This window comes from Anomaloglossus baeobatrachus, chromosome 4, assembly GCF_048569485.1.
Source record: "Anomaloglossus baeobatrachus isolate aAnoBae1 chromosome 4, aAnoBae1.hap1, whole genome shotgun sequence".
NCBI classification, from domain to species: domain Eukaryota; kingdom Metazoa; phylum Chordata; class Amphibia; order Anura; family Aromobatidae; genus Anomaloglossus; species Anomaloglossus baeobatrachus.
In genome coordinates, this window is record NC_134356.1 from 401281690 (window position 1) to 401353778 (window position 72089).

A 72089-nucleotide genomic window follows, 5' to 3' on the forward strand; every position below is an offset into this window, starting at 1 on the left:
ACACCCACCCCATCAGTGGCAGCACTTGGGCCCTAGTTGCAAACAGGATGTTTTGATTTGCATCAAGCACATTCAAAAATACGCCATTCTTATCCGTCCCCAGGATGACACCGGGGTAGGTAGCAAAGTCTTTCCTGATCCCAGCTCTGTTCATCTTGGCTTCTTTTAAAAACACAGCAAGCAAGGGTTACTCCAAGCGGAGTCTCCCTTATTTTCCAAAAATTGGGCCACACAGACACCCACCCCATCAGTGGCAGCACTTGGGCCCTAGTTGAAAACAGGATGTTTTGATTTGCATCAAGCACATTCAAAAATACGCCATTCTTATCCGTCCCCAGGATGACACCGGGGTAGGTAGCAAAGTATTTCCTGATCCCAGCTCTGTTCATCTTGGCTTCTTTTAAAAACACATCAAGCAAGGGTTACTCCAAGCGGAGTCTCCCTTTTTTTCCAAAAATTGGGCCCCACACACCCACCCATTCAGTGGCAGCAGTTGTGCCCCAGTTGTACACTTCACAGCTAGATTTGCATCAAGCACATTCCAAAATACGCCATTCTTATCCGTCCCCAGGATGACACCGGGGTAGGTAGATAAAGTCTTTCCTGATCCCAGCTCTGTTCATCTTGGCTTCTTTTAAAAACACAGCAAGCAAGGGTTACTCCAAGCGGAGTCTCCCTTTTTTTCCAAAAATTGGGCCACACAGACACCCACCCCATCAGTGGCAGCACTTGGGCCCTAGTTGCAAACAGGATGTTTTGATTTGCATCAAGCACATTCAAAAATACGCCATTCTTATCCGTCCCCATGATGACACCGGGGTAGGTAGCAAAGTATTTCCTGATCCCAGCTCTGTTCATCTTGTCTTCTTTTAAAAACAATGTAAGCAAGGGTTACTCCAAGCGGAGTCTCCCTTTTTTCCAAAAATTGGGCCACACAGACACCCACCCCATCAGTGGCAGCACTTGGGCCCTAGTTGCAAACAGGATGTTTTGATTTGCATCAAGCACATTCCAAAATACGCCATTCTTATCCGTCCCCAGGATGACACCGGGGTAGGTAGCAAAGTCTTTCCTGATCCCAGCTCTGTTCATCTTGGCTTCTTTTAAAAACACATCAAGCAAGGGTTACTCCAAGCGGAGTCTCCCTTTTTTCCAAAAATTGGGCCACACAGACACCCACCCCATCAGTGGCAGCACTTGGGCCCTAGTTGCAAACAGGATGTTTTGATTTGCATCAAGCACATTCAAAAATACGCCATTCTTATCCGTCCCCAGGATGACACCGGGGTAGGTAGCAAAGTCTTTCCTGATCCCAGCTCTGTTCATCTTGGCTTCTTTTAAAAACACAGCAAGCAAGGGTTACTCCAAGCGGAGTCTCCCTTTTTTCCAAAAATTGGGCCACACAGACACCCACCCCATCAGTGGCAGCACTTGGGCCCTAGTTGAAAACAGGATGTTTTGATTTGCATCAAGCACATTCAAAAATACGCCATTCTTATCCGTCCCCAGGATGACACCGGGGTAGGTAGCAAAGTATTTCCTGATCCCAGCTCTGTTCATCTTGGCTTCTTTTAAAAACACATCAAGCAAGGGTTACTCCAAGCGGAGTCTCCCTTTTTTTCCAAAAATTGGGCCCCACACACCCACCCATTCAGTGGCAGCAGTTGTGCCCCAGTTGTACACTTCACAGCTAGATTTGCATCAAGCACATTCCAAAATACGCCATTCTTATCCGTCCCCAGGATGACACCGGGGTAGGTAGATAAAGTCTTTCCTGATCCCAGCTCTGTTCATCTTGGCTTCTTTTAAAAACACAGCAAGCAAGGGTTACTCCAAGCGGAGTCTCCCTTTTTTTCCAAAAATTGGGCCACACAGACACCCACCCCATCAGTGGCAGCACTTGGGCCCTAGTTGCAAACAGGATGTTTTGATTTGCATCAAGCACATTCAAAAATACGCCATTCTTATCCGTCCCCATGATGACACCGGGGTAGGTAGCAAAGTATTTCCTGATCCCAGCTCTGTTCATCTTGTCTTCTTTTAAAAACAATGTAAGCAAGGGTTACTCCAAGCGGAGTCTCCCTTTTTTCCAAAAATTGGGCCACACAGACACCCACCCCATCAGTGGCAGCACTTGGGCCCTAGTTGCAAACAGGATGTTTTGATTTGCATCAAGCACATTCCAAAATACGCCATTCTTATCCGTCCCCAGGATGACACCGGGGTAGGTAGCAAAGTATTTCCTGATCCCAGCTCTGTTCATCTTGGCTTCTTTTAAAAACACAGCAAGCAAGGGTTACTCCAAGCGGAGTCTCCCTTTTTTCCAAAAATTGGGCCACACAGACACCCACCCCATCAGTGGCAGCACTTGGGCCCTAGTTGCAAACAGGATGTTTTGATTTGCATCAAGCACATTCAAAAATACGCCATTCTTATCCGTCCCCAGGATGACACCGGGGTAGGTAGCAAAGTCTTTCCTGATCCCAGCTCTGTTCATCTTGGCTTCTTTTAAAAACACAGCAAGCAAGGGTTACTCCAAGCGGAGTCTCCCTTTTTTTCCAAAAATTGGGCCACACAGACACCCACCCCATCAGTGGCAGCACTTGGGCCCTAGTTGAAAACAGGATGTTTTGATTTGCATCAAGCACATTCAAAAATACGCCATTCTTATCCGTTCCCAAAATGACACCGGGGTAGGTAGCAAAGTCTTTCCTGATACCAGCTCTGTTCATCTTGGCTTCTTTTAAAAACACATCAAGCAAGGGTTACTCCAAGCGGAGTCTCCCTTTTTTCCAAAAATTGGGCCACACAGACACCCACCCCATCAGTGGCAGCACTTGGGCCCTAGTTGAAAACAGGATGTTTTGATTTGCATCAAGCACATTCAAAAATACGCCATTCTTATCCGTCCCCAGGATGACACCGGGGTAGGTAGCAAAGTATTTCCTGATCCCAGCTCTGTTCATCTTGTCTTCTTTTAAAAACAATGTAAGCAAGGGTTACTCCAAGCGGAGTCTCCCTTTTTTCCAAAAATTGGGCCACACAGACACCCACCCCATCAGTGGCAGCACTTGGGCCCTAGTTGCAAACAGGATGTTTTGATTTGCATCAAGCACATTCCAAATCCACAAGCATTTACTCTCCCCAGGATGACACAGGGGTAGTAAATTCCTTCTGGATCCATGACTTGTTTATTTTGATGAACGTCAGTCTGTCCACATTGTCACTGGACAGACGCGTGCGCTTATCTGTCAGCACACACCCAGCAGCACTGAATACACGTTCAGAGACAACGCTGGCAGCTGGACACGACAAAATCTCCAAGGCGTAACTGGAGAGCTCTGGCCATTTTTCTATGTTTGAAGCCCAAAAGGAGCAAGGCTCCAGTTGCACAGTCATGGCATCGATGTTCATTTGGAGATACTCCTGTATCATCCTCTCCAGCCGTTGAGTATGTGTCAGACTTGTTGTCTCTGGTGGCCTTGCAAAAGAGGGTCTAAAAAAATTATGAAAAGATTCCATAAAATTGCTGTTACCGGCACCAGATACGGTCCTACTGGTACGGGTAGACTGGTGAAGATGACGAGACCGTCCCATGTTTGTCAAGTTACAACTGGGAGATTCCCTCCCTGCACCTGCACGGTTGTTTGGTGGAAAAGCCGAGCTAAGATCGAGTAACAGCTTCTGCTGATACTCCTGCATACGTGCGTCCCTTTCTATGGCTGGAATTATGTCACAAAATTTGGACTTGTACCGGGGATCTAATAGTGTGGCAATCCAGTAGTCATCATCACTTCTAATTTTGACAATACGACTGTCATGTTGGAGGTAGTGCAACAAGAAGGCACTCATGTGTCTTGCGCAGCCATGCGGACCAAGTCCACGCTGTGTTTGTGGCATAGAGGTGCTACCCGTTCTTTCTTCCTCTGACATCTCCCCCCAACCTCTTTCAACTGAAATTTGACCAAGGTCTCCCTCATCCGCTGAGTCTTCCATGTCCATGGACAGTTCGTCCTCCATTTCTTCATGTTCTCCTGCACCTTGCTCAACATTTCGCCTGCTACTATGCGCCCTTGTCGATCCCTGTTCCCCATGGTCCCATGCCTGCTGCGTTGGTGATGATGAACGTCTGGACCTTGGTGATGTTGTTGTCCCTTGCGCATATGAATCCTCCTGTAGTTCCTCCCCTTCATGTTGTCCCACCCCCTGACTCCGAATAGTGTTTAGCGTGTGCTCCAGCATGTAAATGACTGGAATCGTCATGCTGATAATGGCATTGTCAGAGCTAAACATATTCGTCGCCATGTCGAAACTGTGCAGAAGGGTGCATAGGTCCTTGATCTGAGACCACTCCATCAGGGTGATCTGCCCCACCTCTGCATCTCGTTGGCCCAGGCTATACGTCATGACGTATTGCACCAGGGCTCTGCGGTGCTGCCACAGTCGCTGTAACATGTGGAGAGTTGAATTCCAGCGTGTCGCCACATCGCATTTCAGGCGATGAACCGGCAGGCCGAAAGACTTCTGGAGCGATGCAAGTCGCTCAGCTGCGGCGCTTGAACGCCGGAAGTGAGCAGACAGTTTTCGTGCCCTGTTCAGAAGGCCATCTAGGCCGGGATAGTGTGTTAAAAATTGCTGCACGACAAGGTTCAACACGTGAGCCATACAAGGTACGTGTGTCACCTTGCCCAGGCGAAGGGCCGCACCCAGGTTTGCAGCATTGTCGCACACGGCCTTACCAGGCTGCAGGTTGAGTGGAGACAACCATTTATTAAACTCGGACCGCAGAGCTGACCACAACTCCTCAGCTGTGTGACTCTTATTACCAAGACATGTCAAGCTAAAGACCGCCTGATGCCGTTGCGCTCGGCTGCCAGCATAGTAATGAGGCGTGCGTGATTCCTTCTGCGCAGTGAGAACGCTGGTGGCCTGACCAGGCAGGCTTGGGGCGGAGGTGGAGGACCCAGATGAGGTGGAGGATGCAGAAGCTGTGGCGGAACTTGGACAGACAGAGGATTGACACACAAGTCGTGGGGACGGCAAGACTTGTGCAGCAGACCCTTCACCATCTATCACCATAGTTACCCAGTGCCCAGTCAGCGACATGTAACGTCCCTGTCCATGCTTACTGGTCCAAGTATCGGTGGTGAAATGCACCCGTTGACACACAGAGTTTCTCAAGGAAGCGGTGATGTTGTGTGCGACATGCTGGTGTAGCGCGGGCACACCTTTCTTAGAGAAGTAGTGGCGACTAGGCATCTGGTACTGGGGCACAGCGACAGACATAAGCTCTCTAAAATCATGTGTGTCCACTAGGCGGAAAGGCAGCATTTCGGTAGCCAACAGCTTACAGAGGGATAGAGTCAACCTCTTAGCTTTGTCATGGGTCGGAGGAAGTGGCCTTTTATTTGACCACATCTGAGGGACAGAGATCTGGCTGCTGTGTGTAGACGGTGTTGAGTAGGGTGTCCCTGGAAAAATGCAGGTTTGTGAGGAAAGTTCAGGCGGAGACATGATGTTGCCTTCATCCAACGTTGGTGCTATCGATGTCTGAGAGAGCTGTACACACTCACTTGTTTCCCCTTCCAAACCAACTGACGACCTTACAAGCAAACTGCCTGTTGCGGTTACAGTGGTGGAAGTTTTGCATGGAAAAACAGGTGTGACAGCTGTCCCCACAGTCCTAGAAGATGAAGAGCGCGCGGATGCACTGGAAGGGGCGGGCGGTGGATGGTTCGCTCCGCTAGCCGGCATTGCAGCACGGTGAGCTTCCCACCGGGACTTATGATATTTATTCATGTGACGATTCATGGAAGAAGTTGTCAAACTGCTGAGGTTTTGACCTCTACTAACAGAATCATGACAAATGTTACATATCACATGAGTTGGGCGATCTTTTTCGATGTGAAAAAAGGCCCAGGCTAGGCAAGGCTTAGAGGCCATGCGACCTGTTGATCCACCCCGAATAATGCTCATAGGCAGAGTGGTGGCTGAGGATGCAGTTGTAGACGTGCTACCAGTGCTCCGACTCTGTCCAGGAAGGCGCAAGGTAACTTCGTCGTCGGTTGCATCCTCCTCCACCGCCTCTGTTGACCTCCTCGAGTGCCTGACTGGGGGTTGACAGTAGGTGGGATCTAGAACGTCATCATCAATTGTTGTGTTTGCACTCCCCTCCCCCTCAGACCGAGCCTCTTCTTGCCCTGACCGAATATTTAAGTTGTCATCCCAATCGGGTATCTGAGTCTCATCTTCATCAGTATGTTCCTCATTGTCTATAACCACAGGTGTTACAGTTTGTGACAAAGGGTCAACATTATGCTCAGAAACTTGGTCCTCACGGCCTGAATCTGAGTCACAAAGGTTCTGGGCATCACTGCAGACCATTTCCTGTTCTGTACTCACTGTAGCTTGGGAGCAGACCTCTGATTCCCAGGCTATAGTGTGACTGAACAGCTCTGCAGACTCAGCCATCTCAGTTCCACCATACTGTGCAGGGCTGATGGAGACTTCAGAGCTGGGAGAAATCAAGTGTGATTGGGATGACAACTCAGAGGAATGGTGTTTTTTGGATGCGGTACTTGAAGTGGCTGAGAGGGCACTTGTTGGACCACTTGAGATCCATTCAAGCATTTTCCTTTTTTGCCCATCATCTACCTTTGTTCCTCTTGTTCGTGTCCGTAATAAAGGGAGCACATCGGATTGTCCACAATAAGTAGTAGACATCTTACTTTTGCTAGTAGATGGTCTATCTTCAGCAGATGATAATGGAGCTTTGCCACCTTCCCCACTGACAAAACCTTTTTTGCCTTTTCCACCACGCCTCTTCCCCTTTCCACTAGCATCTGTCATTTTGCCACTCATGTTGATTGCGACAAGATTGTGGACTGAAAATGTGGTAGTAAAAATTGAGAGGTGGTGAAGATTGCAGTGGTGGTCTAGCTTTATTAACAGCAGAATAATAAAGAATAAATATCCCTGACAATGTAACTTAGTTATAATGAGTTGGAGTGTGCAACGCAGGCAGACGTGCTGCAAATGTCTTTGCACTAGTGGGACTATAGCAAAGTCCAATAGCCACGTATAGGATGCCACTAGGTACACTGAGTGTGTGCTAGCATAATGGCTTAGTTATAATTAGTTGGAGTGGGCAACGCAGGCAGATGCGCTCTGCAAATGTCTTGGCACTAGTGGGACTATAGCAAAGTCCAATAGCCACGTATAGGATGCCACTAGGTACACTGAGTGTGTGCTAGTATAATGGCTTAGTTATAATTAGTTGGAGTGTGCAACGCAGGCAGACGTGCTGCAAATGTCTTGGCACTAGTGGGACTATAGCAAAGTCCAATAGCCACGTATAGGATGCCACTAGGTACACTGAGTGTTTGCTAGTATAATGGCTTAGTTATAATTAGTTGGAGTGTGCAACGCAGGCAGACGTGCTGCAAATGTCTTGGCACTAGTGGGACTATAGCAAAGTCCAATAGCCACGTATAGGATGCCACTAGGTACACTGAGTGTGTGCTAGTATAATGGCTTAGTTATAATTAGTTGGAGTGTGCAACGCAGGCAGATGCGCTCTGCAAATGTCTTGGCACTAGTGGGACTATAGCAAAGTCCAATAGCCACGTATAGGATGCCACTAGGTACACTGAGTGTGTGCTAGTATAATGGCTTAGTTATAATTAGTTGGAGTGTGCAACGCAGGCAGACGTGCTGCAAATGTCTTGGCACTAGTGGGACTATAGCAAAGTCCAATAGCCACGTATAGGATGCCACTAGGTACACTGAGTGTGTGCTAGTATAATGGCTTAGTTATAATTAGTTGGAGTGTGCAACGCAGGCAGACGTGCTGCAAATGTCTTGGCACTAGTGGGACTATAGCAAAGTCCAATAGCCACGTATAGGATGCCACTAGGTACACTGAGTGTGTGCTAGTATAATGGCTTAGTTATAATTAGTTTGAGTGTGCAACGCAGGCAGACGTGCTGCAAATGTCTTGGCACTAGTGGGACTATAGCAAAGTCCAATAGCCACGTATAGGATGCCACTAGGTACACTGAGTGTTTGCTAGTAAAATTGCTTAGTTTAAAAAAGTTGTAGTGTGCAATGCAGGCAGACGTGCTCTGCAAATGTCTTTGCACTAGTGGGACTATAGCAAAGTCCAATAGCCACGTATAGGATGCCACTAGGTACACTGAGTGTTTGCTAGTAAAATTGCTTAGTTTAAAAAAGTTGTAGTGTGCAATGCAGGCAGACGTGCTCTGCAAATGTCTTTGCACTAGTGGGACTATAGCAAAGTCCAATAGCCACGTATAGGATGCCACTAGGTACACTGAATGTTTGCTAGTATAATGGCTTACTTAGAATGAGTTGGAGTGTGCAGAGGACAAGAGGGTACAGTGGCAGGATTGTGGTGCTCTGGGTAGAGGAATGGAAGCCTGCCTTTCTATTCCCTCCTAATGGTGAAATGCAGGGAGGAAATCCCTGACCTGGGCTACACAGACGCTGTTGCTGTTTGCAGGACCTGTCACTTATGGCTCTCTGACCCTGCCGCTTTGAGCCCTTAAAAGGACTGCTAGAATGTGCTCTCCCTAAGCTGTCTAACGCTGTGTATGCAGCGCATACAGCTGTATCGGCTATAGGACTCAGGAGGACGGAGCTGCGACACTGATGTCTGACACCAAAGACGCAGAAGGCAGATAATGGCGTTCGTGAAGAAAATGTCCGGTTTTATAATGCAGGGACATGTGACATGCAGATCCTATCACACATGCCGTTGCTTCTCTGGCTCAAAGTCCACTTAGGTGTGTGTGTGTCTGTGATTGGCTGACATGCTGGCCCGCCCCACAAGACGCGCGCGCTTAGGGAAGGAAGACAAGAAAAAAAAAAAAAAAAATGGCGATCGCCATTATAGAAACAGCAGTGATCTGAAGGCGCTGTTCACGCACACTATACACTGAAATGTGATAATAGTTTGATTCACAGAGTGACTTACACTATTACAGCAGAAACCAAGCTAGGATTTAGCTGTTTTTTGGCTGCTAGAACCGTTCTCGAACGTTTCTAGAACTATCGAGCTTTTGCAAAAAGCTCGAGTTCTAGTTCGATCTAGAACATGCCCCAAAATCACTCGAGCCGCGAACTGGAGAACCACGAACCACGAACCGCGCTCAACTCTAGTTACAAAGTCTAAATGGCATGCTGTTGAACTCACAGAGGCTCATGGGGGTGGTGAAGGCCGTCTTCTCCCGATCTTCTTCTGCTACAGAAACTTGCCAGTAGCCACTAGTGAGATCTAGGGTAGAAAAGTAGTTAGAAGCCTTTAGGGCAGCGAGGGATTCCTCTATCCATGGCAAGGGGTAGGCATCCTTGTGTGTTATCTGGTTTATCCGTCAATAGTCCACACACATCCTCATTGTGCCATCCTTCTTCAGCAGGACTAGGGGAGCTGCCCAAGGACTGCAACTGTCCCTAATGACTCCTGCCTCTTTCATGTCCTTCAGCATGTCTTTGGCGCGCTGGTAATGGGCTGGGGGCATAGGCCTATGTCTTTCCTTAATGGGAGGATGACTGCCTGTGGGTATGTGATGTTGCACCCCCTTTATTCTCCCAAAGTCTTCTGCGTTTTTACTGAAAATCTGCTCGTACTCTTGTATGACCCTTTAAAACCCTTGTTTTTTTTGTTGGTGGCGGTAGAATCAGTCCTCACATGGAGTTTTTGACACCAGTCCTCTAATTGTTCCTGGGAGGCCTCGTCCTCTTTTGAGTCAGCTTGCGTCAGGGGGCCTACGGGCTGTATAGAGTTGTTTAGGCAGGTGAACAGTTTGGCAATGGTAGCATATCTTGGTACTCTAGCTTCCTCCTCTCCACAGTTCAGCACTCGTACAGGTATCCTTCTTTTGTGTACGTCAACTACCCCTCTGGCTGTCAGAATCGTGGGCTAGTGTTCTGAATGAGTGGGTTCTTCTACAGCCTGGTAATCCCGTCCCCCGACACCTGCCGCTGCCCTGCACCTCATCATCATCTCGTACCGTGGGGGTATCACAATGGGGTTGGCATCTATCACCCGTACACTATCAATTTCACCGCCAGTCTGGTGTACCTGTTTCTTCCGCAAGATGACTCGGATATCTTTTTGCAGGGCTCTCCATTGTTCACCCTCAAAAACCTCAGCAATCTGTTGAAGCAAAAACAACACTTCTCCTAGGCAATTCTCAATGACATTAGTGCCTAAAATCATTTGTGGGTTCCTTTCCTTAACATCATTATCTACAACAATTAGTCCTTGTCCTTTCAATTCCTGCCTCCTCACCTTTATTGTCACTTCCTTGACCCGAATCTGGTCTATAGGTTGTCCATTAGCTGCATAGATGGTGAGGTCAGGGTCCGGTTGTCGGAGATCGTCGTCCGACCAAAACCTGCGATAAAGGACATACAGGATTGTGGTTACCTGAGAGCCAGTGTCCAATAATGCTGGGGTTGGGATCCCGGCCAGTGTGATGGACAAGACTGGTCATCCACCCACATAGTGGCCATGGCAGTCAGCTAGGCCAGGTTTTCTTAGTCCTGGGGATTGGCCCTTGGCCCCAGGTTTACTTTAAAGGACAGTCTCTCGTGTAGTGGCCTGCTTCCTTGCACCGGCGACAGATGGGTTGTCCGGACGAGTCATAGCGATCGCTGCTCCTCCCTCGGGATGAGGGACCTCTTCTCCATTGCACCCAAGGGACGTCTTCTGGACTGTCAGCGAGCAGGATCCTGTGAGGGGTTTTGGATTCTGGTGGGAGTTGGATTGCTTTCAGGATCCGGGCGACGTTCTTGCTGAGTTGTTGCACCTGGGAGGACAGGGTATCTAAGGTTTCAGATGGGGTTATAAGTCCTTTTGCTGCTACCAGGGCCTGCGAGGAGGATTCTGCTCTGGCAGTTGGGGTGCTGGCGGACCATGCTGGTTGGATGGGGTCCGTGTCAATGGGGGGCTGAAGTGCTTTCACGGCCCTGTCATTCAGAATGGCAAAGTCCACATCACTGTGTTCCAGGGACCACAGCCTCATCTGCTTGCTATCCTCAGAGGAGTGCAGGCCCTGCAAGAACTGTTCCGTCATCATCCTGTTCCCCTCCTGATCACTGACAGGGTCCACGAGCTTGAGGGCCCGCAGTGCGGCTTGCAGCCTAATACCATATTGTGACCTATGGCGGCAGTTATAGAAGCCCGTCCTCAGCTCTGCCACTGTGCGATTTTCAAAGGAAGCTTTCAGCTTGGTAAAAATGGTGTCTACAGAGCCCCGGTCATCACTGGTCCAGGCCTCAGCCTCTAGTTCTGCTGCTCCAGTCAGTTGTCCAAGCACCATTGTGGCCCTCTGCTTGCCGGTCATTGTGTACATGTCCAGCAGAGTGCCGATCTTCTTTTTGAATGCGGTCAGGGTGTCCACCTTGCCAGCGTATTGGGGAAGCCAGGTCGCCTTTGGGATGTACGGTAAAGAGATGGGCATGATTGGGGATATTCCTCCTCTCATGGGGTCAGAGCGCTCTGGGGATTCTGGGACGGTCTCTCCTCTCCGTGGGCGGTTACTTCATCTGCGCGAGCTGCAGCTTTTTGATGACGCACTTTCAGCGGTGGCAAAAGAAAATGGCGGTGGTTCAAATTTTTCAATCGGACCGCCGAGGCACACTGTCACCTTTCTGAACAAGTCTAGTTCACGATCCTGTTCATGATGCCAAAAAGAAAGATGTGATGCCCCAGGGTTGCTGATCCTCTTCAGGGACGCCACAGGGCTTCTTCGATATGGAAACAGGTAATGTCAGTTTTTATATGTCATGACGCCACTCACGTCTTGCGGTCAGGGATGTGAATGACCGCCGCTGCAGGTTTTATGAGCTTCTGGGGCTGATGGGGTCTGCAGCCAGATGATATAGCTTCCCATGAGTAAGGCAGGCCCCAGGGACTCGGGTGAGCAGAGTAGCAGGTCCAGAATAACACAGGCTGAGTCCAAAAGTCTTTAACTGGTTTTTAATCACTCTTTGTTGTTGCTGTGAGCTGACCCGGGCGTTGCTGTGATGAACCAGGTAGGACCAGGAGCTCCTTCGGGCCAATCTGAGGGTAACCTGTTAGCTCGCCTTCCTAGAACGTCTGCGTTCGGATAACCCCCTGACTTGGAGTACCATGGGAGTCTATCCAGGGAGTCGCTACTGCCTTTTCTCCCCTGTGTTTGGACCATTTGCCGGCAGCGTGGACCAGGTGAGATGGCTTCAGGCTCTGTCTCCTTATGGGTCCCTGAGTTGCTGCTGAGGCTCGGACTCTGTGTGAACTCGAACCAATAGGCTATAATGGGAGGCAATCACAAACACATAAAAATGTATGATAAATGTACACAAACAGTTAATAAACATTGCCATAACACTTACCGGTCCCCGCGATCCCTTCTGCACTCTGTCTCCTGCCGCTATTCCATCCGATGATCGCTGAATCCTCCCGGCGACCGGCACTGCCAGCAGAGATGCAGGACCTATCGTGACGTCAAAATAGCCATGTGACCAGTCACGTGGCTTTTATCTCATTGGCTACAGACTGGTCACATGACTATGACACGTCATGTAGGACCTGCGAGTGCATCTCTCCAGTACACGGTGCACATATGTGTATCGCCGTGTACCGGCGACATGCTCTAGCACACGGTCGACTCCCCGTCCCGTTAGGGACCGGCTGACACAGCCGGTCATTAACGGAGATCACCGTTGCCATAGCAACGCAGTTAGCGGTGACGTCACCGCTAACCACGGCTCCGAGAGCACCGTTGCTATGGTAACGCGTCTATCAGCGTTACCGCTGTTACCGCTGATAGCCAGCACTGATCACTCACGGAGTGAAGGCTGCACGCTGCTTCCCGATTGTAGTGAGGATTGTACTGAGGATGAGGTTTCCCAGCCCCAAGTGATGAGCTGGTGCACATCATCCTCACTATAATCGTCACTACTACTACACTAGTGAGGATTGTAGTGAGGATTGTAGTGAGGATTGTACTGAGGATGAGGTTCCCCAGCCCCAAGTGATGAGCTGGTGAACCTCATCCTCACTACAATCGTCACTACTACTACACTAGTGAGGATTGTAGTGAGGATTGTAGTGAGGATTGTAGTGAGGATGAGGTTCCCCAGCCCCAAGTGATGAGCTGGTGCACATCATCCTCACTACAATCCTCACTACTACTACACTAGAAAGAAAGAAGACAGAAGAGCAGGATCGTGGAGGGCTGACAGGGGGTAATAAAGATGGAGTCTCTAATGTGTCTGTGTATTTATTTCTATTAAAGTATTTTTTCTCTGTGTGGTGTTTTTTTTTAACCCTTTATTGGAGATTCTTAATGGCCGGGTCAAACGTGCCTGACATTAAGAATCTCTGGCTTAATACTGGCTAGTAAAACAAAGCCAGTATTAACTCATGATTACCCAACAAGCCACCCGGCTCCAGGGCTGTTGGAAGAGTTGGATACAGTGCCAGGTGATGGCGCTTCTATGAGAGCGCCATTTTCTGGGACGGCTGCGGACTGAAATCCGCAGCAGAGGCGCCCAGAAACCTCGGGCTAACCTGTGCTGCGGATTCCAATCCCCAGCTGCCTAGTTGTACCCGGCTGGACACAAAAATGGGGCGAAGCCCACGTCATTTGTTTTTTAATTATTTCATGAAATAAGTGAAATAATTAAAAAAAAACGGGCTTCCCTATATTTTTGGTTCCCAGCCGGGTACAATTAGGCAACTGGGGGTTGGAGGCAGCCCGTGGCTGCCTGCTGTACCTGGCTAGCATACAAAAATATGGCGAAGCCCACGTCATTTTTTTGGTGGGCAAAAAAATTCTGCATACAGTCCTGGATGGAGTATGCTGAGCCTTGTAGTTCTGCAGCTGCTGTCTGCTCTTCTCCATACAGACAGACAGCAGCTGCAGAACTACAAGGCTCAGCATACTCCATCCAGGACTGTATGCAGAAGTTTTTTGCCCCCTGAAAAAATTATGTGGGCTTCGCCATATTTTTGTATGCTAGCCAGGTACAGCAGGCAGGTACGGCTGCCCCCAACCCCCAGTTGCCTATTTGTACCCGGCTGGGAACCAAAAATAAAGGGAAGCCCTTTTTTTATTATTTCATGAATTTCATGAAATAATTAGAAAACAAATGACGTAGGCTTCGCCCCATTTTTGTGTCCAGCCAGGTACAACTAGGCAGCTGGGGATTGGAATCCGCAGCACAGGTTGGCCTGAGCTTTCTGGGCCCCACTGCTGCGAATTGCAGTCTGCAGCCGCCTCAGAAAATGGCATTTTCATAGAAGCGCCATCTTCTGGCGCTGTATCCAACTCTTCCAGCACCTGCCTGCTATACCTGGCTAGCATACAAAAATATGGCGAAGCTCACGTCCTTTTTTTGTAGTTTTTTGTCAAAAAAAATAAAAAATGCTTCCCTGGATTTTCCATTGCCAGTGAAGGTAACACCAAGCAGTGGGGGTTAGCAGCCAGTAGCTGCTTGGATTACCCTTAGCTAGCAATACAAAAAATCCAGCGGGAGCCCATATATATATTTTTTTAATTATTTATTTAAATAGCTAAAAACAAAATGGGCTTCCCTGTATTTTGACTGCTGGACATCACAGTGCTGTAAAAATAAATCTTTAAAAAAATGACGTAGTGCTCCGCGGTATTTTTGATTCTCAGCGCAGATAAAGCAGACAGCTATGGGTTGCCACCCCCATCTGCCTGCCGTTACCTTGGTTGGCAATCAAAATACAGGGAAGCCCATTCATTTTTTCTATTTAAAAAATAGTTAAAAAAAAAAATGACGTTGGGTCCCCCCATTTTTGATAGCCAGCTAGGGTAAAGCAGACGGCTGTAGCCTGAAAACCACAGCTGGCAGCTTTACCGTGGTTGGGGATCCAATGTGGAGGTCCCCTCAGGCTCTTTTTTATAATTATTTTATAAATATTAATAATTACACAATAAAAGTAGGGTCCCCCCCAAATTGGATCACCAGCCAAGGTAAAGCGGACAGCTGTGGTCTGGTATTCTCAGGGTGGGAAGCTATATAGTTATTGGGCCTTCACAGCCTAAAAATAGCAGGCCGCAGGCACCCCAGACGTGGCGCATCCACTAGATGCGCCAATCCTGGCGCTTCACCCCAGCTCATCCCGTGCCCTGGTGCAGTGGCAAACAGGGTAATAAATCGGGTTGATACTAGCTGTAAAGTAACCTGAGATCAAGCCCAGCAGTTTGTGATGTCATGGCGTCTATTAGATACCCAACATCATAAACTGTCAGTACTAACAAAAAAAAAAAATCGACAAAAGAAATTTATTTGAAAAAACAGTCCCCAAAACATTTCCTCTTTCACCAATTTATTGTAAGAAAAAAAATAAAGGGGTCCCACGACAACTCTGGACCGTCTAGAATATTGGGGGGGAGACACTCAGGGAACGTATCCCCCATTTTCTAGGAGTGCGGACCCTTCATGTGAGGAGTGTGGGTGTAATGAATCTGCACTCACTCTTCTCGGGTCCACAGCAGCAGAGTCCATGTCGTAATGGTTGCTACCAAAGCTGCAATGCCCTGCTCATGAGGTAAGGGCATGCCTAATCAGGAGAACTACTGTAGAGGAAACTCTGCTCACTGGTATATAGGTGCTCAGAGGTAATAATAGATAAAATTAGTGAGTAACCTCGGCACTCTAAATCTCCCAGACTAAAGCCCGCTACACACGCTTCAATATATCTCACAATCCGTCATTGGGGTCAAGTTGTAAGTGACACACATCCGGCATCGTTTGTGAGGTATCTGCGTGTGACAGCTACGTGCGATCAGGATTGAACTCAAAACCGTTGATCGCAAACACATCGTATCATTCTCTAGAATTGAGCGTTTTGTTGCACGAACCTAGTGAATTGTAACGTGTGACATCACTCATACGATTTTGGTGTCTGATGCTATGTGCGCAGGTGTGCGCTCTGCACCGCAGCTTAAAAAAGGTCCGCTTCAGAGCGCAGCTGAAAAGCTGCGTTCTGAAGCGCCTCACAATGTCTGTCATTCACTAATCTCTGTCAGTCGGTCACTATCTCTGTCCCTCACTCTCTGTCCATGTCAGTCTATCCCCCTCTCTCATATACTCACCGATCCCCGATCCCCGGCGCTGCACGGCGTTCACACTGCTCCGGCGGCTTTTACTGTTTTGAAAAAGCCGGCCGCCCATTAAACAATCTCGTATTCCCTGCTTTCCCCGCCCACCGGCGCCTATGATTGGTTACAGTGAGACACGCCCCCACTCTGAGTGACAGGTGTCACACTGCACCCAATCACAGCAGCCGGTGGGCGTGTCTATACTGTGTAGTGATATAAATAATTAAATAATGGAAAAAAACGGCGTGCGGTTCCCCCCAATTTTAAAACCAGCCAGATAAAGCCATACAGCTGAAGGCTGGTATTCTCAGGATGGGGAGCTCCACGTCATGGGGAGCCCCCCAGCCTAACAATATCAGCCAACAGCCACCCAGAATTGCCGCATACATTATATGCGACAGTTCTGGGACTGTACCCGGCTCTGCCCGATTTGCCCTGGTGCGTTGGCAAATCGTGGTAATAAGGAGTTATTGGCAGCCCATAGCTGCCAATAAGTCCTAGATTAATCATGTCAGGCGTCTATGAGACACCCTCCATGATTAATCTGTAAATTACAGTAAATAAACACACACACCCGAAAAAATCCTTTATTAGAAATAAAAAACACACACATACACCCTGGTTAACCACTTTAATCAGCCCCAAAAAGCCCTCCATGTCCGGCGTAATCCAGGATGCTCCAGCGTCGCTTCCAGGGCTGCTGCATGGAGGTGACCAGAGAAGCAGCAGACACCGCCGCTCCGGTCACCTCCACGCAGGTAATGAAGACAGCCGCGCGATCAGCTGCTGTCACTGAGGTTACCCGCTGTCACTGGATCCAGCGGTGGCCGCGGGTAACCTCAGTGACAGCTCAGCTGATCGCGCTACTCACCTCAGTTGCAGCGTGGAGGTGATAGGAGCGGCGGTGAGTAGCGCGATCAGCTGAGCTGTCACTGAGGTTACCCGCGGCCACCGCTGGATCCAGTGACAGCGGGTAACCTCAGTGACAGCTCAGCTGATCGCGCGGCTGTGTTCATTAGCTGTGTGGAGGTGACCGGAGCGGCGGTGTGTGCTGCAGCTCCGGTCACCTCCATGCAGCAGCGCTGGAAGCGACGCTGGAGCATCCTGTATTACGCCGGACATGGAGGGCTTTTTGGGGCTGATTAAAGTGGTGAACCAGGGTATATGTGTGTGTTTTTTATTTCTAATAAAGGTTTTTTCGGGTGTTTGTGTTTATTTACTGTAATTTACAGATTAATCATGGAAGGTGTCTCATAGACGCCTGACATGATTAATCTAGGACTTATTGGCAGCTATGGGCTGCCAATAACTCCTTATTACCCCGATTTGCCAACGCACCAGGGCAAATCGGGAAGAGCCGGGTACAGTCCCAGAACTGTCGCATATAATGTATGCGGCAATTCTGGGCGGCTGTTGGCTGATATTGTTAGGCTGGGGGGCTCCCCATAACGTGGAGCTCCCCATCCTGAGAATACCAGCCTTCAGCCGTATGGCTTTATCTGGCTGGTTTTAAAATTGGGGGGAACCGCACGCCGTTTTTTTTCATTATTTAATTATTTATTTCGCTACACAGTATAGACACGCCCACCGGCTGCTGTGATTGGGTGCAGTGTGACACCTGTCACTCAGAGTGGGGGCGTGTCTCACTGTAACCAATCATAGGCGCCGGTGGGCGGGGAAAGCAGGGAATACGAGATTGTTTAATGGGCGGCCGGCTTTTTCAAAACAGTAAAAGCCGCCGGAGCAGTGTGAACGCCGTGCAGCGCTGGTGATCGGGGATCGGTGAGTATATGAGAGAGGGCTGCTAACTTCAGTAACTTAGGAGATTAGCGGTCACCGGTGAGTCCTTCACAGGTGACCGCTAATCAGGGCGCGACACAGACAGAGCCGCAGCATGACCGTGAAGTCGGGTGAAGTTCACCCGAGTTCATTCTGACAGTGCGGCTCTGTCTGTGTCTGCTGTCATCTGCCATTCAGCTCTGCTACATGGCTGTCTGTGTCTGCTGTTAGTGGCCATGTAGCAGAGCTGAATGGCAGATGACATAGTAAAAACGCATCCCTACACATTACACACGCTTGGCAAGTCAATAAATAAAAAAAAAAAAAAAGGTGCCCAATGTATACGTCACAGAACACGTGATCTAAAGGATCGCACACAAAATTGACCAATTTAACATAGACTACTAACGCTCGTGTGACAGCAAATGAACGACCAACGTGCAATCTCATAAGATCCCGTATGCAACCTGGGCGTGTCACATCGCAAATGCGATTGTACAACTAATTGCAACGTGTAAAGTGGGCTTAAGTCAGTAAGCCACAACGGATAGTAATGCAAAATCACTCTTTATTGGTCCGTATTAGGAAAAAAAAAATTTTCATAAGCATATATGTTTTTGTCCAAAACAAGTTACAAATGACGTTTCGGCCTGAGCCTTCGTCAGATTGGACTTATCTGCATGTAATCATGAAAAATGACAATAATCAGTATCACATAAGAGTGAGAGAACAATAACATAAACTCGAACAATGTAGAGGTACAATTGGGATGCAGCAAAAAAATTGCAACACAGCAAGAAATGAAACACATGATACAAATGTCATAATAAAGTACAAGGACAATATAGTAATGACAAATATGGGGTCAGAGTAGGCTTAGACAGCTCTGGTACGAAAGAGATGTCAATCATAAAGTAACATGTGCAGTAGGTGTAGAGCTACACTATGCATGGCAGAGCTAATGGGTAGACCGACCATAGAAAAAGAACGGAGAAAAAGTGGAGAAAAAGTGGAGAAAAAGTGGAGAAAAGTGAGGAAAAAGTGGAGAAAAAAATGGAGAAAAAGTGGAGAAAAAGTGGAGAAAAAGTGGAGAAAAAGTGGAGAAAAAGTGAAGAAAAAGTGGAGAAAAAGTGGAGAAAAAGTGGAGAAAAAATGGAGAAAAAAGTGGAGAAAAAGTGGAGAAAAAGTGGAGAAAAAGTGGAGAAAAAAATGGAGAAAAAGTGGAGAAAAAGTGGAGAAAAAGTGGAGAAAAAGTGAAGAAAAAGTGGAGGAAAAATGGAGAAAAAAATGGAGAAAAAGTGGAGAAAAAGTGGAGAAAAAGTGGAGAAAAAGTGAAGAAAAAGTGGAGAAAAAGTGAAGAAAAAGTGGAGAAAAAGTGGAGAAAAAGTGGAGAAAAAAATGGAGAAAAAGTGGAGAAAAAGTGGAGAAAAAGTGGAGAAAAAGTGGAGAAAAAGTGGAGAATAAGTGGAGAAAAAGTGGAGAAAAAGTGGAGAAAAAAATGGAGAAAAAGTGGAGAAAAAGTGGAGAAAAAAATGGAGAATAAGTGGAGAATAAGTGGAGAAAAAGTGGAGAAAAAGTGGAGAAAAAGTGGAGAAAAAGTGGAGAAAAAGTGAAGAAAAAGTGGAGAAAAAGTGGAGAAAAAGTGGAGAAAAAATGGAGAAAAAAATGGAGAAAAAGTGGAGAAAAAGTGGAGAAAAAGTGGAGAAAAAGTGAAGAAAAAGTGGAGAAAAAGTGGAGAAAAAGTGGAGAAAAAGTGGAGAAAAAAATGGAGAAAAAGTGGAGAAAAAGTGGAGAAAAAAATAGAGAAAAAGTGGAGAAAAAGTGGAGAAAAAGTGGAGAAAAAGTGAAGAAAAAGTGGAGAAAAAGTGGAGAAAAAGTGGAGAAAAAGTGGAGAAAAAATGGAGAAAAAAATGGAGAAAAAGTGGAGAAAAAGTGGAGAAAAAGTGGAGAAAAAGTGGAGAATAAGTGGAGAAAAAGTGGAGAAAAAGTGGAGAAAAAAATGGAGAAAAAGTGGAGAAAAAGTGGAGAAAAAAATGGAGAATAAGTGGAGAATAAGTGGAGAAAAAGTGGAGAAAAAGTGGAGAAAAAGTGGAGAAAAAGTGGAGAAAAAGTGAAGAAAAAGTGGAGAAAAAGTGGAGAAAAAGTGGAGAAAAAATGGAGAAAAAAATGGAGAAAAAGTGGAGAAAAAGTGGAGAAAAAGTGGAGAAAAAGTGAAGAAAAAGTGGAGAAAAAGTGGAGAAAAAGTGGAGAAAAAGTGGAGAAAAAAATGGAGAAAAAGTGGAGAAAAAGTGGAGAAAAAATGTAGAAAGAGTGGAGAAAAAATGGAGAAAAAATGGAGAAAAAGTGGAGAAAAAGTGGAGAAAAAGTGGAGAAAAAGTGAAGAAAAAGTGAAGAAAAAGTGGAGAAAAAGTGGAGAAAAAGTGGAGAAAAAAATGGAGAATAAGTGGAGAATAAGTGGAGAAAAAGTGGAGAAAAAGTGGAGAAAAAGTGGAGAAAAAGTGGAGAAAAAGTGAAGAAAAAGTGGAGAAAAAGTGGAGAAAAAGTGGAGAAAAAATGGAGAAAAAAATGGAGAAAAAGTGGAGAAAAAGTGGAGAAAAAGTGGAGAAAAAGTGAAGAAAAAGTGGAGAAAAAGTGGAGAAAAAGTGGAGAAAAAGTGGAGAAAAAGTGGAGAAAAAAATGGAGAAAAAGTGGAGAAAAAGTGGAGAAAAAAATGGAGAAAAAGTGGAGAAAAAGTGGAGAAAAAGAGGAGAAAAAATGGAGAAAAAAATGTAGAAAAAGTGGAGAAAAAATGTAGAAAAAGTGGAGAAAAAATGGAGAAAAAGTGGAGAAAAAGTGGAGCACCCTTTGGTGCCTTTCATGTGGCACTAAGGGGTGCTTAGCTTTGTATTTAGCCAAAAAAATGAAAAAAAAAATGACGTAGGGTTCCACCTAGTTTTGTAGCCAGCTAGGGTAAAGCAGACGGCTGCAGCCTGCAGACCACAGCTGGCAACCTCACCTTGGCTGGTAATCCAAAACTGAGGGCACCCCACGCTGTTATTTTAAATTAAATAAATAATTAAAAAAAAAACACGTAGGGGTCCCCCCAAAATTGGATCACCAGCCAAGGTAAAGCAGACAGCTGGGGCCTGATATTCTCAGACTAGGGAGGTCCATGGTTATTGGACTCTCCCCAGCCTAAAAATAGCAGGCCGCAGCCACCCCAGAAGTGGCGCATCCATTAGATGCGCCAATCCTGGTGCTTCGCCCCAGCTCATCCCGCGCCCTGGTGCGGTGGCAAACGGGGTAATATATGGGGTTAATACCAGATGTGTAATGTCACCTGGCATCAAGCCCTGGGGTTGGTGAGGTCAGGCGTCTATCAGATACCCGACATCACCAACCCAGTCACTAATAAAAAAAAAATAGACGACAAACACATTTTTATTTGAAAAAACACTCCCCAAACATTCCCTCTTTAACCAATTTATTAGAATGAAAATCAAATCCAGGTCTGGTGTAATCCAAGGGGTTGCCATGACGATCCACACTGTCCCAGTCAATGAAGAGCAGGATGTTCCCCATTGGCTGGGAGAGCAGTGCAGTGACCTGAGCTAACATCAATGGGTCAGCCCAGGTCACTGCAGGGGATGACAAGTGCTGCTGTCAGCGAGGTACATTACCTGCGCTGATCTCCAGCACACTGACAGCCCCTGTCACTGAGTTCAATGACCGGCGCCTTCACACCAAGTATCGCGAGAGGCCCGTGACGTCACCGCTAGTCAGTCTCGGGTCGGAAGCGAGAGGTGATGTGACAAGCGGCGGCCATGGAGGACAGTGACAGCGCTGAGGTCGGGATGGCGGGACTTCATCATCGCAGGTAAGCCGAGCGGGACCATGTGTGTGTGTGTGTGTGTGTGTGTGTGTGTGTGTGTGTATGTATGTATGTATGTATGTATGTATGTGTACATGCCGCGGGCAGGAGGGGGTGGAGCGAGCTGAGCGGGGAAGTGTGGGCTTCATGCACGTATCTAGGATAAACATCGGGTTACTAACCAAAGCGCTTTGGTTGGATACCCGATTTTTATCTTGGTTACCAGCTTGTGGCAGGCTGCCAGCGATGGCTCCTGCACACTGTAGCTGTAAAAAGCCCTGCTTTTTGCTGCTAGAACCGTTCTCGAACGTATCTAGAACTATCGAGCTTTTGCAAAAAGCTCGAGTTCTAGTTCGATCTCGAACAGCCCCCAAAATCACTCGAGCCTAGAACTGGAGAACCACGAACCGCGAACCGCGCTCAACTCTACTCACAACACCTATCCATAGTACAGAAAATAGCTTCCTCATTGTGGATAGGGAATAACTTGAAATATTGGAAATATCTCTTTAAAGTAATTTAGAAGTCTTCCTCATTTGAATGTTTTTGTATAATATCTATATAACAGACAGTTTAACATAATAGGCAAATTTAACTCTGACCACATTCACTTTAGAGAAACAGAATATCAAAACGCTGCTGCTATAGGAACCGGAGAAGCTATGTGTCTCATTAAACAGCCACACTGTCGTTACTGCCATCAAGCTGCTCCCATTAAGTAGAACAATATGTAGAAGTAAAAAAGCAACAAAATGTTCCATCCCCACATGATGTCCCTATGTCTTGCTTGTTTAGGGTGCGTTTTGGCAATATATTGCAAAATGCCAAGTTAGTGTGTGGTCTTTTGTACTGTTACATATGAGATAGTGGACAGGCGGCAATCAAATCTATTTTCCAGATCACAGATCTATGTGAGGAAAAAATCTCCTATACAGTGTGAAAAAAAACTGTGAAAGAGTGCCTTGATTTTCGACTTCTGTTTGCATATTTGCAACACTTGACTGTTTCATATAATTAAACTACTAACAACCCCTTTTAATACTAGACAATTTTCGATTCATTCATACTTTCTTTTTTTCCTGCCTTTCTTTCAATAGCTATAGCTTTTTTTCTTTTTACATCAATATAGTAATCAGAGATGTTCTTTCAAGAACAAATTGTAGTTCTGTTGAAAAATGAGATTCAAATTTCAAATATTTGAAATGGTTTTTAAAAAAATGCAATTCTGACATTGTTCTTTGAGACCAGTATTAACCAGGTACAAATTAGCTGGCAATATGATTCACCAGCTCAGCTCAGTGTAATTATGATGGTACAAAAATAAATATTTTTTTTCAGATTTTAGTAGTTACAAAAAATTCAGAAAGTTGTAAAAAATAATAATCTGATTTGACTTGACATTTCTGGAATCTGTAACATTTTTTTTCCAGTGATTGATCTTTGCTAGGGCTTGAATTTTGCAGGCCAGGGTGTTCTTTTTATTAATTTTTATGATTTAGTGGTAGACATAACATTTTATTGCTTTTCGTGGGAAGTGCAATAATGGAGAAATGGAATCTTTTGCATATTGATTTTTTTATTCAATTTTTAACATAGTTTTAAATTGTTTTAGATTTTGATATATCACACTTTTACAGTGGGTACCAAAAGTATTCAGACTCCTTTACATTTTTCACTCTTTGATTCATTGCAGCCATTTGGTAAATTCAAAAAAGTTCATTTTTTTCTCATTAATGTACACTCTGCACCCCATCTTGATATATTTAAAACAAATAGAAATGTAGAAATTTTTGCAAATTTATTAAACAAAAAAAACTGAAATATCAGTAGTCCTTGTGGAACTATATAAACCAGCCAGAACAAGCGAGGTTCTGAGCGTGCGAGGTGCTGCAGCAAAGTGCGGGGATTGCAGATAAGTGCAGCATAGTTTAAACACAATCTCATAGTAGTGATAACTGTAATTGTTTCATGTCATTAGGGAATTGTGTGTCTGTTTGTCTGTGATACTGTGAAAAAGCAAAAAGAAAAAAGTTTGTCTTGTGATTTAATTAGTAGTATTAGCCCCACCTGTTTCTAGAAGCTTCTGGCAGCTTCTGATAGTCCTTGTGGAACTATATAAACTAGCCAGAACAAGCGAGGTTCTGGGAGTGCGAGGTGCTGCAGCAAAGTGCGGGGATTGCAGATAAGTGTGTCATAGTTTAAACACAATCTCATAGTGGTGATAACTGTAATTGTTTAATTTCATTAGGGAATTGTGTGTCTGTTTGCCTGTGATACTGTGAAAAAGCAAAAATAAGTTTGTCTTGTGATTTAATTAGTAGTATTAGCCACACCTGTTTCTAGAAGCTTCTGGCAGCTTCTGGTAGTCCTTGTGGAACTATATAAACCAGCCAGAACAATCGAGGTTCTGAGCATGCGAGGTGCTGCAGCAAAGTGCGGGGATTGCAGATAAGTGCGGCATAGTTTAAACACAATCTCATAGTTTGACACAAGAACATAGTTTGAATTTATCCTTATATGTTTCCCATTGTTTTGTTTTTTTCTTTGTTTTTTTACTTTACTGTTAATCCCCATTTAATAGCGGCTCCATGGACAATGCCACCAGGTGTGTATCTTGTCAGATATATGCATGCTTTGAGCAGCCATTCAATCGTGAATATGTCTGCACTCAATGCAAGCATGTTGCGTATTTGGAAGCCAAGGTAACTGATCTAAATTAGCAGCTTGCAACACTCAGGGGCATTGCAAACCTGGAGAGGAGTTTAGAGCTCACAGAGCTTTCTCTGGCTGAGGCCAGTGATATGGAGGAGGTTGGAGGTGGGGAAGATCAGGACCCAGAGGTAGGTAGCTGGGTAATAGTTAGAAGAAGAGGTAGGGGGAAAAGTGTCAGGGAGCCTAGTCCTGACCTAGCACAACCTAGTAAATATGCCTGTTTGGCTGATATTAGGAATGAAGGGCCAGAAATAGGGTCACTACAGCAGGACGTTGCTCCTAGCAACCAAGAAAATGACTGCTGTAGGAAGGAGGGAAATAGGAGTGCAACAAAGCCCAAACAGATGTTGGTGGTAGGGGACTCTATAATTAGGCGGACAGACAGAGTCATCTGTCGCTGAGACCGTGAATACCGAAGAGTGTGTTGTCTGTCGGGTGCTCGGGTTCGGCATATTTCAGATCGAATAGACAGAATTCTGGGTGGGGCTGGGGAAAACCCAGCAGTCATGGTGCACATTGGTACCAATGACAAAGTTAGAGGCAGGTGGGAGGTTCTTAAAAATGATTACAGGGAACTAGGAGAGAAGCTGAAGTCCAGGACCTCCAAGGTGGTGTTTTCAGAAATACTACCGGTGCCATGAGCATCACTAGAAAGACAGCGGGAGCTTAGGGCGATAAATACGTGGCTTAGAAATTGGTGTAGGAAGGAAGGGTTTGGGTTCATGGAGAACTGGGCCGACTTCTCAGTCGGCTACAGGCTCTACGGTAGGGATGGGCTGCACCTCAATGGGGAGGGTGCAGCTGTGCTGGGGAGAAAATGGTCAGACGGATGGAGGAGCTTTTAAATTAGGATCTGGGGGAGGGAGGGTAGTGGAGCAAAAAAGGGGATAGATAGAGCAGATAGAGACAGTGAGACGGTAGGGGTCAATGAAGGATTAGGGGGGGATGGGACATGCAAGGAACGTAGGAAGGCTAGGAGTAATAAAGGTGTTAATAGTATTAAATGTCTACTGGCAAATGCAAGAAGTCTTGCAAACAAAATGAATGAATTGGAGACTCTTATGTCAACCATGGATTGTGATGTGGTGGGCATTACGGAAACCTGGCTGGATGAAAGCCATGACTGGGTGACAAACATATAGGGTTATAGTACATTTAGGAACGACAGGAAAGACAAAAAAGGTGGTGGGGTGTGTATATTTATCAAATCTAACCTAAAACCGGTGTTGAATGATGACATTGGGGGGAACTGCAACAATGTAGAGTCAGTATAGGTAAATGTACATGGGAAGGGGAATAATGGAAAAATGCTAATTGGAGTTTGCTATAAGCCTCCTAACATACCTGAACAAATAGAGGGTGAAATGCTGGAACAAATTGAAAAGGCAGCTAATAATAATAATCGGGTTCTTATTATGGGGGATTTCAACTATCCAGACATCCAGTGGGACATAGAATCTTCTGGTTGTGCTAAACGCTGTAAGTTCTTAACTACTATTCAAGACAATTTCCTCTCTCAGATGGTAGGTGAACCGACCAGGAGAGATAATTTGCTGTATCTGGTCCTGTCAAATAGACTGGATCCAATTTCAGATCTACAGATCCGGGAGCACATGGGCACCGGCGATCATAATATGGTAAGCTTCAAAGTAATATTCAATAGAACATTTGAAAGGGGAAATGCTAAAACCTGGAATTGTAGGAAAGCTGATTTCAACAAATTAAGGAAAGAGCTTAAATGTGTAGATTAGGACAAAGTCATTGTAACTGGGGATACCGAACATAAATGGGGTAAGTTTAAGGATATACTGCTAGAGTCCTGTAAAAAACTTATACCCTCTGGTAATAAAATGTCCAGGAATAAAAAGAAACCACTACGGATAAATAAGACTGTACAAAGTATAATAAAACAAAAACAAAGGGCGTTTAAAATCTTAAAGGCTCAGAATACAGAAATAGCATTTCAGAAGTATAAAGATATCAATAGGAATCAAGCAAACCAAATTAGCTACTGAAACAAAAATCGCTAATGAGATTAACATGAATCCCAAAATCTTTTATAAATTTATTAATGCCAAAAGGAAAGCAAAGGATTGTATCGGCCCCTTAAAATATAATAACATGTTAGTTATAGAGGACAAACATAAGACTGAGATATTAAATAGGCATTTCTCATCTGTGTTCACCAAGGAACTGACTGTACCAGGGATCATTCAACAAGTGAAAAATCAAAGTTCACCACCCGATATAATTAATTTAACACAAGATGAAGTATGCCTACGTCTGAGTAAATTAAACATTGACAGATCCCCAGGGCCAGATGGCATTCATCCACGAATATTGAGGGAATTGAGCTCCGTAATCAACAGACCGCTGTATCTCATCTTTATAGACTCGCTTGTAACAGGGTTGGTGCCTCAGGATTGGAGGATTGCTGATGTGGTACCGATATTTAAGAAAGGTAAGAGGGTAGATCCAGGCAACTACCATCCAGTAAGCCTGACATCAGTAGTATGCAAAGTTTTTGAGGGCATTTAAGGGATGACATGCAAAAATCTATTGCAGAAAATAATATAATAACTGACAAACAGCATGGATTCATGAAAGATAAGTCATGTCTAACCAACCTGTTGGGGTTCTATGAGGGGGTAAGTGCAAACCTGGATATTGGTAATGCAGCTGATGTGATTTATTTGGACTTTGCAAAGGCATTTCATACTGTACCACATAATAGCCTTATATTAAAGCTCCAGAAGCAAGGACTAGGGGAAACTATATGCAACTGGGTAAGGAATTGGTTAAAAGATAGGAATCAAAGAGTAGTCATAAATGGTACATTCTCTACATGGGCTATAGTCAGCAGTGGGGTGCTGCAGGGATCTGTGCTAGGACCGATTCTTTTTAATCTCTTTATTATTATTGTTATTATTATTATTGTTTATTTATAGAGCACCATTGATTCCATGGTGCTGTACATGAGGGGGTTACATACAGAATACATGTACACGTTACAATAGACAGACTAGCACAGGGGGAAGAGGGCCCTGCCCTTGCGGGCTTACATCCTAAAGGATTTTGGGGAGGAGACAGTAGGTGGGGTGTAGGTGGGGCGGCAGCTCCGCACGGTGGTGGGGCGGCAGCTCCGCACGGTGGTGGGGCGGCAGCTCCGCACGGTGGTGGGGCGGCAGCTCCGCACGGTGGTGGGGCGGCAGCTCCGCACGGTGGTGGGGCGGCAGCTCCGCACGGTGGTGGGGCGGCAGCTCCGCACGGTGGTGGGGCGGCAGCTCCGCACGGTGGTGGGGCGGCAGCTCCGCACGGTGGTGAAGCAGTGAGGTCATTGAAGGTTATAGGCATTTCTGAACAGATGAGTCTTTAGGTTCCGTTTGAAGCTTGCGAGTGTAGTAGATAGTCTGACGTGTTGAGGCAGTGAGTTCCAGGAGACTGGGGATGCTCGGGAGAAGTCTTGGAGTCGGTTGCATGAGGAGCGAATGAGAGAGGAGGATAGAAGGAGATCTTGGGAGGACCGGAGGTTACGTTTTGGAGTGTAGCGAGAGATTAGTTCAGAGATATATGGAGGAGACAGATTATGGATAGCTTTGTAGGTCAGTGTTAGTAATTTGAATTGGATACGGTGGAAGATTGGGAGCCAGTGGAGGGACTTGCAGAGAGGAGAAGCGGGGTGGTATTGAGGAGAGAGGTGGATCAGTCGGGCAGCAGAGTTAAGGATGGACTGGAGAGGGACGAGTGTGTTAGCAGGGAGACCACAGAGGAGGATGTTGCAGTAGTCGATGCGGGAGATTATGAGGGCGTGCACTAGAATTTTTGTAGATTGGGGATTGAGAAAAGGGCGGATTCTGGAGATATTTTTGAGTTGAAAACGGCAGGAGGTGGTGAGGGATTGGATGTGCGGTATGAAGGACAGGGCAGAGTCAAAGGTCACTCCGAGGCACCGAACTTTGGGTGCTGGGGAGAGCGTGATGTTATTAATTGTAATGGATAGATCAGGTGGAGAGTGCAGGGGAGATGGAGGAAAGATGATCAGTTCAGTTTTGGCCATATTGAGCTTTAGGAAGCGAGAGGAAAAGAAGGAAGATATAGCAGATAGGCACTCTGGGATTCTGGACAGCAGAGATGTGACATCTGGACCAGAGAGGTAGATCTGAGTGTCATCAGCATATAGGTGGTACTGGAAGCCATGGGACTTTATGAGTTGTCCCAGGCCAAATGTATAGATAGAAAAAAGTAAGGGTCCCAGGACAGAGCCTTGAGGGACACCAACCGAGAGATGGCGGGATGAAGAGGTTGTGTGGGAATGGGAGACACTAAAAGTGCGGTTGGAGAGGTATGAAGAGATCCAAGAGAGAGCGAGGTCTCTGACACCAAGGGAAGAGAGGATCTGTAGTAGCAGGGAGTGGTCAACAGTGTCAAAGGCTGAGGATAGGTCTAGAAGTAGGAGTACAGAGAAGTGGTTGTTAGCTTTGGCGGTAAGTAAGTCATTTGTGATTTTAGTCAGGGCAGTTTCAGTGGAATGATGTGGACGGAAGCCGGACTGTAGGTTGTCAAAGAGAGAGTTAGAGGAGAGGTGGGAGGAAAGTTCAGCATGGACATGCTGTTCCAGGAGTTTTGAGGCAAGTGGGAGTAGCGATATGGGTCGATAGCTGGTAGTAGAGGTTGGGTCGAGGGAAGGTTTCTTTAGGATAGGTGTGACTGTTGCATGCTTAAAGGCAGAAGGGAAGGTACCAGTTGTTAGAGATAGGTTGAAGAGATGGGATAAGGCGGGAATAAGGAAAGTGGTGAGGTTGGGGAGGAGGTGGGATGGGATGGGGTCAAGTGCGCATGTAGTGAGGTGCGCTTTTGAGAGAAGATGTGCAAGCTCTCCTTCGGTGATAGTGGGGAGGAAGTTTATGGGGGAGGGGCAGTGGTCTGTTATATAAAGGGGTTGTGGTGGTTCAGCAGAAAAGACTTGTCTGGTTTGGTCGATCTTTTCTTTGAAATATGTGGCAAATTCTTCTGCGGAGATGAGGGAGGTTGGAGGGGGCAGCGGTGGGCGAAGGAGGGAGGTAAAAGTGTTAAATAGCTGTTTGGGGTTGTGTGTTAAAGAGGATATGAGGTTTTTGAAGTAATTCTGTTTAGCCGAGGTAAGGGCCAAGCGAAATGTGTGAATTGCATTTTTGAATGTGGTGAAGTCTTCCTGGGAGTGCGTTTTCTTCCAGCGCCGCTCTGCGGCTCTAGACACTTGCCGTAGTTTTTTAGTGAGGCTGTTGTGCCAGGGTTGTCTATTGATTCGTCTTGCTCTGCCGTTCACAAGAGGAGCGACTGAATCAATAGCTGATGTGAGAGTGGCGTTGTAGAAAATGGTGGCACTGTTTGTGTCGTGGAGTGAAGATATGGAGGACAGCGGTAGGATAGAGTCAGAAAGGGTGTGTATGTTGATGTGTGCAAGGTTTCTGCGGGGGTGTGATATGTGCTGGACAGGGGGGGCAGGTGAGGAGGACAGGGCTGAAAAGGTCAGCAGATGGTGGTCAGATAAGGGGAGAGGGGAGGTAGTGAGGTTAGATAGAGAGCAGAGACGGGTGAAGATAAGGTCTAGTGTGTGGCCATCTTTGTGGGTGGCAGAGGCGGACAACTGAGTTAGACCAAAAGATGAGGCGAGGGAGAGGAGTTTGGAGGCCGCTGACTGGCGGGTGTCAGTGGGGATGTTGAAGTCACCCATGATGATAGTGGGGATGTCAGCAGAGAGAAAGTGTAGAAGCCAGGCGGAGAACTGGTCGATAAAGGCAGTGGTTGGGCCCGGGGGTCTGTATATGACGGCCACTTGGAGGTTGGAGGGAGAGTAGATGCGGACAGAGTGCACTTCAAAGGAAGGCAGGACAAGGGAGGGTAGAGGTGGCATTGGGGTGAAGCTGCAGTTGTTAGAAAGGAGGAGGCCCACTCCTCCACCCTGTCTATTGCCAGGGCGAGGGGTGTGGGTGAAGTGGAGGCCGCCGTAGCACAGCGCAGCAGGGGAGGCAGTGTTGGATGGTGTCAGCCATGTTTCGGTGAGGGCCAGAAAGGATAGATATTAATGACATTGTGGATGGGATTGATAGTAAAGTATAAGGGGTACTTTGCACACTACGACATCGCAAGCCAATGCTGCGATGCCTAGTGCGATAGTCCCCGCCCCCGTCGCAGATGCGATATCATGGTGATAGCTGGCATAGTGAACATTATCGCTACGGCAGCTTCACATGCACTCACCTGTCCTGGGACGATCTGCCTCCTTATTAAGGGGGCGGGTCGTGCGGCGTCATAGCGACATCACACGACAGGCGGTCAATAGCAGCGGAGGGGCGGAGATGAGCAGGATGTAAACATCCCGCCCACCTCCTTCCTTCCGCATTGCCGGCCGGGACGCAGGTAGCAGATGTTCCTCACGCCTGCGACTTCACACACAGCGATGTGTGCTGCCGCAGGAACGAGGAACAACATCGGACCGTCGCAGCAAGGTAATTATGGTTTTTGTCGACGCTACACCGATGATACGATTACGACGCTTTTGCGCTTGTTAATCGTATCATCTTGGCTTTACACACTACGATGTCAAGAGCGACGCCGGAAGTGCGTCACTTTCGACATGACCCCACTGACATCGCACCTGTTGTAGTGTGCAAAGTACCCCTAAGTCTTTGCTGATGACATCAAACTATGTAGGATATTAAAAACTGACCTTGATAGTACAATATTACAAAAAGATCTGGATAAGATGTCCGAATGGGCAGATACTTGGCAAATGAGATTTAATGTTGATAAATGTAAAGTAATGCACCTAGGACGGAGTAATCCTATAACTGCGTATACATTAAATGGAAGTAAACTCGGGACTACAGAACAGGAGAAGGACTTGGGTATTCTCATTACAAATAAGCTGAGCAGCAGCACTCAATGTCAGGCAGCAGCTGCTAAAGCAAACAAGATTTTAGAGTGTATAAAAAGAAAGATTAGATCCCGTGATCCCAACGTATTGTTACCCCTCTATAAATCACTTGTAAGGCCACATGTAGAATATGGGATCCAGTTTTGGGCTCCATATTTTAAAAAGGACGTTCAGAAGTTAGAGTCAGATCAAAGGCAGGCGACTAGACTACTACAAGGAATGGAAGGCCTCCCATATGATGACAGGTTGGAAAATTTAAATATGTTTAGCTTAGAAAAAAGACGTCTCAGAGGAGATCTCATTTATATGTATAAATACATGTGTGGTCAATATAAAGAACTGGCACAAGACTTATTTCTTCCAAAGACAATACTAAAGACCAGGGGGCACTCACTGCGAGTAGAAGAAAAGCGATTCCGACAGCTAAATAGGAAAGGGTTCTTTACATTTAGAGCAGTCAGACTGTGGAATGCCCTACCACAAGAGGTAGTAATGGCAGATACTATAACAGGTTTTAAAAGAGCGCTGGATGATTTCTTCAGTACACAAAACATTGTTGGTTATAAATGACTTAGTGACCAAATGTAGAACTGGTGGAGGAAGGTTGAACTAGATGGACCTAGGTCTTTTTTTCAACCTAAGTAACTATGTAACTATGTAATATGGTCATAAGTACTCAGACAATTTGCTCAGACACTCATATTTAAGTCACATGCTGTCCATTTCCTTGTGATCCTCCTTGAGATTGTTCTGCTCCTTTAATGGAGTCCAGCTGTGCTTAATTAAACTGATAGGACTTGATTTGGAATGGCCATATAAGGCTATGTGCACACGTTGCATTTTCTTCAGCGTTAACGCTGTGTTTTGAACTGCAGCGTTTCAGTGCCAATTTGCATGCATTCTGCTTCCCTAGCAAAGTATATGAGAAGTCCGAATATTCAATGCGTACGCTGCGTTTTTAAACGCAGCATTTTGGATGCCAAAAATCACTGCAGAAAAAAAAGCAGCATGTCACTTCTTTTGTGCATTGTAGCTGCGTTCTCCACCCATTGAAATCAATGATGTGGGTCAAAACGCAACCAAAATGCACTTGGACTGCATTTTTGTTGCGTTCCGCATGCTTTTTTAACAAGCAAAATGCAGGTCTTTTGAGTCTCTCTCTGTCAATGTCGGTCAATCTCTGTCTGTGGATGTCGGTCAATCTCCCTCTTTCTGTCGGTCGGTCTCTTTCTCTGTCAGTTGGTAGCCCTGTCTGTCTCTCTCTCTGTCAGTCGGTCTCGCTTTCCCTGTCTGTCCCTCTCTCTGTCCGTCGGTTGGTCTCTCACCTCTTTCATACTCACTGATCCCCGATCACCAGCGCGGCGCTGCATGGCTGTCACAAAGCTCTGGTGGCTTTTCCTCTTTTGAAAATGCCGGCTGCTCATTATTCAATCTCGTATTCCCTGCTTTCCCCACCCACCGGTGCCTATGATTGGTTGCAGTCAGACACACTCCCACGCTGAGTGACAGCTGTCTCACTGCAACCAATCTCAGCCGCCGGTGGGCGGGTCTATATTGTGCAGTAAAATAAATAAATATATAATTAAGAAAAAATGACGTGCGGTCCTCCCCAATTTTGATACCAGCCAGGGTAAAGCTACACGGCTGAAGGCTGGTTTTCTCAAGATGGGGAGCTCCACGTTATGGGGAGCCCCGCAGCCTAACAATATCAGCCAGCAGCCGCCCAGAATTGCCGCATGCAATCGATGCGACCTACAAAATCCTTTATTTGGAATAAAAGACAAAAAACTCCACCCTCTTTCACCACTTTATTAACCCCCAAATACCCATCCAGGTCCGGCATAATCCACACGACGTCCCACGAAACTCTCAGCTCTGCTACATGAAGCTGACAGGAGCGGTCACAGACCAGACCGCTCTCTGTCAGCTCCACGCAGAAACTGAAGTGAGCCGCACGATCAGCGATGACGTCAGTCAATTTACCCGCAGCAACCGCTGGATCCTCCAACCGTGACACCAAGTGTCCCGAGTGACTGAAGTGAGCTGCGCAATCAGCGATGACATTACAGGTGAGTTGCCGTCTCGGGTGGAGGACTCCAGCTGGCCACGGGTAACCTGAGTGACGGCAGCACTGATCATGCTGCTCACTTCAGTCACTCAAGGGATTAGCGGTCACCAGTGAGTCTTTCAAGGGTGACCGCTAAACAGGACGCGACACACAGACAGAGCCACGTTATGACAATGAAGTCGGGTGAAGTTCATCTGAGTTCATTCTCATTGCGCTACTCTGTCTGCTGTCAGCGGGCACGTAGCAGAGCTCAATTGCCGTGGGACCGCACTGCAAAATATGCATCCAAAATGCATGCACAATGCATGCAAAATGCATCCAAAATGCATACATTTTGACAAACACAGTGTTTACAGTTTAGAGGGTGCGTTATTTTCCGCACTGTTATGAACTTAACGTGCGCACATACCCTAAGACCTCACAGCTCACAGTGCATGTCAGACCAAATGAGAATCATGAGGTCAAAGGAACTGCTCAAGGAGCTCAGAGACAGAATTGTGGCAAGGCACAGATCTGGGTAAGGTTACAAAAGAATTTCTGCAGTACTCAAGGTTCCTAAGAGCACAGTGGCCTCCATAATTCTTAAATGGAGAACCATCGGAGCTCTTCCTAGACCTGGCCATCCAGCCAAACTGAGCAATCCTGGGAGAAGAGCCTTGGTGAGAGAGGTAAAGAAGAACTTCAAGATCACTGTGACTGAGCTCCAGAGATGCTGTAAGAGATGACAGAAAGTTCCACAAAGTCAACTTTCACTGCAGCCCTCCATCAGTCAGGCTTTTATGGCAGAGTGGCCCGACGGAAGCTTCTCCTCAGTGCAAGGCATATGAAAGCCCGCATAGAGTTTGCAGAAAAACCAAGGACTCCAAGACTATGAGAAATAAGATTCTCTGGTCTGATGAGGCGAAGATAGAACTTTTTGGTGATCTTTCTAAGTGGTATGTGTGGAGAAAACTAGGCACTGTTCATCACCTGCCCAATACAATCCCCACAGTGAAACATGGTGGTGGCAGCATAATGCTATATGGGTGCTTTTCAGCTGCAGGAATAGGACAATTGGTTGCAAGTCAAGGAAAGATGCATGCGGCCAAGTACAAGAGATATCCTGGAATAAAACCTCTTCCAGAGTGCTCTGGATATCAGACTTAGCCAAAGGATCATCTTCCAACAAGACAATGACATTCAGAACAACTCTGTGACCATTCTTGATTGGCCCAGTCAGAGCCCTGACCAAAACCCAAATCAGCATCTCTAAAGAGACCTGAAAATGGCTGTCTACAGATGTTCACCATCCAAGCTGACTGAACTGCAGAGGATCTACAAGGAAGAATGGCAGAGGATCTCCAAATCCAGGTGTGAAAAATATGTTGCATCATTCCCAAGACTCATGGCTCTAGTAGCTCAAAAGGGTGCTTCTACTCAATACTGAGCAAAGGGTCTGAATACTTATGACCATGTGATATTTCAGTTTTCATGTTTAATAAATTTGCAAAAATTTCTACATTTCTGTGTTTTTCTGTCAAGATGGGGTACAGAGTGTACATTACTGAGAAAAAATGTTTTTTTTTAATTTACCAAATGGCTGAAATGAACCAAAGAGTGAAAAATGTAAAGGGGTCTGAATACTGTTCGTACCCACTGTATAGTCCTGACAATAGCAATCATGTTTTTTTTTATTTATTAAATGTTATTTTTAAACTAGGAAAAAGGTGTTTTAACCCCTTCAACGCCAGGCGATTTTCCATTATGTTCTTTCGGTTTCTTCTCCCCTTCGTCTAAGAGCCATAACTTTTTTATTTTTCTGGCCATATACCGTAGTTTTTGGATTATAATATGCACTTTTCCTCAAAAAATATGAGGGGAAAATGAGGGGTGCGTCTTAAAATCAGAATGTAGCTTACCAGGGAGTGGTGGAGAGGGGTCACAGGAGGCAGGGAAATGCTGTGCACTGTGCTGCGGGCACTGCTCTTTACAGCGCTGCTCTGTGTGGCAGTCTGTGCTGCTCTCTGTGGCGGGCACCAAAGCTCTGTGCAGAGGGCAGCAAAGCTCTGTGCGGCAGGCAGCGAGGCACGGGCCATGTTGGCAGTAAGGGCTTCAAATAATGGCGCCCACAGTCAGTGTGTACACAGATGGAGCTCTCAGCTCAGGCTCTAATCTGCACACGTGCCAATTCCGGCTGCCATTTCTTTGAAGCCCGCACCGCTGACATCTTCAGAATGGCCAGTGCCTCACCACCCGCAGCAAGTACCAGCACATAGCAGCGCCAGCTGCCCCAACAAAGAGCAGCCCGCACAGAGTAGCTCTCGCTGCCCCAGCACAGAGTGGAAGCTCACATTGAGCATCTGGGCCCCCTTCTGCACCGCCCACAGCATCGTCGTACTCCAGCGCCGCCTCTGCCTCCTGTGACCCCTGTTCCACCACCACTGCCACCCCACCTCCCCGATAAGACACCACCAGATTATAAAATAAACCCATTTTTTTTATCTCTAAATTTTGGGTGCATCTTATAATCCAGTACGTCTTATACAACGAAAAATATGGTAGCTCTATGAGGCCTTGTTTTAGTGGGACAAGTTGCACTGTGGAATTACATCATTAATTTTACCACATAAAACAATAGTATTAAGAATGGGGTGCACTAAACTTGCTAAAATATATATATATATATATATATATATATATATATATATATATATATATATATATATATATATACATATACCCGAGGGTGCCACACCATGCAGAGAATGTATACTTAGAATAATTTTGAAGAAAAGGGCTCTGCATATAAGGATGTGCACACCATATATATATATATATATATATATATATATATATAAAATAAATATGGTGAGCACATCCTTATATGCAGAGGCCTTTTCTTCAAAATTCTCCTCATTTTACCACATATGGAAAAACAGGAAAAAAGAACCTCAAAGTGTTAAAATTGCAATAGAAGTTCAATGCTATTCAATTTTTTTTATTTTTTAATTTACCAGTTTTACTATATGGCAAAACTAACAAAGCAGTACAAAGTACGTACCTACCAAACATGATAGTTTTTTTTTATTTAATTAATGAAAAAAAATTGAAAAATTATACAGGTATATAAAAAAAATCTTTGCTTTTTTGTTTTCTGAGATATGTAACTGTGACTGTGTAATGGGTTTTTTTTTGGACCTTGAGCTGACATTTTTACTGATACCATATTGGGTTAAATACAACAATTTGATTACCTCTTTTTATGTTTTATTGCAATGTTGTGAAGACAAAAAAGCGTAATTCTGGTGTTTTGATTTTTTTTTTACCATTATGCCGTTTACCAATCAGATTAATTAATCTTATAGTTCGTTAGATCAGACATTTCTGAGCACACTGATAACAAATATGTGTATTTTTTATTGTTTTATTTTAATGGGGAAAAGGGGTGTAGTTTCTGCTTTTGTGATTTTTTAATTTTCTTCATATTTGTAGAAAGTTTTTTTTTTCTTTACTTTTTACTGTATTTAATAGTGCCCTTAGCAGACTTGAAACCGTGATCATCTAATTGCCTGTGCTCTACATAGCAGTTCATGAGTACTCGACCTGAAAGGCCAGCATTCACAGAAGAATCATAATGACAGAAACAGAGGTCATCAGCAGACCCTAGGCTTTCATGATAACCCATCGGTGCCATACAAACATACCACGGGCATGCCAATGGGCAGGAGAAATTATGTGGCCTTCTGCTGGCACATGTTAAAAGTCAGAGATTGTCACCGGTATTCAACTGGTTAACAATCAAACAAATTCAGACCGCAGCTGTTAAAGACAAATGATGGCTGATTAAATTAGCCATCATCTGCAGGGAAAGATCAAGAGCAGGGACACAACTGATGAACATTTATATCAAAAGTTATGAAGTTGTAAACCTAAAATATCTTATAAATAAATAAATAAATTATATTTTTTCAATTACTTTTTATATTTTAGTTCCCCTACAGGACTTGAATTCCTTATTATTTAATCGCTTACATTATAGGATTATTTTTTATAAGCAATCAAATTTATTGCACAGAACCTACTGTTTGAAGTATATGAAGACAAAGTCCTTCAGCAGCCAAGTGCTAACTAGAGTTGAGCGCGGTTCGCGGTTCGAGGTCTCCAGTTCTAGGCTCGAGTGATTTTGGGGCCTGTTCTAGATCGAACTAGAACTCGAGCTTTTTGCAAAAGCTCGATAGTTCTAGAAACGTTCGAGAACGGTTCTAGCAGCAAAAAAACAGCTAATTCCTAGCTGGCTTTCCGCTGTAATAGTGTAAGTCACTCTGTGACTCACACTATAATGACATTTCAGTGTATAGTGTGCGTGAACAGCGCCTTCAGATCACTGCTGTTTGTATAATGGCGATCGCCATTTTTTTTTTTTTTTTCCTTGTCTTCCTTCCCTAAGCGTGCGCGTCTTGTGGGGCGGGCCAGCATGTCAGCCAATCCCAGACACACACACACAGCTAAGTGGACTTTTAGCCAGAGAAGCAACGGCATGTGTGATAGGATGTCCATGTCACATGTCCCTGCATTATAAAAACGGACATTTTCCTCCAGCACGCCATTATCTGCCTTCTGCGTCCTTGGTGTCAGACATCACTGGCGCAGCTCCGTCCTTTGTCCTATCGCCGATACTGGATACGCTGCACAGCATAGGGATAGCACTATCAGTCCTTTTAAGGGCTCGTACCGGCAGGGTCAGAGCCATAGGTGACAGGTCCTGAAAACAGACTGTGTAGCTAAGGTCAGGGATTTCGTCGCTGCATTTCCCCATTAGGAGGGAATAGAAAGGCAGGCTTCCATTCCTCTACCCAGAGCCCCACAATCCTGGCACTGTACCCTCCTGTCCTCTGCACACTCCAACTCATTATAACTAAGCCATTATACTAGCAAACAGTCAGTGTACCTAGTGGCATCCTAAACGTGGCTATTGGACTATAGTCCCAGTAGTGCACAGATATTTGCAGCACCTCTGCCTGCATTGCACACTCAAACTCATTATAACTCAGCCATTATACTAGCAAACACTGAGTGTACCTAGTGGCATCCTAAACGTGGCTATTGGACTTCTGTATAGTCCCACTAGTGCACAGATATTTGCAGCACGTCTGCCTGCATTGCACACTCAAACTCTTTTTAACTAAGCCATTATACTAGCAAACAGTCAGTGTACCTAGTGGCATCCTAAACGTGGCTATTGGACTTTTGTGTAGTCACACTAGTGGAAAGATATTTGCAGCACATCTGCCTGCATTGCACACTCAAACTCTTTTTAACTAAGCCATTATACTAGCAAACAGTCAGTGTACCTAGTGGCATCCTGAACGTGGCTATTGTACTTTTGTGTAGTCACACTAGTGGAAAGATATTTGCAGCACGTCTGCCTGCATTGCACACTCAAACTCTTTTTAACTAAGCCATTATACTAGCAAACAGTCAGTGTACCTAGTGGCATCCTGAACGTGGCTATTGTACTTTTGTGTAGTCACACTAGTGGAAAGATATTTGCAGCACGTCTGCCTGCATTGCACACTCCAACTCTTTTTAACTAAGCCATTATACTAGCAAACAGTCAGTGTACCTAGTGGCATCCTAAACGTGGCTATTGGACTATAGTCCCAGTAGTGCACAGATATTTGCAGCACCTCTGCCTGCATTGCACACTCAAACTCATTATAACTCAGCCATTATACTAGCAAACACTGAGTGTACCTAGTGGCATCCTAAACGTGGCTATTGGACTTCTGTATAGTCCCACTAGTGCACAGATATTTGCAGCACGTCTGCCTGCATTGCACACTCAAACTCTTTTTAACTAAGCCATTATACTAGCAAACAGTCAGTGTACCTAGTGGCATCCTAAACGTGGCTATTGGACTTTTGTGTAGTCACACTAGTGGAAAGATATTTGCAGCACATCTGCCTGCATTGCACACTCAAACTCTTTTTAACTAAGCCATTATACTAGCAAAGAGTCAGTGTACCTAGTTGCATCCTAAACGTGGCTATTGGACTTTTGTGTAGTCACACTAGTGGAAAGATATTTCCAGCACGTCTGCCTGCATTGCACACTCAAACTCTTTTTAACTAAGCCATTATACTAGCAAACAGTCAGTGTACCTAGTGGCATCCTGAACGTGGCTATTGTACTTTTGTGTAGTCACACTAGTGGAAAGATATTTGCAGCACGTCTGCCTGCATTGCACACTCAAACTCTTTTTAACTAAGCCATTATACTAGCAAACAGTCAGTGTACCTAGTGGCATCCTAAACGTGGCTATTGGACTTTTGTGTAGTCACACTAGTGGAAAGATATTTGCAGCACGTCTGCCTGCATTGCACACTCAAACTCTTTTTAACTAAGCCATTATACTAGCAAACAGTCAGTGTACCTAGTGGCATCCTAAACGTGGCTATTGGACTTTTGTCTAGTCACACTAGTGCAAAGATATTTGCAGCACGTCTGCCTGCATTGCACACTCAAACTCATTGTTACTAATACATTATAATACCAAAAATTGAGTAAACTTAGTGGCATACAAGAAGTGGCTGTTGTACTCTATTAATGCCCCACTAGTGCAAATCTATGTGCAGCACCTCTGCATGACACCCTCCTGCTCTGTTTTTAATAAGCTATAATGATAGCAAAAAATACTGCCATTTAGTGGCATCATAGAACTGGCTGTTGTATTCCATTAATGCCCCACTGGTGCAAATCTATGTGCAGCACCTCTGCATGACACCCTCCTGCTCTGTTTTTAATAAGCTATAATGATAGCAAAAAATACTGCCATTTAGTGGCATCATAGAACTGGCTGTTGTATTCCATTAATGCCCCACTGGTGCAAATCTATGTGCAGCACCTTTGCATGACACCCTCCTGCTCTGTTTTTAATAAGCTATAATTATAGCACAAAATACTGCCATTTAGTGGCATCATAGAACTGGCTGTTGTATTCCATTAGTGCCCCACTGGTGCCAAGCTATTTCTAGCACCTCTGCATGACACCCTCCTGCTCTGTTTTTAATAAGCTATAATGATAGCAAAAAATACTGCCATTTAGTGGCATCATAGAACTGGCTGTTGTATTCCATTAATGCCCCACTGGTGCAAATCTATGTGCAGCACCTCTGCATGACACCCTCCTGCTCTGTTTTTAATAAGCTATAATTATAGCACAAAATACTGCCATTTAGTGGCATCATAGAACTGGCTGTTGTATTCCATTAGTGCCCCACTGGTGCCAAGCTATTTCTAGCACCTCTGCATGACACCCTCCTGCTCTGTTTTTAATAAGCTATAATGATAGCAAAAAATACTGCCATTTAGTGGCATCATAGAACTGGCTGTTGTATTCCATTAATGCCCCACTGGTGCAAATCTATGTGCAGCACCTCTGCATGACACCCTCCTGCTCTGTTTTTAATAAGCTATAATGATAGCAAAAAATACTGCCATTTAGTGGCATCATAGAACTGGCTGTTGTATTCCATTAATGCCCCACTGGTGCAAATCTATGTGCAGCACCTCTGCATGACACCCTCCTGCTCTGTTTTTAATAAGCTATAATTATAGCACAAAATACTGCCATTTAGTGGCATCATAGAACTGGCTGTTGTATTCCATTAGTGCCCCACTGGTGCCAAGCTATTTCTAGCACCTCTGCATGACACCCTCCTGCTCTGTTTTTAATAAGCTATAATTATAGCAAAAAATACTGCCACTTGGTGGTATAAAAAAAATGCCTGTAGGACTCCTTTATTGTGCCACTGGTGCCAAGCAATCTCAAGCACCTCTGCATTCTACACTCATGCCCATTTTGCTATGCTAATTTTATAGCAAACTCAGGGAATTCCTTGCTGCATTTGATCATTACGAGGGATAGAAAGTGAAGCTTCTTTTACTGTCCTGGTACCCACAGAACACGGCCACTGTACCCATCTGTCCACTTTTGCCACGCTATTTAATTTGCACAAAGAGCTGACTCTTTTTCTGCCTTCCTAAAATTGTCTGGAATACTAAGTTAGTGTTCCTTTGCTGCCAAGCAAGGTACAACACATGTGCATTCTACACTCCTTTCCATTTCTGGAATGCAATTATTAACTGCAGGTAGTCCAGGCAATCTGTGACGAAGGTGCAGGCGTGGATATAATGTAGCCTGCATCCAATGATGGTTCTCTCGATGTCTGACAGCTCAACAATACCTTCTGTTTCCACTTCCAAAACAAGTGATGACCTGCCAATCACACTCCCTGTTGCGGGTTAAGGAGTGGAACTTCAGTGTGAAAAACCATGTGTGACTGCTGTCCCCACAGTCACAGAGGATGAAGAGCACGCAGATGCACTTGATGGGGCAGGCGGTGGTTGCACAGTGAAATTCACATTGCGACTTATGCTTCATTTTAAGTCGTGTACAGGGTGGGCTCCCCAGTATGCAGCAAAACCAGGCAAAACGAAAAGGACTCTAGCCCGTTGGGTTGATAAATGATTGTTTAACTTTACCAAAACAAACAATAAGAACCATGCATACAATTAAAATAATTGAACAATCTATTCTGTTGCCTACTACCTGCTAATCCCTCTGTGTAGCAGTAATTGTGTGTTTGTGCGTGTGTGTGTGTGTGTGCGAACACGACTTACCAGTGGCGCATCACAAGAGCTTCCAAGTTATCTACCTAAACATAGACAAAACACATGACCCCCCCTGAATACCCTTGTTAGCTGAAGCCTCACAGATATTGCAGATGATAACAGTGTGAATGCAAACCACACAGCTCTGCAACACAGTCATGGAAATCTTGAAAAGCAACAGTCAATGCAAACATGTGTTGCTGTCCCTCTATGATTTAAACTGTACGTGACAATTTGTCAGTGCATAGGCAGCAAGTCTTATTGTCTATATAGTAGGCCTACCCAGAACAGATATGTGTTTTGCTAATAAAACAAAGTGTTTTGTGCCCGCATTATTGTCTGGGCACAGCCTACCGTACCCGGGTACTGTGATGTCCAGTTGCCAGAAATACAGACTTTACGCTCCTCTCACGGTAAACAGTATAGACAGCACTGTAAGAATGTTGGTCTGTGGCACAGGATGCTGCTCACTGACGTTACAGTGCTCATCATCAAAGTACAACACAACTCCCCTCACAATTGAACAAAGTGTTTCCGCGGTGGCTCCTTGCTGTAACACACACCTTTAGCTTTTCATTCTGTTCATAGACAGCATCTCCAAGTCCACTCCCAAAGAGCAATTTTCTATTGCTATAGTGACCAAAGGCAGATCCAAAAAAACAGCAGCCCCTTGTGTGTAGTCTGCAACAATGCATGCAATGAACGGCAAATAAGCACATTGCGTTGACAGTTGCTAAAGCTGAGCAATACACCTTCACGCTGTCAATTCATATCCATGTGATACTTCATGGAGGAAGTACTCAAAAGTGTGAGTTTTTGCCTTCTACTTACAGATTGTTGACAAATCTTACAGATTCCATGACTTGGGTGATCCTTTGCGATGTCCAAAAATTCACAGGCTAGGAAAGGCTTACAGCCCATGCGACCTGCATAGCCAACACGACATCTGCTCAGAGTCAAAGTTGTGGTCCAGGATTCAGTTGTTGACGTGCTTCCAGTACATTGTCTCTGGCCAGGAAGACGCAAAGTAACCTCGTTGTCAGTAGCATCCTCCTCCACCTCCTCTGCTGACCTCATCGACTGGCTGACTTTGGTTTGACAGTAAGTTATGTCTCCAACCTCATCAATAACCCTGTGTGTTTTCATTCCCCTCGTCCTGAGTCCTCCGAGACAACCTCTTCCTGCCCTGACCGAATAGTAAAGTTGTCCTTCCAATCAGGTATCTGTGCTCCTCATCATGTTCCCCATTGTCTCCACCAGGAGGATTTACTATTTGGAAATGAGGGTGTAGATTAGGCTCAGCACCTTCTTCATCGGGGCCTGGATCCCAGTCACAAAGCTTCAGGCTATCTGCGCAGATCATTTCCCCTGTCTCATGGAACTCGCTACCTCAACACGTTAGATGATCTGCTACACACGCAAGCTTCAAACTGAATCTGAAAACTCATCTGTTCAGAAATGACTATAACCTTCAATGACACCACCACCATACGTACTTGACGCTCAACCTAAACAACTCCTACTGTCTCCTCCCAAAAATCCTTTAGAATGTAATCCCGCAAGGGCAGGGCCCTCTTCCCTCTGTACCAGTCTGTCTATAGTTACTTGTATATGTATTCTGTATGTAACCCCCTTCTCATGTACAGCACCATGGAATCAATGGTGCTCTATAAATCAATAATGATAAAAATAATAATAACTTCCTTGTCTGTACTCATTGCAGCTTTGGAGCAGACCTCTGATTCCCAGGCTATAGTGCGACTGAACAGCTATGCAAACTCAACCATCTCTGTCACCCCATACTCAGCAGGGCTGGTGGAAACTTGAGAGCTGTTAGGAAGCAAGTGCGATTGGATTGACACCACAGAGGAATGGAGTGTTTGGGATCTTGAAATTGGGGTGGAGGAGAGGCCACTTTATGGAGCAATTCAGATCCATTGAAGCAGCTGCTGATTTGGCCTCATCTACATTTGTTAGCGATGGTCGTGTCCATGAAAAAAGGGATCATATCAGATTATCCATGGGAAGAAGTACACCTGTTCTTTTGGATGTTATTTGTTTTTACAAAACGGTGACGCCTTAAACTCAAGCAGCCTGCTGCGGTTTCAGTTGTGCCCAGGCATCAGCTGCCATTTAGGCCTGTGCCTCGGGTTGTCCAGCTGGCTGCTTTCTCCTCCACGTGTAAGTGTGGAGAGGCAGCTAGTGCGCATTCGTGTGACGAATTACTCCAGCCGCAGCCTAACTCCAGTGTTTCGCCTAGTGAGTATGCTCAGCCTGACTGTGCCATTCCTGAGGCTAAATCTTCATTTCGGGCTACAGCGCATGCTCCCACACTTAGTGCGAAAAGCCTCTTTGCACAGGTACTTGCACTCCGTGACGGGTCTAAGTCCTGTGTTGTGCATAGACACCATGCTAAAGCTGATAGTCTTTTTTCAGAGACTGTATTTCATGCAACTGACTATGGTCAGGCACTTACTGCATCAGAAACTAGGTCCGGTAATGAACTCTTTGGCTCTGCCCGTGATGTGGGGGGCCCATTTAGACCACAGGGCATCAGGTGTCCTGACGATGTGGCCAGGCCACTCCCAAATGGCTTGCAGAGGCCCGCCCCTATGACTTGTCACCTCATTATTGATGGTCAGACGATGACTGGTGAGGTGTTTGGGTCATGACAGCCATGAGGTCATCATTGAAGTTGCGGTTCCAAATAGGACGCTAGTTATGCCACTCATGACGTGTCACTCTGCTTTTGTCTCCAGGAGGTGCATTGTGGTCCACCCTGGTTTGGGGCGGACCCAGGTTATAGAAGGTGCTGGAGACAACAAGGAGGTGCGCAGTCTTCTATTATGCTCCGAAAGAGCACACCTCCATGTGTTGAACCCATTGTGGCTTTAGGCCAGAGGTAGGCAGGGATAGGGCGTTGATGCAGGCCGCCACCACAGTTGGTAACGCAGAACGGTTAAGACCAGCTCCTGTCCTACAAGTCCTGCTTGTGCAGCCCAGTGGCATTAACAGGCCTGCTGCTGCTGATGCGCCTGCTGTTCACAGGTGTGGCCCCAATGCACACGGTCAGCGTACTGAATGGCCCCTGTGATGTTAACAGGGAGTTCCTGGGCTGGGTGGGCGTGTGGACCCTGTGACGCTAACAGGGCTCCCAGTCTCAAGATCTGAGTGGCGTCTAACTTGGTTCAGGCTACTATTAGTTTCATAGCCACACAGCTCTGTATCCTCCACCGAACCTTCCAGTTGCCAACCTCTTCTTTTCCATCTGGGAGCACGGTGGACACTGACTGCTGATGGGGATATATACCTTTATCTTTCTTTTCTTATTAATTTTCGTTATATAGCGGTAACATAGTATATACCACCTTATCCAAATCTGCCAGTCCCACCTTAACAGATGGTGTTTCTTCATCAAATGTTACTTTTGCTTAACCACCAAACCCACGGACCAAAACTTTTTTCCCCTTTCCAACACACCTGTTCCCCTTTTCACCCGCATCTGTCCTTTTTCAACTCATTTTGTATATGACCAAAAGTGCAACTCTGCAGGGACACCGTACTCAATGGCATCTCAGCACAGCAGCCAGCCCTCGGTCCCTCAGATGTGGACAAGTAAGACCATTTCCTCCTATCGATGAAAAAGCATTGAGATTCACTCTGTGCACCCTGGTGTTTAGTGGAAAAGCAGATGTAAGATTGCGTAACACCTTCTGCTGATACTCCTGCATACGTGCGTCCCTTTCTATGGCAGGAGTTATTTCGCAAAATTTTGTGTTGTACCAGGGATCTAACAGTGTGGCAACCCAGTAGTCAGCATGACTTGGAATTCGTACAATCCGAGGGTCATGTTGTAGGTAGTGCAGCAAGAAGACGCTCATGTGTCTTGTGCATCCAGGAGGACCAAGTCCTTGGTGTGTTGGTGACAGAGAGGTGAGAATCGTGCCTCCTTCCTCTGCCCTCTCCCCCCAACCTCGCACAACCGAAATGTGAGCAAGCTCTCACTCATCTGCTGAGTCTTCCATGCCCATCGCAAGTTCGTCCTCCATTACTTCATGGCTCCTGCACCTTCCTCAACAATTTTTGCTGATACTATGCGCCCTTGTTAATCCCTATCCCCCACCATAACTGCTGCCTAGGTGCCGCTTACCGTATGGACCTTGTAGATCTTATTATCCCTTCTGCATATGACTCCTCCTGTACTTCCTCACCTTCCTCTTGGACCAATACCTGACTCCGAATAATGCTTACAGTGTGCTCCATCATGAAGGTGACCAGAGTTGTCACGCTGAGAATGGCATTGCCAGTGCTAAACATCTTCGTCGACATTTGGAAACTGTGTAGAAGGGTGCATAGGTTCTTGATCTGACACCACTCCAGCAGCGTGATCTGCACCACCTCTGGATCAAGTTAGCCCAGGGTATACGTCATACCTTATTTCAGCAGGGCTCTGCGGTGCTGCTACACACGCTGCAACATGTGCAGATTCCAATTCCTGCGTGTCGGAACATCGCATTTCCGGCGTTTAACTGCCAGACCCTAAGACTTCCGGAGCGATGAAAGTTGTTGAGCTGCTGGGTGCGAAGGATGAAAGTGACCACATAGCAGCGTGCCCGCTGCACAAGGCCATGTAGGCCGGGATGGTATTTTTAAAAATTGCTGGAGAATCAGATTCAACACGTGAGCCATACAAGGCCCGTGTGTCACATTGCCCTGACGAAGGGCTGCAGACAGGTTTGCATCATTCTCCATCTCTCACCATAGTTACCCAGTGCCCAGTCAGCAACATGTAACTCCCCTGTCCATGCTTACTGGTCCAAGTATCTGTGTTGAAATGCACCCTGTCACACACAGAGTTTCTCAAGGAATCGGTGAGGTTGTGTGGGACCTACTGTGGTAGCGCGGGCACGCCTTTCTTGGAGAAGGAGTGACGACTGGCCATCGGCTCTTGGGGCACTGCAATGGGCATAAGGTCTCGAAAATTCTCGGTCTCAAAAGGGTGTAAAGGCAGCCTTTCTGTTGCCAACAAGTTGCAGATGATGAAACTCAACCTCTTAGGCATGTCATGCCCTTCGAAAATCATGTAAAACATAGCGAGGGGACTCCAACCACAGTCTCCCTCGTTTCCACTAATTGGGCCACACACACCCCACTTGACTGGCATCAGTTGACCCCCATTTTCAAGATGAAAAAGATGCTTTGCATGAAGCACTCTCAAAAATACGCGTGCCTTTGCCGTCCCCTGGCTGACCCAGGGGAAGAAAAGTCCTCTGAGAGCCATGACTTGTTCATCTTGGTTCTCTTAGAAACACAGCGAGGGGACTCCAACCACAGTCTCCCTCGTTTCCACTAATTGGGCCACACACACCCCACTTGACTGGCATCAGTTGACCCCCATTTTCAAGATGAAAAAGATGCTTTGCATGAAGCACTCTCAAAAATACGCGTGCCTTTGCCGTCCCCTGGCTGACCCAGGGGAAGAAAAGTCCTCTGAGAGCCATGACTTGTTCATCTTGGTTCTTTTAGAAAAACAGCGAGGGGACTCCAACCACAGTCTCCCTCGTTTCCACTAATTGGGCCACACACACCCCACTTGACTGGCATCAGTTGACCCCCATTTTCAAGATGAAAAAGATGCTTTGCATGAAGCACTCTCAAAAATACGCGTGCCTTTGCCGTCCCCTTGCTGACCCAGGGGAAGAAAAGTCCTCTGAGAGCCATGACTTGTTCATCTTGGTTCTTTTAGAAACACAGCGAGGGGACTCCAACCACAGTCTCCCTCGTTTCCACTAATTGGGCCACACACACCCCACTTGACTGGCATCAGTTGACCCCCATTTTCAAGATGAAAAAGATGCTTTGCATGAAGCACTCTCAAAAATACGCGTGCCTTTGCCGTCCCCTGGCTGACCCAGGGGAAGAAAAGTCCTCTGAGAGCCATGACTTGTTCATCTTGGTTCTTTTAGAAACACAGCGAGGGGACTCCAACCACAGTCTCCCTCGTTTCCACTAATTGGGCCACACACACCCTACTTGACTGGCATCAGTTGACCCCCATTTTCAAGATGAAAAAGATGCTTTGCATGAAGCACTCTCAAAAATACGCATGCCTTTGCCGTCCCCTGGCTGACCCAGGGGAAGAAAAGTCCTCTGAGAGCCATGACTTGTTCATCTTGGTTCTTTTAGAAACACAGCGAGGGGACTCCAACCACAGTCTCCCTCGTTTCCACTAATTGGGCCACACACACCCCACTTGACTGGCATCAGTTGACCCCCATTTTCAAGATGAAAAAGATGCTTTGCATGAAGCACTCTCAAAAATACGCGTGCCTTTGCCGTCCCCTGGCTGACCCAGGGGAAGAAAAGTCCTCTGAGAGCCATGACTTGTTCATCTTGGTTCTTTTAGAAACACAGCGAGGGGACTCCAACCACAGTCTCCCTCGTTTCCACTAATTGGGCCACACACACCCCACTTGACTGGCATCAGTTGACCCCCATTTTCAAGATGAAAAAGATGCTTTGCATGAAGCACTCTCAAAAATACGCGTGCCTTTGCCGTCCCCTGGCTGACCCAGGGGAAGAAAAGTCCTCTGAGAGCCATGTCCACATTGTCAGTGGACAGACGCGTGTGCTTATCTGCCAGCAGACCCCCAGCAGCACTGAAGACAGGTTCCGAGAGAACGCAGGCTGCAGGACACGACAAGATCCCCAAGGCATACGTGGCAAGCTCAGGCAATTTATCCAGATTGGAAGCCTAAAATGAGCAGGGCTCAAGTTGCACAGTAATGGCATCGACGTTTCCTTGCATATACTCATATATCTGTGTGTCCTCCTCTTTTTCCTTGTCCAGCTGTTTTGTTTTCGCATGAGTATATGTCCTTGTCACTTTCCCATGTGTTTGTGTTGTGTTGTGAGTTGTTTGTCACCTTTTGGACACCTTTGAGGGTGTTTTCTAGGTGTTTTTTTGTGTTTGTGATTGCCTGCCATTGTTTCCTATGCAGTTCGAGTTCGGTTCGTCGAACGTTCGACGAGCCGAACTCGAACGGGACCTCCGTTCGGCGAACCGACCTCGAGCCGAACCGGGACCGGTTCGCTCATCTCTAGTGCTAACACACCCCATCAATCCCCCTCGAGCACTACGAAGGGATAATGGGAGATAGCTTCACATTAGTAATGAATAAACCTATTCAAGGCAAATTTATTTTGCCTCAAATTTTACAAAAATTCACCTTTCCCTGCCTTTTTGTTGAATTTAGTTAATTTGTAGAGGACAGGGTAAGGTGTTAAAAAAGAAATATATCTTAGCTTACCTATCCCTTATTTGACCCTCTTCAAAGCTTCTTCTAAGCTTTTGTCTTTTAATGATGTCCTCTTCCATTCCAGGGTAAGCTAATGATGTCAATAAACACAATGTGATGTCACTATTTATATGCACATGTAGCTCTTCCAAGCAATATCATCACATGGCCAGTCTTTTCCTCTGTTACTGAGAAATCAGCATTTAAATAAATATGAAATTGAGACTAAAGAACTATTTGTAGATCTTGAGTCTTTGTCATTCCAGCTCTATTCCCTTCCCAGCACCATCTCCTCCTGCATGACTTACAGCCTCTATGCTGTGCCAGAAGAGAAACAGTAGGTGGGTCGTCTGCACTGTTGATGGAGATCTGAAAGAACTGTTCAGGATACAAATTAGGCTTGGTGCAATTCTATCACCTAATGCCCGCTTTACACATTGCAATATATCTTACAATGTGTCGGCGGGGTCACGTCGTAAGTGACGCACATCCGGCATTGTAAGATACATTGCAGTGTGTGCCAGGTACGTGCGATTGCGATTGAATGGTAAAACGTTCATCGCATACACATCGTACCTGTCTCTAGAATTGCACATCAGATTGTTCATCGTACCAGGGGTAGCACACATCGCAGTGTGTGACACCCCGGGAACGATAAACAGATCTTACCTGCCTCCTGCGTCTCCCAGCCGGTAATGCGGAAGGAATCAGGTGGGCGAGATATTTACGTCCCGCTCAGCTCCGCCCCTCCGCTTCTATTGGCCGGCTGCCGCGTGACGTCATGTGACGCCGAACGTCCCTCCCACTCCATAAAGTGGAAGTTCGCCGCCCACATCAAGGTTGTATGGAAGGTAAGTATGTGCGACGGGGGTTAATCGTATGTGCGGGGCGTACATACGATGGGGGCGTTGCAAATCGCATACGAAATTGTATGCGAAATTGCAACGTGTAAAGCAGGCTTTAGTGCTTTGTGACTTCAGGAGGAGCTGTCAGTCCAGTAGGAGTAGACAGCGCTCGGTGGGAAATAGAGCTGGACTGACAGAGGCTTCAGGTCTACAGATAGTTCTTCAGACTCATTCACATATCAATTCAAAGACTGAATTCTCAGAAATGGAGGTACAAACTGGCCATGTAAAGGCATGCCTGTATTGACTTTGAAAGAACTAGATGTGTTCCGCCCCGTGCTCGCTCGGATCCGGACATTCAGTGGGTGGCTCGAGGGTCTCCGGACCCGGGGTCCTGCAGTCACTCCGATCAAAAAGGGGTTTGTGGCTTCGGGACGTAGGTGTACGGCTGGAGCCGTGTTAAGTTCGTGACGCCATCCACGGGATGTGGTGAAGGTGGACACCACCACTGCAGTTACGGGGCACCCAAGGGAGATGTTGCGCAGCAAGTTGTTAACCCCTCCGTGGGTAGGGATAGTTGCCCCGGGACCTGTGGGGGGGAGTGTTTGGGCGGTGCAGGGAGATGGGCGGCCGGAGGGCACTGATGTACTCACTATTAGTAAACACACACGAGTCTCTGGTAAACCAAGGTGATGGTGGTTGGTGCCCGCAGCTGGCTGCAGTCTGGTTTCCCCACCCGGTTGGTGGTCTCTATCTTTCTCCCGCACCTTTTTATGATGGTAGACTACCTGCGCTTGCAACTTCAGGAGTCCGCTCCCGGCCTGTGGTAGCCTGAGGAACCCTTTTGCCCGCAGGTGCTGGCCCGTGGGATCTCTGAGCCATCGCGGTGGTGTTCTATCCCCCTCGTTGGGCTGTTGCCTTCTTTCTGGACTTTGGGTGGGACAGGACCTCTAGTCTTGGCTGCAATCAGTTAATTATCTAGCCCCCAGTAGCTTCTGGACCTAGCTTCAGGGTCTGAGTACCCCCCTTTGTGCTGCGGTTTCCGAGTCGGTTACCCGGGTCGGTACCGGCGGGCCACTACCCTGTCCCGGTCCACCACGGTTCCACCGAGACGTCTTCCCGGCTCCTGCAGATAGAGGCCTCCGTCTGCCTTCTAGCCAACAGTGCCAGGGCTCCTACCCTGGCACTGGTTCAGTTTGGGTTCTCACCTCTGCTGGAGCTGCACACAGCCCCAGCCCACACACCTCTCCACTTGACCTCTAGACTTCACTTTATGAGCTAGACTGAACTTTCCTGCCCAAGGCTGTCTGAGACTCCTTGGTGGGCGTCTTCCAACCACCTGGTTCCGCCCCCTGGTGTGTCCATCAAGCACTGAGGGAGGTGACTAGAGTGTTATGTATTTGGCTGCTGTCACCTGCTAGGGAACGGTCTAATGCGGGGCCCAATCTGTGACTACCTGGCCCGGCCAGGACGTCACAGATGCACATACAGTGCCTTGCGAAAATATTCAGCCCATTTTTCAACCTTTTCCCACATTTCAGGCTTGAAGCATAAAGATAAAAAAAAAAATATTTTATGGTGAAGAATCAATAAGTGGAACACAATTTTTGAAATTGAATGAAATTTATTGCTTATTTTAAACTTTTATAAAAAATATAAACTGAAAATTGGGGCGTGCAATATTATTCGTCCCCGTTAAGTTAATACTTTGCAGCGCCACCTTTTGCTGCGATTACAGCTGCAAGTCGCTTGGGGTATGTGTCTATCAGTTTTGCACATCTAGAGACTGAATTTCTTGCCCATTCTTTCTTTGCAAACAGCTTGAACTGAGTGGGGTTGGATGGAGAGCGTTTGTGAACAGCAGTTTTCAGCTCTTTCCACAGATTCTTAATAGGATTCAACTCTGGACTTTGACTTGCCCATTATAACACCTGGATACGTTTATTTTTTAAGCATTCCATTGTAGATTTTACTTTATGGTTTAGATCATTGTCTTGTTGAAAGACAAATCTCCGTCCTAGTCTCAGGTCTTTTGCAGACTCCAACAGGTTTTCTTCAAGAATTGTCCTGTATTTGGCTCCATCCATCTTCCCATCAATTTTAACCATCTTCCCTGTCCCTGCTTAAGAAAAACAGGCCCAAACCATGATGCTGCCACCACCATGTTTGACAGTGGGGATGGTGTTTAAATGACACTTTTTATGGATATCTTTGAAAAATGTCTTTCTTCTTGTCACTCTTCCATAAAGGCCAGATTTGTGCAGTGTACGACTGATTGTTGTCCTATGGAAAGACTCTCCCACCTCAGCTGTAGTTCTCTGCAGTTCATTGAGAGTGATCATGGGCCTCTTGGCTGCATCTCTGATCAATCTTGTCCTTGTTTGAGATGAAATTTTTGAGGGACGGCCAGGTCTCGGTAGATTTGCAGTGGTATGATACTTCTTCCATTTCAATATGATCACTTGCACAGTGCTTCTTGGGATGTTAAAAGTTGTGGAAATCTTTTTGTTACGAAATCCGGATTTAAACGTCACCACAACAGTATCACGGACCTGCCTGCTGTGTTCCTTGATCTTCATAATGCTCTCTGTGCATTAAACAGAACACTGAGACTATCACAGAGCAGGTGCCTTTATACGGAGACTTGATTACACACAGGTGGCTTATATTTATCATCATCAGTCATTTAGGACAACATTGGATCATTCAGAGATCCTCATTCAAGATCCTCAATGAACTTCTGGAGTGAGTTTGCTGCACTGAAAGTAAAGGGGCTGAATAATATTGCACGCCCCAATTTTCAGTTTAAACTTTTTTCCAAAAGTTTAAAATAAGCAATAAATTTCATTCAACTTCACAATTGTGTCCCACTTGTTGTTGATTCTTCACCGTAACATTAAAAATTTTATCTTTATGTTTGAAGCCTGAAATGTGGGAAATGGTTGAAAAATTTAAGGGGGCCGAATACTTTTGCAAGGCACTGTATAAATTGTTTGTTTCTGTTAACAAATTCCTTTGAATAAAGTAATATGAGTCTGAGCCCAGAAAAAACATAGTTTTCTGAAAGATTTATTAGGCTTCAGTGATACTTCACTATGTAAATAAGATACTTTTTGTAAAATGTATGCATCTTGTACGACCAGTTACACAGGAAGAGATGAAACAGAGATGTTTATACAGTATTTTACTGAGATGTGATAATGGAGCACATCCCAATGATTTCAGTACAGGCAAATGACTACTTTATAAGCAATCTCCATTCTTCCTGTTTTCCTTTATGAACTTTCAGCCTTCATTCTTTAGATTTTTTTCTTGCCCTGACTGCAACCACAAGAAGGTGAAATGCTATGACAGAGTCAATATTCCTGGTTTACACCTGAAATGCCTGCACAAAATGTACAAAACCCATACTGACAGCAAACAGAGTGCATTCTGAAGTGATGAGTAGAAGAATCACTGAACCACGATTTCTGGCTGTCATAGCACACCTACATAAAGAACAGGAAAATGCATACTTTTTCCTGATAAATGATATATGTGAGCGTGCAACTTCAGTGCTTTCATGTTAATCACCGCTACTCAAGCAAAGGTAAAGTTTAGAAGAACCAGAGGGCCTTACTTTTATCTACAGATCTACAGTGAACTTATCTATAGTGAATAGTGATGAGCGAGTACTAAAAAGCTCGGGTGCTCGAAGCTCGGGCCGAGCCTCCCAAGATACTCGTGTACTCGGGCCGAGCAACGAGCCCAATGTTATCCTATGGGAGACCCGAGTATTTTTGTGAAATGACCCCCCGGCAGCATGGAGAAACCCTAAAAATGGCACAAAAGTCTCAGAAGAGTGCTCAAATGACATGGCAACAGCATGGGGAAGACCCCTTGAAGCATTTATCACTCAAAAGTCACAGCTGTGAACAATTTTGTCCGCGTTTCACGCCATTTTTACGGACTCACCAGAAAACCTTCCAAAATGACCCCAAAATGATTTTTCATGGCAGAAATGTTAAGGGCACATACCCAATAGTGAGATAGAGGTGGTGTATGTTACTTTTTGAGATTAATACATGAAAGATTTTACGTGAAAACATTGTGTGGCACTCCGATGTCCCTGAGAAGAGACGTACATGAAGGCCTCTTGAGTCTAATGTGCCCATTTTGAGGAAGTGAGTCTTTGTAGTATTTTCCTTTGCCAGGGCAGTCCAAAATTGTGAGGTTCACCAATGCCCCTGCATAGAGACGTGCATGAGGACCTGTAAACCTGAAGTGCCCATTGTAAGGAAGTGGGTGTATTATAGTATAGCCCTTTGGCAGGGCAGCCAAAAATTGAGAGGCTCCACATTGTCCCTGGATAGAGACGTGCATGAGGGCCTCAAAACATTAAGTGTCCACTGTCAGGAAGTGGGTGTATTATAGTATAGCCCTTTGGCAGGGCAGCCAAAAATTGGGAGGCTCCACGTTGTCCCTGGGTAGAGACGTGCATGAGGGCCTGTAAACTTGAAGTGCCCATTGTAAGGAAGTGGGTCTATTGTAGTATAGCCCTTTGGCAGGGCAGCCAAAAATTGAGAGGCTCCACATTGTCCCTGGATAGAGACGTGCATGAGGGCCTGTAAACTTGAAGTGCCCATTGTAAGGAAGTGGGTGTATTATAGTATAGCCCTTTGGCAGGGCAGCCAAAAATTGAGAGGCTCCACATTGTCCCTGGATAGAGACGTGCATGAGGGCCTCAAAACATTAAGTGTCCATTGTCAGGAAGTGGGTGTATTATAGTATAGCCCTTAGGCAGGGCAGCCAAAAATTGAGAGGCTCCACATTGTCCCTGGATAGAGACGTGCATGAGGGCCTGTAAACTTGAAGTGCCCATTGTAAGGAAGTGGGTCTATTGTAGTATAGCCCTTTGGCAGGGCAGCCAAAAATTGAGAGGCTCCACATTGTCCCTGGATAGAGACGTGCATGAGGGCCTGTAAACTTGAAGTGCCCATTGTAAGGAAGTGGGTGTATTATAGTATAGCCCTTTGGCAGGGCAGCCAAAAATTGGGAGGCTCCACGTTGTCCCTGGGTAGAGACGTGCATGAGGGCCTCAAAACATTAAGTGTCCATTGTCAGGAAGTGGGTGTATTATAGTATAGCCCTTAGGCAGGGCAGCCAAAAATTGGGAGGCTCCACGTTGTCCCTGGATAGAGACGTACATGAGGGCCTGTAAACTTGAAGTGCCCATTGTAAGGAAGTGGGTGTATTATAGTATAGCCCTTTGGCAGGGCAGCCAAAAATTGGGAGGCTCCACGTTGTCCCTGGGTAGAGACGTGCATGAGGGCCTCAAAACATTAAGTGTCCATTGTCAGGAAGTGGGTGTATTATAGTATAGCCCTTAGGCAGGGCAGCCAAAAATTTGGAGGCTCCACGTTGTCCCTGGGTAGAGACGTGCATGAGGGCCTCAAAACATTAAGTGTCCATTGTCAGGAAGTGGGTGTATTATAGTATAGCCCTTAGGCAGGGCAGCCAAAAATTGGGAGGCTCCACGTTGTCCCTGGATAGAGACGTGCATGAGGGCCTGTAAACTTGAAGTGCCCATTGTAAGGAAGTGGGTGTATTATAGTATAGCCCTTTGGCAGGGCAGCCAAAAATTGGGAGGCTCCACGTTGTCCCTGGGTAGAGACGTGCATGAGGGCCTCAAAACATTAAGTGTCCATTGTCAGGAAGTGGGTGTATTATAGTATAGCCCTTAGGCAGGGCAGCCAAAAATTGGGAGGCTCCACATTGTCCCTGGGTAGAGACGTGCATGAGGGCCTCAAAACATTGTTCCCATTGCAAAGGAGCGGGTCTCCTGTCGTTGTAATGTCCATTCTGCAAAGAATGGGCGAAAAAATTTACCACTGGGGGTATACCTGAAACAAAGGCCTAAGTATTGCAATTTTTAACGGTCATCATGGTGGCGCATGAGGAGAAGGAGGAGCAGTCCAGCGATTATCCAAAGTCCAGAAGTGTGTACCCATGGGTGAGTGGAGGTACATGGCAAACTTTAAATTCCGCTCTCATTTGCTGGTGGTGTGGTGAAGTCTGGCCCAATCCAACCCTTGTTCATCTTGATCAGAGTCAGCCTGTCAGCATTTTCAGTTGACAGGCGGGTGCGTTTATCTGTAATGATTCCACCTGCGGCACTAAAAACACGCTCTGACAAAACGCTAGCAGCAGGGCAGGCCAGGACTTCCAAAGCGTAGAGAGCCAATTCATGCCACGTGTCCAGCTTGGATACCCAATAATTGTAAGGCACAGAGGAATGTCGGAGTACAGTTGTTCGATCTGCAAGGTACTCCTTCAGCATCTGGGCAAACTTAGGATTTCTTGTGGCACTAGCCCGCACCTCAGGGGCTGTGGTACGTGAGGGGCTGAGAAAACTGTCCCACATCTTAAAGACTGTTCCCCTACCTCTGGCGGATTGGACTTGTGCCTCTCTCGGCTGTACGCCTCGGTTGTCCACTGATTCCTGACCTATGCCGCTAGCGTTTTGTGAGGGGAATGCTTTGCCTACTTCCGTGACTATGGCCTTCCGGAACTGCTGCATTTTGGTTGACCTCTCCTCCACGGGAATAAGAGACAAAAAGTTCTCCTTGTAGCGTGGGTCTAACAGTGTTACCAACCAGTAATGATTGTCGGCCAAGATGTTCTTAACGCGAGGGTCACGAGACAGGCAGCTTATCATAAAGTCAGCCATTTGCGCCAGACTCTTAACAGCCAGGACTTCAGTAGCCTGACCAACACGTTGACTGAACATGCTGTCCTCCTCCTCCTCCTCCTCCTCCTCCTCATCTACCCTGTCCTCTGGCCAGCCACGCTGAACCGAGGATATGACTGGTGTGCATGTCATATCCTCAATTTGGCCGGAGATTTGCTCCATGTCTTCATCCTCCTCCTCGTCATAGTCCTCCACTGCACGTTGTGATGAGACGAGGCTGGGCTGTGTGTTATCACCCACACCCACTACTGTTTCTTGCTGCAACTCATCGCGCTCCGCCTGCAATGCATCATGTTTGTTTTTGAGCACAGACCGTTTTAGAAGGCAGAGTAGCGGTATGGTGACGCTAATAATGGCGTCATCACCACTCACCATCTTGGTGGAGTCCTCAAAGTTTTGGAGGATGGTACATAGGTCGGACATCCATCTCCACTCCTCAGGTGTTATGTGTGGAATTTGAACCATTTCCCGACGGCTTAGGTGATGCAGGTACTCAACAACTGCCCTCTTCTGCTCACATATCCTGACCAACATGTGCAGAGTTGAATTCCAACGCACACCAAGACACCAGTCTGTGAGCCGGAAGATGCAAACTGCGCTGAAAGCCGGCAAGGCCGGCTGAAGCAGTAGGTGACTTTCGAAAATGTGCAGACAGGCGGCGAACTTTTACCAGCAGATCAGACAGCTCTGGGTATGACTTTATAAACCGCTGAACCACGAGGTTGAGCACATGGGCCACGTATGGAACATGTGTCAGCTGGCCTCGCCTCAAAGCCGCCACCAGGTTCCGGCCATTGTCACACACGACCTTTCCTGGCTTTAGGTTCAGAGGTGTGAGCCAGTGATCTGCCTGCTGTTTCAGAGCTGTCCACACCTCTTCTGCATTGTGGGGTTTGTCACCGATGCAGATTAGCTTCAGCACAGCCTGTTGCCGCTTCGCCGAGGCAGTGCTGCAGTGCTTCCAGCTTGGGACTGGTGTGGAGGGTACAGTGGATGAGGATGCGCAGGAGGAGGAGGAGGCTGAAGAGCATGACATTCCTGAGCTGTAGAGTGTGGGTGAAACACTGACTGAGGTAGGGCCTGCAAACCTTGGTGTGGGAAGGACGTGTTCCGTCCCTCGCTCAGACTGGGTCCCAGCTTCCACAATATTAACCCAGTGTGCCGTCAACGAGATGTAGCGGCCTTGCCCACAAGCACTTGTCCACGTGTCTGTGGTTAGGTGGACCTTGGGTGAAACAGCGTTGTTCAGGGCACGTGTGATGTTTTGTGACACGTGGTTATGCAACGCGGGGACGGCACACCGGGAGAAATAGTGGCGGCTGGGGACCGAGTAACGTGGGACAGCTGCCGCCATCAGGTCGCGGAATGCTTCTGTCTCCACCAGCCTAAAAGGCAACATTTCCAGCGCAAGCAGTCGCGAAATGTTAGCATTTAGAACTGTGGCATGTGGGGTGTTGGCAGTGTATTTGCGCCTGCGTTCAAAGGTTTGCTGAATGGATAACTGAACGCTGCGCTGGGACAAGGACGTGCTTGATGATGGTGTTCTTTCTGCGTAGGCAACTGCAGGTGCAGGAGTGGAGGAGGCTTGTTCGCAGGCAGCATGGACAGGGGATTGGCTCGCATGCACAACCAGCGAAGACGTAGCAGTGACATCAGCAAGCACTGCTCCTCGACTCTGTTGTACTTCCCACAAAGTCGGGTGCTTGGCTGACATGTTCCTGATCATGCTGGTGGTGGTCAGGCTGCTAGTTTTGGTACCCCTGCTGATGCTGGCACGGCAGGTGTTGCAAATGGCCTTTTTAGAATCATATGGAGCCAACTTAAAAAACTGCCAGACTCGGGAAGACCTAACATTTGTACAGGCACCTTGTGTCGTCGTGTTGTTCCGGGGAACGGTTGCCTGACTTCTGCCTGGGGCCACCACCCTGCTTCTTACTGCCTGTTGTGATGCTACGCCTCCCTCCCCCTGTGCACTGCTGTCCTCGCTCTGCATATCCTCCTGCCAGGTTGGGTCAGTTACTGGATCATCCACCACGTCGTCTTCCTCTTCCGCACCCTGCTCCTCCTCCTGACTTCCTGACAATTGTGTCTCATCATCGTCCACCACTTGTTGAGACACGTTGCCAACTTCGTGAGAACGTGGCTGCTCAAATATTTGGCCATCTGTACAGACGATCTCCTCATGACCCACTTCAATATGAGCTGGCGAGAGGCCAGAATGTGTGAATGGAAACGTGAACAGCTCTTCCGAGTGTCCAAGTGTGGGATCATTAATGTCCGAGGAGGACGTGTACTCAGCCTGGTGGTAGGAAGGAGGATCAGGTTCAGAAATGTGCGGTGCAGTATCACGGCTACTGACACTTGACCGTGTGGAAGACAGAGTGTTTGTGGTGGTGCCAATCTGACTGGAAGCATTATCTGCTATCCAACTAACAACCTGTTGACACCGGTCTTGGTTCAAGAGCGGTGTACTGCTGCGGTCCCCAAGAAATTGGGACAGGACGTGCGAGCGACTAGATGTGGCCCTTTGTTGTGGCGAAATTAGAGCTTGCCCACGACCGCGGCCTCTGCCTGCACCACCATCACGTCCACTTCCTTGTTCCTTGCCAATGCCCTTGCGCATTTTGCAATGCTGTGCTGACGTGTATTCACTACTTGTGCGTTATATCAAAGTTTGTGGAAATTGCACACAAGTGCACCTGTACGCTGCCACCGACAGGCACACACGTGCGGTTTTAAAAACCAAGCACGGACGCACTAAGAACCTAACAGGTTTTTTTGGGGAGCGACAATTACAGACAAGTCAGACACTATCTGGACTGTTTTAGACTGTGTACACCAGCCCCAGATATGATGAAGGCTGGTATACGGTCACCACTAGGAATGGCTATATATACCCTGCCTGCCTGCCTGCCTGCTTGCCTGTATACTGGTACAATAGTCCTGACAAGGACTCTTCTGGTCACTAGCCTGTATTCAGACCTGGCTATACCCTGCCTGTATATAGCAACAATAGTCCTGAGAAGGACTCTGCTACTGTACTCCGACCTGGCTATACCCTGCCTGCCTGTATACAACTAGAATAGTCCTGAGAAGGACTTTTGGTCACACTGTTTGCAGCCCTGCAACTGAAAAAGCTATAAAGGGCCGCAAAGCTTTCCCTGAATCAGCGACCCTCTCCCTGCACTGACTGTCTGGATAGCTGTGAGCAGAGCACAGCGCGCCGACCGGTATAAAGGCTCGGTCACGCTGTGCAGGCCGGCCAATCACTGCAATTCCACAACTAACAGGGCTGTGGCATTGCAGTGGTCTGCCAGCCAATCCCTGCATGAGGGCTGGCTCTCAAAAGAGCGCCAACATGCAGAAATGAAGACCACGAGTACAGCACAAGTATCGCGAGATTACTCGGTCCCCGCCGAGTAGACCGAGTACAGTGATACTCGTGCGAGTACCGAGTAGTAACAAGCATGCTCGCTCATCACTAATAGTGAACTGTCATTGAGACTATTATACAATATAGCCCCATGATCAATTCGGTATAACATCCTTTGAAGTTTTGCCTTATAATTGTAAATATTAATTTGAATGATTAAAATCAGAATTGAGGAAAAGGAAGATCCCCTTTACTTCCCCTAGAGGTTTTAGTAGACTATTAAAGGGATATTCCCATCTCCAAGATCCTATCCCAATATGTAGTAGGTGTAATAATAAAAATATTAGCAAATAATTTCAATTAGAAATGTAGTATAGTTCGCCTGATATACCCATGTTTCTTACTTCATGTGCAGCGCATTGCAGCTTAGGTATCTATGATTACATCCACTCATACACCGTGTGCAGAATTATTTGGCAAGTTGTATTTTAGAGGATTTTTTTATTATTCATCAACAACTATGTTCTCAATCAACCCAAAAGACTCATAAATATCAAAGCTTAATATTTTTGAAAGTTGGAGTGGTTTTTTTTTTAGATTTGGCTATCTTAGGAGGATATCTGTTTGTGCAGGTAATTATTACTGTGCAGAATTATTAGGCAACTTAATAAAAACGAAATATATTCCCATCTCACTTGTTTATTTTCACCAGGTAAACCAAGATAACTGCACAAAATTTAGAAAGAAACATTTCTGACATGCAAAAACAAAACCCCAAAAAATTAGTGACCAATATAGCCACCTTTCTTTATGATAACACTCAACAGCTTACCATCCATAGATTCTGTCAGTTGCTTGATCTGTTTACAATCAACATTGCCACCACAGCCTCCCAGACACTTTTCCGAGAGGTGTACTGTTTTCCTTCCCTGTAGATCTCACATTTTATGAGGGACCACAGGTTCTCTATGGGGTTCAGATCAGGTGAACAAGGGGGCCATGTCATTATTTTTTACTGTTTAGACCTTTACTGGCCAGCCATGCTGTGGAGTAGTTGGATGCATGTGATGGAGCATTGTCCTGCATGAAAATCCTGTTTTTCTTGAGCGATACTTCTTCCTGTACCACTGATTGAAGACTTTGTCTTCCAGAAACTGGCAGTAGGTCTGGGAGTTGAGCTTCACTCTATCATCAAGCCGAAAAGGTCCCACAAGTTCATCTTTGATGATACTAGCCCATACCAGTACCCCACCTCCACCTTGCTGGCGTCTGAGTCGGAGTGGAGCTCTCTGCTCTTTACTGATACAGCCTCTGGCCCATCCATCTGGCCCATCAAGAGTCACTCTCATTTCATCAGTCCATAAAACCTTTGAAAAATCGGTCTTAAGATATTTCTTGGCCCAGTCTTGACATTTTATCTTATGTATTTTGTTCAAAGGTGTCCGTTTTTCAGCCTTCCTTACCTTGGCCATGTTCCTGAGTAGGGCACACCTTGTGCTTTTTGATGCTCCAGTAACATTGCAGCTCTGAAATATGGCCAAACTGGTGGCAAATGGCATATTGGCAGCTTCACGCTTGCTTTTCCTCAATTCATGGGCAGTTATTTTGCGCCTTTTTGCCCAACACGCTTCTTGCGACCCTGTGTGCTATTTGCCATGAAACGCTTGATTGTTCGGTGATCACGCTTCAAAAGTTTGGCAATTTTAAGGCTGCTGCATCCCTCTGCAGGACATCTCACAATTTTGGACTTTTCAGAGCCCATCAAATCTCTCTTCTGACCCATTTTGCCAAAGGAAAGGAAGTTGCCTAATAATTAAGCACACCTTATATAGGGTGTTGATGTCATTATACCACACCCCTCCTCATTACAGAGATGCACATCAGCTGATTTACTTAATTGGTAGTTGGCTCTCAAGCCTATACAGCTTGGAGTAGGACAACATGTATAAAAATTATCATGTGATCAAAATACTCATTTGCCTAATCATTCTGAACACAATGTATAGGGAATTAGTTAGTTAGTACCTCATGATTGTAACCATGGATACCTAAGCTGCAATACCCTGCACATGAGGTAAGAGACATGGCTATAATCAAGAGAACTATACTACAATTCTAAATGGAGGCATTTGCTAATATTATTATCATTATTCCACCTGCTACATATTGGGATAGGATCTTGGAGATGGGAATACCCCTTTAATGGTCTACTAAAACCTCTAGGGTAAGTAAATGGGATCTTTACCTTTTTACCGATTTACAACAGTAACAGGTTAGTATACAGAGTGTATTAAAACATGTTTTAGGTTCACATTATGATACATGAGTGTTGGGATGAGTGTGGGCAGGTTGATAAAGAGAAAATGATCATAATTATGAGAGCACCTTTTTCCTTGAAAATACTGATATCAGAGTTTAAAGGGGAACATTGTTTGTTTTTAAATGCATATATTTTGGGCTAAAACTAATTTTTGCAATTGGGCCTAATTAAACATTTTTCACTGCTTTTGCCTTTTTGTTGAATTTGATTGCCGCCTGCAGAATGTGTTAACTGAGAATCCGTCAGTTCCGACGATCGGTCTGACAGGAGGGTTTATAACTATTTTACTTATCTATTTTTGGAACTACACTGTCCTGATTTAGGAACACAGATCACATGAAAATTGAATGTGCATGAAAAAGCCAAATTTTTCATGAAACCCAAGTTCAAAAAATTTAGTCTACATATTGTATTTTTCGGACTATAAGACGCACTTTTCCCCCCCAAATGTTGGGGGAAAGTCGGGGGTGTCTTATAGTCTGAATGTAGGGCTGCGGGGAATGAGGGTGCTGCGGTGGAGCGGGTCATCGGCGGCATGCGCAGGCTGTAGCAGCGTCTGCCGTGACCACGTGGGTCTGCTCATTTCATATGCATGCATCCTCCCACCAATCAGCGCTGAAGTCGGCACTGACAGGTGGGCTGGATGATGGGCGGAGGATGTGAGCATAATTAACAGCCAGCCCGCTTGATCACCCCTGGCAACTACACCCTGGAGAGATCATGTGCGGGTGTATTCACTGCTTCCCGCGCATCATCATCAGCGCAGGGCGCATTGAATAAGTATACTCACCTGTCACCGTTGAATGCAGCATCGTGATGTCCTCCTGTCTGCCAGCCGCTGCTATGTGTGGAGACTAGTGGTGCGCACAGTAATGATGTCATCCCTGTGCGCACCGCTCTCAACATACATCAGCGGGCGGCAGACAGTAGGACATCACGATGTTGCAGGGGAGCGGTGACGGCTCCACATAGGTCAGCGGCGCTGCTGCTGACACAGAGAGGAAGATGAGCAATGCTGCTAGAGTGAGGAAAGGTGAGTATAAACGCTTATTTTTTTGTGTGCCACAGGATGCAGGCCATATACCAGGATGGGGTATATAGCAGGATGAGGGCATATACCAGGATGGCAGTGTATACCAGGATGAGGGTATATAGCAGGATGAGGGCATATATCAGGATGGTGCTATGTAGCAGGATGGAGGTATATACCAGGATGGCGGTATATAGCAGGATGGGGGTATATACCAGGATGGCATGATATACCAGGATGGCGGTATATAGCAGGATGGGGGCTATACCTGGATGATGGACAAATATATACAAGGATGGGGATTATATACAAGGCATGAGGATCATTACCAAGATGGGGTACCTTAGTAGAGAATTTGGGGACATTACCCCATAACAGTGTCAGCAGCAGATCCTCGTCCCATAACAATGTGTCATGACCACATTTTTTGCTTAAATTTTTATTTTCCTATTTTCCTCCTCTAAAACCAGGGTGTGTCTTATCATCCGGTGCATCTTATAGTCCAAAAAATATGGTACATTTAAGTAAAAACTAATAAATAGATCGTCCCTAAAGGAGGACAAACCCTTTAAGGAAGATTACCTCGAATAGACAGTCCACCGTCTCTATAACATACTGCTTGTACCTGTCTGTACCGAACACAAAGTATTCGTGGACACGGACTTAAACATGAGTTATTGTGGGAAGCTCGTGTTAAAGTTTGGGTCCAGTTTGGGTCCAGGGGCTGTAAAAAAAAAGAACATTAGTTAAAAACATTCTGATTATGCTTACCGGTCCCGCAATGAGTCCTGTAGACCCACTCAGCCGCTGTCTCCTGGACACTTCTGCTTCCGGGTCTGATCATTAACTTCCGGGGGTATTCATTGCACTGCTCATCACTCGGCAGTTTTTGGCTTTTTTCGGCCATGTTCGCGGTGATGTCAGGGTTCGCCCGAGTCCATGAGCCATGAACTTAATTGAACTTTAACTGTCACTGAGCAAGTCTTGCATTGGTATCACCTGGCATGGCTCACACTCTCCTTACAGGAGCGGGTCGGTTGCATGTATTTCCATGCAGCTGAGGCGCTCGTGTCAGGAGAGTGTGTGCTGTGCTGGGTGATACCGATGCCAGACTCGCAGGAGTCATACGGAAGCCTCAGCTGTGCAGTCGGGTAAAGTATCTGACAGCTCTTAGCTGAATCTGTGTCTGACTCTAGATGTATGATAGGATGTCTATGATTCAGAACTTCTTTGGTTTGAAACGTGTAAGACGCAGTTTTTATCTGGCTATATCTTTAACACCATGGCATTTTAATGTGATCCAATAAGGAATTATGTTTTTATGGAGACATGATGCTGGAACCACATTTTTTCCTGTTGTGAATTTGCTCCATTAAACTAGGAGTCCATTCCTTTACACCGTCCAAGTATGGAAGGAAGTCTAAATGTTTCATTATATGGGGTGAGCTGAAAAAAAAATCCTTTTTTTCTCTATTTTTTACGAGTACTATTCCAGTATTCAGCACAGCATGAAAAACTGTTCCGTTTACCCATTGACTTGCCTCAGGTTCATTATTTGCTATGAACACCGGAAGAGTAAATTGGGATTTGTTATGAATAATCTGAACACAAATGGATATAATTCACCCATCACTACTTATTAGACCTGTGAGTAGAATAATGATAGCAAAGTTAATTCTTCAGTTATTAGAATTAGATGTGTAAATGTTCAGTATAGATGGAGCGTGGACCTTCAGAAATATTATTCTTGTCCAACAAACCTTAACTAAACCTTAACCAGATACCGCAGATAAGATAGATGCACATTTATGAGCAATCCGGATCAGCATCATTGTATAACCAGGAATGTGATGCAAACTACCACCACCGTGCGGAGCTGCCGCCCCACCACCATGCGGAGCTGCCGCCCCACCACCGTGCGGAGCTGCCGCCCCACCACCGTGCGGAGCTGCCGCCCCACCACCGTGCGGAGCTGCCGCCCCACCACCGTGCGGAGCTGCAGCCCAATCTACACCCCACCTACTGTCTCCTCCCCATAATCCTATAGAATGTAAGCCCGCAAGGGCAGGGCCCTCTTCCCTCTGTACTAGTCTGTCTACTGTAACTTGTATATGTATTTTGTATGTAACCCCCTTCTCATGTACAGCACCATGGAACTAATGGTGCTCTATAAATAAATAATAAATAATAATAATAAACTACACTTATACCTGATATTAAATGTGTTTTATACAAACTGGTCATCAGATATCCTGCACATTAAAATCTGTTGCATGCGCTAATTATTATTTTAACTACTGAAACTATTGAATGGAAGAGGAGGGCAAATGCTCCAAGTTTTAGAAGTGTGTTGTTTATGTAGAACAAGAAGGGATATCCACAGAGTATTAGACGCCTGCACATGCCAATGATAGAAGTGGAGGGGATCAGAGGTGTTTTTCCTTCCTGTGCACAGATTAAATGGATAGATAAGAAAACTTTTTAGTTGTGAAACAACTTCACATTTTTGTATCTTTTTATCTTTGCAAATAAATCACCTAAAATAGTTTCATTTATACTCAAATTTATCAGCTTCGCCAGATAAGCTCATGTGGCATAAGGATCGATAGATCTTTAGATCTCGCGTTTTACATCTCCTTGTAATTTTCTCCCTTTGGAAAGAAATGTGAGTTTACTTTACATCAGATGTGTGGAATTCTCATTTGTGTATTGTTGTGTTGTGTTTGGAGAGGATACCATCTTGTACAATGGCTTGATAATCTAGAAACATTTATCATATATACATAAACTGATAATTTAAAAGATAGTAAATAATAGGTCATTCTGGCCACTCATATGTCAAATATTACACAAACAGCCCAGGTAGAAGAACGTGATTAACCGCATAGCTTATACCATTCTCAATATTATTGGTCATGGGCTCAATAAGTTCTTTATTCTTAGTTCACACTTTTATTGTAATGTTTTAACGTAAAGTTTGAGAAATTTTCTAAACTGAGGTGTGTTTTATTTTGGATTATTTTCCACCAGTTTTCAGAAAGTAAAAACAATTAAGTGCAAGGGTATAACTACAGTGGGTGCAGAGGTTTCAGTCTATAACTGGGGGAAGAACAGATGGTACAGGGCTCCTAGGCTGACCCTGCAACTAGGGACCCTGCGCTGTCCCTTATCCCAATGGTAGAGTTAATGGTAGTCAAGATCGAGCCTCCAACTTGACTCTTTCTCCTGTCCAGGCCCTAACGACTAAGTCCACACCACCCAGGGGATTGACCTGAACGGAGCCCAAGTGCTCACCAACACAGAACAACAGATGGGCTAAAAAAAAACTTAAACACACAAAAACCTGTATCAGGGAAACAGAAGGTATGCAGATAAGGGTCCAAAGAAAAGGAGGTAGAAGAACAACTCACAACAATCGCAGAAGATAGCAGCAGTAACAGATGTCATCTCTGCTCCCTGGCTAGCTCCTAACTGAATAGAATAACCAGCAAAATGTCCAGGAAGCAGAGGGCTAAAATCCCAGCCAGCAATTGTTTAACTGCTGCCAGCTGAGCGAGTATGCTGCTGCAACAGAAGGTGCATGAACCCCCCAAGTGCCAAAAGGAAAAAAGAAGTTTAAAGTGCATGGTGTAGATGATAAGATGAGAACTAGCCCCGAGTCTGTCCCTATACATGTGACACAGTCATACATTGGTCCAAGAAACTTAGAGGGCCAAAAGGTCCATTTGGACCATATGAGAAAACCAATACTGATATAGATCTATGATAATTGGGGATCCTGTTATAGATTTGGCACTGGAGCTTCAGGCTATGCCACTGGCTAAGAGTGATTGTAAAATATGTTAAATAAAAGAGTGCTTCAGTTTTTAGCTTTAAAAGTGGTCTAAAAGTAAGAAATAATACTGAAGATAGTGAAAAGACGAGATAGTCTAAAAATGCACCAGACAGTGCACTCTCTAGGCCTCCATATACATTAGATGGCTCTTGACCAACAACCATCTCTGCCTATTCTCCTGTACACAGAAGTGCTTGTTCAGCCGAGTGCTCCTGTATTCTTTATGAGGGGTGAGAAATATGATCGGCAGTCCAAAATTAGATATGCCGGATAGTTATTTTCCTCGACCATCTGTTTGTCGGTTTTCCCACACACATTATATTTTTGGACAGATCTTTTCATATTGGTGGGTTAGGGCTAATGTGTATGTGAGCCTTTAAGGGGTTGCCCGATTTTGTGGTAAAAGTCTGCAGACTTTTGAATTTTTACAGCGCTCGCCCTGCATGCTGTCAGGATTCACTAGTATTGCTGTTGCGGACAGCCAGTTGTGTGACAAATAGGTGAGTTGTATTCTTGCAGTCACATGCTGACTACACATGCTATGCGTCACTCAACACATGTGAATTGATATGTAGTGAAACTGAAATTACAAATAAAAGGGGGCGCAGATGGTGTCTTATCCGGTGGAGCCATAAAGAATAAAATTAGGTGCACTTACCTGGTGTGGTTGTGTTATAAACACAACCACTATAACCACGTGTGGAGGATCGCTGCTGCAAACACAGGAGGATGGTGTTGGAGGAAATGGAAAAAAGGGTTAATCCATACTGTCAGACGAAGATCTCTAAAGATCAATGAGGATTAACACTAGAACTACGTGACACCTATATAGAAATACATGGTGCAAAGTAGTCAAAATGACTACCTCAGTAGTTCTAGTGTTAAGATGTTAGAATGTATTGATCTATGCATTTCGGAGACATAGACTCCTTCTTCAGGATCAAAACTCAATGCAAGTGAATTGAGTAAGACTGAGCATGTCTAGTGAGACTGTGGTCAATAATATGCATGTTGCATACTTGAGTTCACCTGACTGACAGGTCTCAACAGGGACACCAGAGAATCCTGACAGCGACTGTACACTTTCACCATAAAACTGAACAACCGTTTTTAAGTCTACTCTGTATAACAGTTTAAGAACAATAGGAAATGTATCACGTCTTAAACATATGAAACAATTTTATTGATATATATGTTTGACCTACTACTTACACTGAAAATGAAGGTTCCTAGTGTTTTAGTAGATGTTCTGCTAACTGCAATTGGGTTACTAGGTCTTACTGTTTAGCAGTATTTAGCAGACATGGTCCTTAGTAGCTCGCATTATGCTGATTGTCTCTGAAGAGCTGCAGACCTAAACTGAATTGTATGCATTTATTTCAGAAGCGAGCATCTGAGTCTGTGTTACAGCTACCTGTGAATGCAATTTACAGCTTTTCAAGTGTAATTTAATTTTCCTTTACTCATTTATTTTCTTTTTGTTTATCTCTGTTTGAGTTATCGCCGAAATACACATTTTAATTGTATTGTACAATTTTCAAACATCTCAGGCTTTTGAACATTTGCGCAGCATTTTCATTCAACCTACCTTCACTTATGCAAAGAAAAAAAAAATTGATTCAGGACTTGGCAGGTTTTGCAAAACTAAGGGAAAACTTTATGCAGTATTGTGAATGATTGCAATTGAAGTAAAGAAATTGAAAAGTTAAAAAAAAAATGTAGTACTAGATAGAAAAACTTGGAGTACTTAGAACATGAGTGCTGAGGAAATGCAATGGCAGGTTGACTTTTATAAAACTCTTAAATTTGACAGTATTATAGAATTTAGATAAACTCCCTCACATTATTTTATATAGCACATTTGGGATCGTCATTAGTTACATTCACATGTAAAAATATCCACGAATGTGTCAAATTTGTTGCAATTGAGAATCTATTCCATACATCTGAACTTTTTGTTTTGGGTGAATATACCCTCACATCAGAGATCCCCAACCGTTTATCAAATTGTAAGACTTTTTTATGTATATAATAGATATTGTTGAACGACAGTGAGCAGAGTTGGTAAGAATCGACAACTGGGTCTTGCTGAGAGCAGTATCGAACCAACGGCTCTGATCAGAGTTCTCGTCCCTACCTGGTGCCTTTGAATAGCTGTACTGTACTGCTATTCAGAGTCACTGGAGCTACATTTGGGAAAAGTGGTCTACGAAAGAACTTCATGGGAAAATTTTTGTTAGTAAATTGGTGAACGAAAGATAGCTTGAGGGAAAGTTTTTTTCAAACAAACAAATTTTTCCTGTGTGAGATTTTTTTGTGGATTATTAATTTAGTAATAGGGGTGTCTGATAGACACCTTTCCATTACTAACCCCTGTACTTGATGCCAGCTAACATTAAGCAGCTGACATCAACCCCAAAAATATTCCTCCGATTGCCAATGCACCAAGGCAGATTGTTAATAGCTGGGCAAAGCACCAGAATTGGTGCATTTAATGTGATGTCTCACTTCTGGTGTAGTTGTGGGCTGGTGTTCCTAGGCTGGGAAGGACCAAAGAACTAGGGAACTTCCCAGCTTGATAATATCAGCCCCCAGCTATCTTTTTTGTCTTGGTTTGTTATCAAAAATAGATGTGACTCTATTTCATTTTTTTTATTTAGTTTCCAGCAGCAACCTGGGAGTCATAGATGCATCCAGACATCTTCCTCATGCTGTTTTTATTCACTTCAGCAATTTTCCAGCCCCAACAGTCCTCGTGTTTGGGTGTTCTGAAAAAATGCTTGAGTTCCCATTGACTTCCATTATACTCGTTACTTGAGAAGAGACCGTCTGAGCTTCCAACCTACTTCATTCGAGTAATGAGCACTCAATCATTTTAGTGCTCTCTCATCAGCAGTTAATCAAAAGCAGAGCAGCAGATGCATGTGGTAGGACAAAGTTTTTAGGTCTTTTGTATGACAACCAACGATTATTGGGTCATGCGATTCAATTCACACCATCTCTAATACTGAGTATTAAAAGGAAAAAAACTAACAAAAAAGGCAAAACACCAGAAAACATATTAAAGACATAGTCAAGTGAGTTGGCTTGCACCCCAATAATTAAAGGAGTCATACAGCTTATAAGAAATTTAACAAACATGTTTTAAATAAAAATAACACTACACAATTATGCCTTACGCTAAAAAGGCAGTACTGACTCTGTAGTGGTGATCCCATTTTTGGTTTAAATGCAGACAGAACACAACCACATCAGTCATCTGCCATACTGCCAATGTCACTCAATAGTGTGAGACATGATACCAGTAGTATAGCATATAACAACTGTAGTCAACAATTTCCAGCTTTAAAAAAAAAAGTTTTATAACGTCTTTAACTGCTAGTTGCCACACACTCTAAAAGGGGCTTTACACGGAGGGACATTGCTAGCGATGGCACCTGCCCCCGTCGTTTGTGCGTCACGGGCGATTTGCTGCCCATGGCGCACAATATCGTTTGGAACCGTCACACATACTTACCTGCCTAGTGACGTCGCTGTTGCCAGCAAATTGCCTCCTTTCTAAGTGGTGGTTCATGCAGCATCACAGTGGCGTCACTAAGTGGCCGCCCAATAGAAGCGAAGGGGTGGAGATGAGCGGCCGTAACATCCCGCCCACCTCCTTCCTCATTGCCGGCGGCTGCAGGTAAGTTGTAGTTCGTCGTTCTCGAGCTTTGACACGTAGCGATGTGTGCTGCCACGGGAACAACGAACAACCTGCAATCAACGATTTTTTGAAAATGAATGACATGTCAACGATGGACGATTTGGTGATTATTATCCATCATTAACACTCGCTCGTTGGTGTCACACGCAACGATATCGCTAACGATTCCGGATGTGTGTCACGGAATCCGTGACCCCGGCGATATATCATTACATACGTCGTTGCGTGTAACGGGGCCTTAAGTGGAGTTCTGGCAGCCCAGCAACCCATAGCTTCCACAGGCATATTTTGCTCTACTGACTGCAAAGGTCCAAGGAAAGGCTTCAATAGTCACCCATTCACCCCATAACATGGATCTAGCCTTTGCTGTGAAGGGCTTGATGTAACAACCATGAAGCAGCTGTTGGCAAGGACATTGAGTTGGTGGTTGAGTAGAAACCAAGCCTGGTAATAATCAGAAAGCGCTACCAAAGACAGAATCAGAAGCAGGTATGTACAGCAACCATTAAAATAGCCAGGGTCAAATCAGGATGAAAGTAGAAACAAGATCAAAAAGCAAAAGAAATTTTAAATCCATATAGTAATACAAGAGGTCAGGCAAAAAAGAAACAAAGTAAAAAGGCCAGTCAAGTAATAGAACTAATAAAGAGTTTTATACCAACGTCATAACACTTATAACTGACAAAGACTGACTGTGAGAGAAAGATTTAAATAGGATGATGTGCTTTGGAATTGGTCTGTCATTCTATTAAAATAACATGTTTGCCAATCGGCGATCATTTAGCAGCCCATTAGACAGGTCTAGCGTGCTTCCAATCCTAACAGAACGATC